Source organism: Aquarana catesbeiana, linkage group LG04 (assembly GCF_042186555.1).
Source record: "Aquarana catesbeiana isolate 2022-GZ linkage group LG04, ASM4218655v1, whole genome shotgun sequence".
Lineage (NCBI taxonomy): Eukaryota > Metazoa > Chordata > Amphibia > Anura > Ranidae > Aquarana > Aquarana catesbeiana.
The window spans coordinates 615,888,013-615,960,101 of record NC_133327.1 but is presented as its reverse complement, the minus strand read 5'-3'; the positions used below and the strand labels follow the sequence as shown (position 1 = coordinate 615,960,101).

The window sequence follows — 72,089 nt, the reverse complement described above, 5'->3', positions numbered from 1 at the left end:
TCAGAAGCTCAGCTCCACTTTCCCAGAAGCAGGACAGCAGCTCAGCACCTTCTGCTTCCCACCCCAGCAGTGACTAAGTGCATCAGCTCCTTCTCCCAGCAGTGACCTCCAAGCCCCTCCCCCTCCCAGCATTAACTCAATAGTTCAGCTCCTGCTCCCAATAGTGACTCAACAGCTCATCTCTCCCACCCAGTGGTGATTAAATAGATCCACTCCACCAGGACAGCTCCCCCTCTCGGCAGTGACTTAACAGCTCAGCTCCCCTTCCAGCAGTGTCTGAACAGCTTAGCTCCCCCCTCCCAGCAGTATCTGAACAGCTTAGCTCCTCCTTCCCAGCATTGACTGAACAGATCAGCTCCCCCCTCCCAGCAGTGACTGAACAGATCAGCTCCCCCTCCCAGCAGTGACTGAACAGCTTAGCTCCCCCCTCCCAGCAGTGACTGAACAGATCAGCTCCCCCCTCCCAGCAGTGACTGAACAGATCAGCTCCCCTCCCAGCAGTGACCGAACAGCTTAGCTCCCCCTCCCAGCAGTGACTGAACAGCTTAGCTCCCCCTCCCAGCAGTGACTGAACAGATCAGCTCCTCCCTCCCAGCATTGACTGAACAGATCAGCTCCCCCCTCCCAGCAGTGTCTGAACAGCTTAGCTCCCCCTCCCAACATTGACTGAACAGATCAGCTCCCCCTCCCAACATTGACTGAACAGATTAGCTCCTCTTCTCAGCAGTGACAGAACAGCTCAGCTCCCCCCTCCCAGCAGTGACTGAACAGATCAGCTCCCCCTCCCAGCAGTGACTGAACAGATCAGCTCCCCCTCCCAGCAGTGACTGAACAGATCTCACCTCTTAGCACAAATCCGGTTCCCCCTCCCCCTCCAAAACACCCCTCCTAGCACAAACCCTCTCATCTCACAAATGTTTGTCTCCCCCCCCATTCCTGAAACTTACAGACCTTAGATGCTACAGCAGCAGGAACTTGCTACAGGAGTAATGACAGCAGCAGAGAGGAGAGAGTCGGGAGGATGTGCGGGCTGCGCCCCTCCCCCTCAGCTCCTCCCACTCATGGGTATACAGGAGAAGACACAGGAAATCTGTCAGATCAGGACTGTGCAGGCTTTGATTACCACACCCTACCTACACTTTGTGCTGCTGGGAGAGGAGCAGTCTAGGGAGCAGATAGGGTAGGGCCGTATTTAATATTGATTGGACCCTGGGCACAAATTTTCTTGGGGCCCCCCATGCAGTTTTGCTCTCCACCTGCTCTGAGACATACAATAAATAGCAGTTAGACTCAAAATCAGTTTACTGAATCAGATCAGACAGTGATTGCAATTGGTGGCCAAAGGTTACAGTATATCATTACCGCTCACTGACTGGTTGCTAGAGGTTACAGCACACATTTCGGCTCACTGATTAGTTGCTAGAGGTTACAGCACATGATTTCTGCCTGTTGATTGGTTGGTAGAGATTACTATACATCAATACTACTCACTGATTGGATACTGCACATTATTACTGCTTACTGATTGGTTGCTAGAGGTTACAGCACATCTCCTCACTGGCTGCACACCGTGGACTGGACCTTGCTCACCTGTCACCCCAAACTGTAATTCCTTCTCTGCCTACCTCTGCACACCACACACTACCCTCCCCCCACTAATTTGGTTACCTTTGCAGAACAGGCTGATGGTAGTCTTAATGACCACAGTTGTAGGCAGGACTTTCAAGCATGCCCCTTTATCTCCCCAGTGAGTAGCATTCAGTATAGGTGATGGTGGATTTGACCTCGGGGGGCATGATATACATATGAATACCACCTCTGTTTACATAGAATGCTGCCGGTCTGCCAATATTTACATATGAATGCTGCTGCTATTTACATATCAATTCCGGTATTTACATGTAAACACAGGGTCTGGAGGTGAGATATTAGGACACAACATGAGGCTAAAACCTCAAGGTCTGAGAGAATTTAAACTGGGAAAGTTGGCAAGTATGAGGCAGCTGCTTTGGGCCCCACAACAATGACAGGGCCCAGGGCAGCTGCCTCTTTTGCCCTGCCTTAAAGACGGCCCTGAGATAGGGGGTGGGCAATCAAATGCTGCACAGTCCCAATCGGTCAGCATTCCTGTATACCAACAAGAGGGAGAAGCTGGGGGGGGGGGCGCAGCCTGAACTTCCCACTGGTTCTCTACTCCTCTCTACTGCTGTCACTACTCCTGTAGCAAGTTCCCGCAGTGGAAGGAATTCACCATGCAGTGCCCCTCAGATGAGATCACAGCGCCAGGGGCAGCCACCCCTCCTGCCCCCCCTCCCCTTTCCCCTTGTCCAGGCCCTGCTGCAGAGTGTCTTTAATGTATTTGTCCTCCATCTGGCTAAAAAAAAACTTGTACTAAGAAAAGTACATAGACTGCAATTGATAAATCCCTCCTTCTGAAAAAGCTAGTTGTCTGTCTGTCAATACAGATGGTTACTGGTGTAGCAATGTGGACTACAATTGCAAAACACAGTGGTCCTCTGGTGTTTCTATGCATTGCATGACTCTCTAGTGCCCAGTGTTATCAACTGACGTCATGTTTGTGAGCCAAACTAAAGGGATTGTGGGGTGAGTGGTTCCTCAGACTGATAATTGCTTTGCATGACTATGCTCTTGGACTACATATCCCAGAGATCTTTGCTACCATCAGAGAGATCACTGGGAGGAGCTATAAAAGAAGCCAAAGTCCCAACCTACGCTCTTTTCCTCCCGGCCTGACGTGAGATGGACCTCTCTCATTGCATGGGAAGAAAGAGGTCGCGGCCTACCACATGATGCACAACATTCCAGCCCGGATGAGAGGGGCCTAGCACTGCTTGCTGTCCATCAGACATCCATTGAGCATCACTTGGGTCGCCTGCCAACCTGAGTTCTGAGCTCTGCATCCGGAGATCGATACGGTGGATCCGCTGCACGAGTGTCACTACAGGAGCTGCTGTCCGGAAGGCATTAAATCGGCCTGGTCGTTGGTGAGAGGGCAATCGCCCACCTTTACAAATCCTTTTCTTACGGTTTCACTGGGACACTTTGCATAGACACCTTTACCCTGGGAATATTTTACAGAACCTATCTTGAACACTGTGCATAGACACCTTTAGCTTCTACCATTCCAAGAAATCTTATTGCTTGCTACTACCCCTTATTGGATAAAGTTAATGAGCTCCTACTGCCGGTGAAGACCATCAGATCTGCAATGGGGACATTGCTGTCATTATTGCTACAAGGGCCCTTATACCATTGCCATTAAGTCTGAACTCCCATTAGGGTTAAAGATTTATAGGCTGGCCGTGGGTTCCCTTTTAGAAATCTGTCAGTATAACCACTTAATCTTGATTTATCCTTTCAGGTGCAAGCAGCATCCCACTGTACATGTGTGTATATAATTGACTGTTTACCTACAAATATCTTGGCTTGTGTTATTTGGAGGAATTCCTTTGCTGAGTTGGCGCTGTTGCCCAAAACTCAACAGATCTATTACCTCCTCTTTGTGACAATATTTTCTTTGAACTGTTCTAGTAAACATTATCAGAGCATAAACGCATAGTGTTGTTTGACAACAACAATTTTAAGGTGGTGCAAATATATCTGAACCCAGAGTGTCAGGTGGGTTGGAATGTTCATCAGGTCATGGCAATGCAGATGAGCAGGTAAATCCAAGCAGTCCCTTAGGGGGCCATGCTACACTAAAAAAAAGCTTAGTAAATAAGGAGAAGCTGTGTTCACTTTAAACCTTTAATTACATGCAAGTATAAAAATCATGTGTTTTTACTTGCACTTTACACTTAATCGGGTATTCAGTGTGAACACAGCTTCACCTCAGCTCAACTAAGCTGAACTCTACTTTGCAGAGGCAACAGTCTCCACTCCTTCAGTCAATCAAACCACAGTGGGGGTGGGGGGTTTGGACAGCCCTCATGTGTGTGGGGTGGTTGGGATTGGGGAGGGGGGGGGTGCAGGAATTGCGATGCTACTGTCTTTTGATGAATACAGGATAAATTATATTTTTTAGTGGTAGCTGTTTGGTGTTTGTTATCCTGTTCTTTTCTTCTTTTGTGTTTAAATATTAATGAGCCAGTGACCCAGAAGAGGTATGTAGACTAGTTGTTCCTAAATACCTATTCCGCATCAGTCAGTATGAGGAATTTGCATCAGTATAGCAATCAGACATTTCATATTTGCAGAACAAGGTAAACAATAGATGACTGCGTCCTGACCTCTCCTATGTCCTCTCCTATCCTTATGGTAAGGAAGGTTTAAAGAAGTAACATGGAGCTTTAGCCTCCCAGTTAACAGACATCCCAATCTGCAAAGACTAATTTCAGGGAGGTTTCAAACTCATTTCAGGTGGAGGTGGCGCTTCGAGCCAGCGCCGACCCCCCCCCCCCCCCCAATAAAATGCAGCCTTACCAGTGCCAATTAAATGCAGCTATACCAGTGCCCATGAAATGCAGCCTTACTAATGCCCAATAAAATGCAGCCTGATCAGTGCCAATTAAATGCAGCTATACCAGTGCCCATGAAATGCAGCCTTACTAATGCCCAATAAAATGCAGCCTGATCACACAGCTGCTGGAGCTGGGCTGCTGGTGCTGGAGTCTGGCTGCTGGTCCTGGGGTCTGGCTGCTGGTGCTGGAGTCTGGCTGCTGGTGCTGGAATCTGGCTGCTGGTGCTGGAGTCTGGCTGCTGGTCCTGGAGTCTGGCTGCTGGTGCTGGAGTCTGGCTGCTGGTCCTGGGGTCTGGCTGCTGGTGCTGGAGTCTGGCTGCTGGTGCTGGAGTCTGGCTGCTGGTCCTGGGGTCTGGCTGCTGGTGCTGGAGTCTGGCTGCTGGTGCTGGAGTCTGGCTGCTGGTGCTGGGGTCTGGCTGCTGGTGCTGGGGTTTGGCTGCTGGTCCTGGGGTCTGGCTGCTGCTCCTGGGGTCTGGCTGCTGGTGCTGGAGTCTGGCTGCTGGTGCTGGGGTCTGGCTGCTGGTGCTGGAGTCTGGCTGCTGGTGCTGGGGTCTGGCTGCTGGTGCTGGAGTCTGTCTGCTGGTGCTGGGGTCTGGCTGCTGGTCCTGGGGTCTGGCTACTGGTGCTGGGGTCTGGCTGCTGGTGCTGGAGTCTGGCTGCTGGTGCTGGGGTCTGGCTGCTGGTCCTGGGGTCTGGCTGCTGGTCCTGGGGTCTGGCTGCTGGTGCTGGAGTCTGGCTGCTGGTGCTGGAGTCTGGCTGCTGGTGCTGGAGTCTGGCTGCTGGTGCTGGGGTCTGGCTGCTGGTGCTGGGGTTTGGCTGCTGGTCCTGGGGTCTGGCTGCTGCTCCTGGGGTCTGGCTGCTGGTGCTGGAGTCTGGCTGCTGGTGCTGGGGTCTGGCTGCTGGTGCTGGGGTCTGGCTGCTGGTGCTGGGGTCTGGCTGTTGGTGCTGGAGTCTGGCTGCTGGTGCTGGAGTCTGGCTGCTGGTCCTGGGGTCTGGCTGCTGCTCCTGGGGTCTGGCTGCTGCTGGTGCTGGAGTCTGGCTACTGGTGCTGGGGTCTGGCTACTGGTGCTGGGGTCTGGCTGCTGGTGCTGGAGTCTGGCTGCTGGTGCTGGAGTCTGGCTGCTGGTCCTGGGGTCTGGCTGCTGCTCCTGGGGTCTGGCTGCTGCTGGTGCTGGAGTCTGGCTACTGGTGCTGGGGTCTGGCTACTGGTGCTGGGGTCTGGCTGCTGGTGCTGGAGTCTGGCTGCTGGTGCTGGAGTCTGGCTGCTGGTCCTGAGGTCTGGCCGCAATGGGGCTGGTGCGGAGGCAGAGAGAAGACTGTGATCTACAGGCTGTAGCAACTAAAAGAAAAAAAAAACTTTCCCCTGTCAAGCGGACTCTTTCTCCATTTTCACCTGCCGCTGCGCAGTGATCTCCTGTGTGACAAGTACATGACAGTCTCGCTCTATTCTATATCAAGCCGCCGGGCAGACCGGGACTGTCATGTACTTTTCACACAGGAGATCACTGCGCAGCGGCAGCTGAAAGTGGAGAAAGAGTCCACTTGACAGGGGAAAGTTTTTTTTTTTACTTTTAATTGCTACAGCCTGTAGATCACAGTCTTCTCTCTGCCTCCGCCCACCCCCCTTCTTCCCTGCTGAATCAGCCGGACCGACCCCCAAAAAGAGTACCCATGCAGCAGCCAAAGCAGGGTGGGGACAGCAGTATGAGCTGTCCCCCCTCTGCCTCAGCTCGCAGCGCCTTGCATCCGCCTGTCACTCAGCCACAGACAGAGCGGCCGTACTCCATTCGATCGCTCAGGATGCTTCTGTCCTGAGTCACAGGCCCAGCCGGGAGATCACCCTGCGCTTACGGGTGTCCAGCAGCCCGCAGCCAAATGCAGGAGACTCCCGCGGCTCGCGGGAGACTTGGGATGTCTGAGTTAAGCTGGCCATAAACGCAAAGATTTAAGCTTGTATGAAAAAAAATTTAACAAATTCCTCCATACACTCTAAACAGCACGAATGAACAAATCTCCCCTGCAGGCTATTATATTCTGACAGCTGGCACCTGCAGCTGTCTCCCCTGCTTGCTATTGTATTCTGACAGCCAGTCCACTCTGGAGTCAGTATAGAGTTCTTGGGTTAAGCCAATATGGTGCCATCACCTGGTGCACGCACAGTAGCGGCTGGAAGGTAATAACTTTGTGTTGTGACCAACACCATCCACAACAGCCTAAAGCTGACCATATACTATATAACCTGCTTGTACAATCCCTATACAGCCACCTTTTGATTTACCATAACTATGTAAAAGGAGTACAAGCCTAAACAATCCATTCTATTCTTATCAAACCAGCAGGCTCTTGCACTACATCATTGATGGTAGATCTGTACAATCAGCACATCCAGACTGGTCCCTTCAGCATGTGGATCTGTGTGGCAGTGGGACATGACCTTCTAATTTCTTGCCCCATCATCTCACACCACCCTCCTACCTCCTGGGTTCTGCTGGGGCTTACATAGGTACCATAATCTCTGGCTTGGCAGCTCACACCAACAACCAAACCCCCCTCAGCTAGGGTTGCCACCTGATCCCTTTAAACCCAAACACATATTAGTTATATAGGTTCTGTTCTGATCAAGGTGGTAATTACACTCACTTGGTGGCTTATCTGCATTAAATTGGCCTCAGAACCTGTGTAATTCATATGTGTTCGGGTTTAAAGGATGAGGTGGCAACCCTACCTTCAGCTAAACCTAACCTAATCTTACATCTGTTGCTGGCTTGGAGGACTGCATCTAGAGTTACAGCTGACAGCTTTTTGCAGAGGCACTACACACCACCATGCCTACAACCACTGTCCTCACCAACACTGCACCAGCAAGCTTACCTGATCCCCCCCTTCCCTCATCACTATATCTGCACTCCCCTTTTCACCACCATGCCTGAAACATCCCCACTAGCAATGAGCTCGGTCATGTTTGGATCCCAGTCAGAACCCCCCTCCACGAGCCTGCCAGGAAGCCGTCACTGTACTGGGCCAATCATAAGTAACCAAAGCATTCCCTGACCTCCAGCAGCATGTATGCACTCCTCTTGAATGCGTGCAGCTGTGGGGTGGTTAATGGCCTGGTTGAAGATGATTGGCCCTGTATAGGTTCCAGCTTCATGGCTGGCTCACTAACGTGGATTTGGACTAAACTTAAACATGCCTGAGTTCATCCCAACTCTTCACCACAATGCCTTCATAATAACCCCCAATGCTTTCTCTACTGCAGCTGACCCCCATCCTTCTCCTTCCTTATCACACCTAAACACCAACCCCCCTTTTTCTTTTTTCTTCTTTTCTTTCTTTTTTAACGCGGCTGTGCTGTCAGTGTAAAAGGGCTCTAAAGCATGCTTGTTATACTCACTGTGGAACCTAAGGGGTTAATCCTCTGCATTGTGTAAAAAGGCATTTTGATCCTGTATGCACAGATCCTCCTCTTCTTGTATTGCCCCCAAAACATGTCCAGACAAGACAGAGTTACTGGAGTCAGGCTGCACATGCTCAGTTTGATGTGTATTGCTGGAGAAGTTTTTTTTTCTTGGGAGAGTGCATGTGATCAGCACAGAACCAATCAACCCTGTCCAGACAGAGTGTCAGGGGTCCTGCATCCTGATAGGACAGTCAATCGAGAATGAAAACTCCTCCTATAAGCTTTAACCAGGCACTGATAGAAGTCACAAGACTGCTATATACTACTGATGAGAAAAGGTATTTAGCAGTTAATATTTACTAAAATTATTGCATTTCCATGTTCTGTGTACTGTGGGAGACCAGATATAGTGAACAAACATTCATGTTTGCATTAATTTTATTATTACTGTTTCTCTTTGAATGTAAGCCTGGATTTAGTTGTAATTTTATTTATTTGAACCTCTATCTCCCCAACAAGTGGATGCCCATTTCTTGCCCTTTCTCTGAATGCATTTACATATGCACACTTAGTGTTTTTTCCCTTATCCAAGATGGCGCTGTCTGACGGCATTATGGGACTCAGACCGAGGCTTGGCTAGGTGTGTTTTGTTATTTAAGCGGTGCGTCAGGACGCCGCTCGTAACCCGTGATGACGTCCTTTGTAGTGACAAAACGCATAGGGAGGAGCGCCGTGCTGACGCAACCCTGTGCTGTGTTAGTCCCGGAAGTAACGGGCAGCTGTTGAGAGGCGGTCGGCTCGATTGTTCTCTGTTTGCTGATTTTAGCTAACTATACTGTAAGTGTCCATTTGTCTTTTTGATTAATAAATTACCTAAGGTTTTACACTATGCAAGCCTTCTTTTAACTTTAGGGGGATTCAACTATCTGGCTTCATTGAGATGATGATTACTGCTGCTGGGATTGAGGAGTTTGGTGCCTGCCATTGAGACCCTAGGCTGGGTTATAAGCCACTCACGCTCCTGGGTCCCCTGTCATAAGGGACCATATAGTTCGGGTAAGCGGCAGTGTGTCTGTAGGTGGAGGCATCTTTCTTGTTCAATATTTTTATTGAAGTTTACATAAGAAAAGACATATGATATCAAGAAAAAGAAAGAGAAAATTGCAAACATGGGAGATTCACAATAATTGAATCAGATATGCATAGATGTAATCACTTTTGAGCATAAAAATAAGAATAGGATATACAGCAAATATTGTACAAAAAAAAGATATTAGTTTAACTTGAGAAAAAAATAAAAATAAAAATAAAATATCCCAGAATTATATCTCTATTATTTCAAAGATAATAAATAAATAAATAAAAATAAAGCATAGCTCCTCACCACCCATCCACCCCTAAGGCCCCTTTCACACGGATGGATAGAATGGTGCTTTTAGCTGCGGATTTTCTAATTTTCTACCGCTGCTAAAAGCACACAATGCTTTCCTATGGCCCCATTCACACACTGCGTTTAGCTGCGAATTAGATACATGCGGTTCTGTGCAGATAGAAAAAATAGAATTGACTGCGTCCAGGAGCGATTTAGCACAGCTATCTGCACATAACCGCAGGTAATCGCAGTGCACTGTGTCAGCTGCTGATAACAGCGCCGAGCTGCTCATCGGGAAAGGAAAAATTATTTTTCCTTTCCCAATGAGCGACAAGCACGGGGATCCGACTCGGATCCCTGCCAATGCCCGGCACTGTTTGGTATGAATCTTGAGGGGGAAGTTCACGCCAAATTTTAAATAAAAAACCGGCGTGGGTCCCCCCCCCCAGGGGCATACCAGGCCCTTAGGTAAGAGAAACCCCTGCACCGAAAAAACGGCGTGGGTTCCCCCCGAAATCCATACCAGACCCTTATCTGAGCACGCAGCCCGGTAGGTCAGGAAAGGGGGTGGGGACGGGCGAGCGCCCCCCCTCCTGAGCCGTACCAGGCCGCATGCCCTCAACATGGGGGAAGGAGCCGCCCTGCGGCCCCCCCACCCCAAAGCACCTTGTCCCCATGTTGATGAGGACAAGGGCCTCTTCCCGACAACCCTGGCCGTTGGTTGTCAGGGTCTGCGGGCGGGGGGCTTATCGGAATCCGGGAGCCCCCTTTAATGAGGGGGCCCCCAGATCCCGGCCCCCCACCCTATCTGAATGAGTATGGGCTACATGGTACCCCTACCCATTCGCCTGGGGGAAGAAGTGTCAATAAAAAACACACTGAAAATCAATTATTCCGCGCTTAGGATAAAGGAAAAAGGAACTGCAGCCCCCCCAAAAAAGAAAATCACCAAAGTGAAATCCAAAAAACAATATACTCTGATGGGGAAATTGGCGCTGTTTACGAAATATATGTGTACAAATGTGTGTTAAATAGGGAGTGTATGTGCGTGAAAATACACCAAAAGTAAAATAAGGTCCTATAAGGTGCTTAGCACTGGAAAATGTGTATATCAAATGGACTGTAATACACAAACAATCAAAATTAAATTAAACATCAATTGACATATATTAAAAATTGAGATCTCAACCACTATGAAAGTCCCAAAAAATGGTAATCAATATAAACAGTGTTACAAAGTGTATCAGATGGCATCTGTTGATGCTCTCAACCAATATAAAAAATGACAATAAAATTAAAAATAAAATCCCAAATGATGATAATAGGTGTATAAATAAAAAGCAAAAAATTGTGAATAATGAAAAAAGCTGATACAGTTTCCTATAAATGTGACAAAGTCTGCAACGAAGTGATAATGTGTTAATCCAAATAATCCAATAAAGATCTTGGTAAAATACTGTGACAAGTGTTCCCCATCTTCTGTTGTACTCCCACTCGTGCCCCCACTCACCAGAGCGCCTAACCCCTGCAGGGGTAATAGGCATGTAGATGTGGATCCAGTAGTGATGTTACTTGGCGATCGGTGTTCCTTTCAGCGGTGTCCTTCTCTCCTTTCCCAATCTGCCACTGATGTCCTCTCAATAGTACCCACCGAAATATATCCATATATAGTGAGAAAAGAGGAGCCTCATAGCGTAAATCCAAAAAGCAATATTTATTTTAAAACAGTTAAAAAGTGGAGCTAACACTGCTCCGCCGGGCTGGCTCAGAGCCAATTACCGCAGCAACAACGTGGTAGCGGCGTGCGTTCCACAGCCTGCCTACCAAAAAACGGAAGTCTCTAGCAAAGCCAAACAAGAACAATCGGCATTGCCACCAAATGTGAAAGTGGGTACCTGGTGATGTGCAACCTCGAAAACAATATTCTGGATAAGAGGGGACAAATTTAGTTATTCTAGCTGGTACCAAATACCAACGTGCCAGGACTTTAAAATTGGTTTCCAATGCGAAACAATTTGGAGAGGAGTTTTTAGTGGCTAACCAGATACTGCGCCATTCGTCTGTACTAAATGTTCTGTTCATGTCTAGTGACCATTTAATAGCGTAAGAAGGTAGAGTGTCAGTAGATAACGAGTTAAGTTGTTTATATAAAAGTGAAATCAGTCCTCTGGTATGAGGGTCACTTTTACAAATTCTTTCGAATTGCGACAATTGATTAAGTATTGATCCCGTCTTGATGAAGGGTATATAAAAATTTTTAATTTGTAAATAACGGAACAACTCAGTGTTAGGGAGCTTATAGATATCACAGAGAGTAGGGAAAGTATGAATAGAATTAGTGGAGACTAAATCATGAAAACAAACCAAATTTTTAGAAGACCAGGCTATAAATGACATTGGAAATTTCCATGCAGGATAAAAAGCAGGGTTCCTAATGAAGGAAAGAAGGGGGTTGTGTGTTTTGAAGTTCAAGAGAGCTTCTGAATTTATCCCATATGTTTAGGGAATGCTTAGTTATGGGGTTAGATAAATGAGTTCTATCTTTTGGGAGATAACCATAACATATTGGCCACAGATATAGGGTCAATTTCAGTAGCTTCGATAGCAACCCATAATGGAGATTCCATGTTCGCATGATATTTAGGCAGCAATAATTGTGCTGCATAATAGTAAGAAGAAAAGTTAGGTAATCCTAACCCACCGCTAAGCTTGTCGAGAAAGAGTGTTGATTTAGGGATACGTGGTTTGGTAGTACCCCATATAAAAGACATGACTCTGCCTTGCAAAAGTCTTAGGAAATAAGATGGTATTTGGATAGGAAGTACCCTAAATAAATACAAAAATGTTGGTAATATCGACATTTTTATAGCATTAATCCTCCCGAGCCAAGATAAAGGGAGAGAGGACCATTGTTTCATTAAACCAGTGACTTGTTTCAATAGTGGTAGATACTGTAGTTTGTTGTAAACAAATTTGATAATGAGGCTGTGAGTTGGACTCCTAAGTATGGGATAAATTGTGTTACCCAGTTAAATGGTAATGATGTTTGGGCTTGTTGCAGTTCAGCTTGTAATAAGGAAACATTAAGCGCATTAGATTTATTAGGATTAACATGAAGTCCTGAAACATGGGCGAATTTATCTAAAATGTCAAGAAGATTGGGAGCGGAGATATGAGGATGAGTTAAAAAAATGAGTATATCGTCTGCGAAAAGACATATTTTATGTTGATGTCCACCTAATTCCACTCCTTTGATATTGGGGTTATTCCTAATTAAATGAGACAAGGGTTCTATAAGTAGGGCAAAAAGTAGAGGGGATAAAGGACAACCTTGTCTTGTACCTCTTCTAATATCGATCGTGGCAGATTTGTAACCCATATACAGTATACTTAATGTATGCTCTAGGATTACCATATAAAGAGGAGATCCACGACAAAAAATTGTTTCCAAAGCCCCATTTTTGGAGAATAAAATGCATATATGGCCAGGTAACCGAATCAAATGCCTTCCTAATGTCCAGAGATAGAAGGCAAGTCGGAATATGTCTTATTTTAGCTGCATGTGTCAATAAGAGCGCTCTTCTAATATTGTCTCCTGCCTGACCTGTGGGCATAAAGCCCGTTTGGTCATGGTAAGTTTGCCAATGACGGAATTTAGTCTATTTGCTAATATTTTGGCTAATAGTTTAATGTCCAGGTTTAATAAAGATATAGGACGGTAATTAGACCAAGATGTGGTATCTGATTTAGGTTTAGGAAGCATAGAGATAATAGAGATTAATGATTCATTACTAAATGAATGAATTTACCCCCTTCCTGACCATAGCACTTTTTGCGATTCGGTACTGCGTCGCTTTAACTGACAATTGCGTGGTTGTGCGATGTGGCTCCCAAACAAAATTGACGTCCTTTTTTTCCCACAAATAGAGCTTTCTTTTGGTGGTATTTGATCACCTCTGCGATTTTTATTTTTTGCGCTATAAACAAAATAAGAGCGACAATTTTGAAAAAAATGCATTATTTTTTACATTTTGCTATAATAAATATCCCCCAAAAATATATAAAAAACATTTTTTTTCCTCAATTTAGGCCAATACGTATTCTTCTACATATTTTTGGTTAAAAAAATCGCAATAAGCATTTATTGATTGGTTTGCGCAAAAGTTATAGCGTTTACTAAATAGGGGATAGTTTTATGGCATTTTTATTAATATTTTTTTTTTTTACTAGTAACGGCGACGATCAGCAATTCTTATTGTGACTGCAACGTTATGGCGGACATGTGGGACATTTTTGACACATTTTTGACACATTTTTGGGACCATTGTCATTTATACATCGATCAGTGCGATTAACAATGCACTGATTACTGTGTAAATGACACTGGCAGTGAAGGGGTTAACCACTAGGGGGCAGGGAGGGGTTAATCAGTACTAGGGGAGTGTTTTCTTACTGTAGGGGGGTTGGGCTGTGTGTGTCACTAGACTGATCATTGCTCCCGATGACAGGGAGCAGAGATCGAGTGACACTTGTCACTAGGCAGAACGGGGAGATGCTGTTTACATCAGCATCTCCCTGTTCGTCCTCTCCGTGAGGCGATCACGGGTATCCCCGCGGCGATCGAGTCCGCGGGACCCGCGACACGACTTACGGAGCTCCCGGCCGGTGCGCACGCAATGGCACGGCGGGGAATTCAAATGGACGTACAGGTACACCCATTTGCCCAGCCATGCCATTCTGCCGACGTACATTGTCGTGCAACGGTCGGGAACCGGTTAAAACATGATGCCGAAAACCCATCGGGGCCTGGTCTTTTATGAGGCTTTAGTGCTTTAATAGCGATTTGGACTTCTAATGGAGTAATGGGATTCTCAAGAAAATGAAGTTGTTCGTGTTCTAGAGTGGGTAGTTTAATATCAGCGAACAGGGTATCTGCTTTATTCTTATCGAAATTCTGAGCAGGGGAATAGAGTTTAGCTAAATTTGAGCGAAAAATCTCTAATATTTTCATAGGGTTGCTAGTATATGCATCTCGTGATGTTTTAAGTCTAATAGATGTGTGTAGGTGGTGAATTGCCTTTAGGCTACGGGCCATAGGTGTGTCTGGCTTGTTGGCTTTAAGATATTGAATATGTTGTCGTTTACGTAGAAGTTTGTCTGCGGAGTCGGTCAAGAAAAGGTCAAGATCAAGACAAGCCCCATCCAATTTAGTGTTGGCATTCGGGGCAGATTGAAAGGTCACATGGCATTTATTAAAGTTAGCCTCCAGCTTTGCAAACATGAGTTTACGTTCTCTCTTAAGAGCTGTCGCTTGTTGAATCAACTTGCCTCGAATAACAGCTTTATGGGCTTCCCATAATGTAAGGGCAGAAATGTCTTGTGTATCATTAAATTAGAGGTATTCCTTAAGAGCTGTTTAAATTTCTAGGCAATGTGAGGGATGAGTCAACGTAGTATCATTAATACACCAAGTCGCATCATGTGACCTAGGAATCGTGGAGGTCAGAGTAGTAAAAACTGTACAATGGTCAGTCCATGTGTAAGGAATGATATTAGAGGAAATAATCTCAGGTAACATGCTTGATGGAGTAAGAATGTGGTCTATACGTGAAAAAGACTTGTGTGGATAAGAATAATGTGTAAAATTTTTACTAGTCGGGTTGATTTTCCGCCATGTATCTACCAGACCAGGTGTAGTAAGCAGATGTTGAAAAGTTTGTTTATGGATATTTAAAATAGGGGTTGGTGGGGATTTGTCCAGAAAAGGAAAAACGGTAGTATTAGAACCTCCACATAACATAACGGTTCCAATCTTATGGGCTTCCACCACCTGAAAAAAGGTGTGATAGAAAGGCTTCCGGGTGCCTATTTGGAGCATAGTAAGATACCAATGTAATTGCGGTATCAGCAATAAGGCCTGTGAGTAGAATGTATCTACCCTCAGGGTCACATACTTTGAGGTAAGGGAAAATGGCGTAGAGCGATGGAAACCAATGAGGGTCCCACGTTGTTTAGCTGTGGCTGAAGCTGTGTAGAATTGAGGGTAAGAGGCGGAAAGAAATTTAGGACAAGCTTTATCAATTAAGTGGGTCTCCTGAAGTAAAATAATATGTGCTTTTTTAGTTGCAAAAGAACGCATTGCTTTGGTGCGCTTTTGCGGGATGTTGAAGCCTTGTACATTCAAGGATAAAATGTTTATGGGGTCCATAATAAATCCAGGGAAAACAATATGGTAAAAGGAGCATAGTCCAAGGCCAGAGCCAGAACCACCACCAGGAGAGAGAAAAAGGAAGAGGAGAAAAAAGAGAAGAAAAAGGAGAGAGTATAAAAGAATCGAAAAACCCTATAAGATATACAAAATATCCATAAATGACAGTATACAAATAGGGTGTAGGAACGTCTCAGGGGGGTATCAAAGAATCCCTGAAATGTTCCAGAGTCACTCTCAGGAACCTGCATAACAGTAGCAGGGGCCCGAGGGTGATAAGGGGGCAACAAGAAGTTCCTGTGGGATAGACGTCACCGGAGAACATACAAAAAACATTATAACCAAGCGTTAGATACAGTAGCTATAACTATGAATGTAGTAATAGAATAATAATTACTTCAGAATCGTTCCATATAGAAAACCATCTGGCCGAGTATATGTTAAAGATAAATAAAAAACTGATGAACTTGACAATGTCAAAAAAAAAAAACATGTGTAGAAAAACAATGAAAACCAAAGGCTAATTAAACTGGAACCAATGATGAATAAACCATAAAATATTATTATTGTAAGTAGTGTGGTAATCTACCTAAGAGTACCAGAAGATATTGCGGTAAGAAAAAAATAATAATAAATAAAATAAAATAATACATATATATATATATATATATATATATATATATATATACACACACATACACACACATATACATATATAAATACTCCTAAGGAGTAATGAAAAATAAGTGTGTCTCAAAAAAAAAAAAAAAAAAATTAAAAAAAATGTATAAAATTATAAATAATAAAATAATATATATTAAAAAAAAAAAGTAATTTTTTGAATATGTAGTGCAGAGTATGTAGTGACTTCAAAGAGAGGGAGAGAAAAAAACACTTAACCTAGCATCAGCCCATAGAGTCTTCATTGGGTGGTGATAGATTTTCAAAGCGTCCCCGATTATGATGATTCAGCAGTGTAGAAGTTGAGGGTCTTGAGCTTGAGGTATTTTGGTGTGGGGGAGAACTAGAAGTCGAGCGTCTGCGAGAAAGATCTTTAGTTGCACCTGTATCTAAAAGTCCCATGTCGATCAGAGGCGATCGTAATTCTTCTGAGGAGCGACAGACATATTTGGTTGCAAGGTGTGTAAATCGGAGTGAAAATGGGAACCCCCAATGGTATACAATTTGGTGTTGTTGAAGAACTTGCAATAGTGGCTTAAGTGCACGTCGCTTGGCTACTGTAAGTGGGGAGAGGTCTGTATAAAGCTGATATTGATTACCTTGAAAGACAAGTGCTTTTTTCCCTCTGGCTGTTGTGAGTAGCTGCTCTTTGTTCTATAATAATGAAATCTAACTATTATGTTCCTCGGGGGACCGTTAGATTTGCGTGGGGCCAAGGTTCTGTGTACTCTGTCCATTTCTAGTCTTTCGACCGGGATGTCAGGCTGTAATTCCTGAAAGAGTGCAAGCATTGTGGTTTGCAAATCAAGAATATTCTCAGGAATTCCTCTAATTCTTAGGTTAGAACGACGGTCTCTATTTTCTTGATCTTCTAAACGAGATTGCAAGATAAGCTTTTGCTCTTTGAGGTATTCAATCTCATCAATATATTGCTGTGTGTGATTTTCTATTTCATCAACCCACACCTCTAGTTCATCTGTTCTCTGTCCCAGTTCCCTTATCTCTCTGGTAAGCTTATCTGTTATATGGTCTGATGTTTGTTTCAATGCTTTCTTTAGCATTTTTTCAAATTGTTTAAACATGCCAGATTGAGGTATAGATAGTGAATTTCCAGCTTCAGAATCTGATTCACCGTCAGAGTTCTGTGTATTCAGGCTGTGTGGCAGGGGATTAGAAGCGCGCTGTGAGGCAGGCTGTGAAGTACCTGGCGACGCCATTTTAGATGTCGGCCTGTACGGCGTCTCTTTAGGATTACCGGCTTTATATTTCAATTTAGGGCCTCTCAGGACCATGATACCGTACCGGAGAGTTCCAGGAGGTAAGCGGCAGTAGCTGGAGTCGTTGGCGACGACGAATAGGCTATTTATTCTCCGGTGCGTCTATCCCAGGAGCAGAGCTCTAAGAAAGCGCGACTGCTCTCTCAGGCATCCGCGCATGCGCCTCCGGTTTGCACACATCTCCGAGGCATCTTTCTTACTATCTGCACGGTTTCTGTGATGTTTTGGATTTGTGTCACCGTGATCAAGTTTTTCACATATTGTGTAAGGACCTCATCAGATATCACATGTTATATGGACTCACTTTTTTATTTTTTTTTTGTAAATCAGGATTCACTTGTTTATTATTACATTTTTGTCACTTATGTTCATTATCAATCAATTTCTTGCCATCAAACTTTGTCATCACTGTATCTCACCTTGAGATTGGGTTTCATTAATCCATCCATATATACACTTGGAGTGGTTTTTGTATATCCAATTTTTTATTTTTGATTTATATATTTTTTTACTTTCATTATTTTTTTCTTTATTTGTGTTCACAGTCACACGGTATTGCATTGGGTTTCATCTGCCTTTGTATTAATATTTTGCATTTACCGTTTGCTATTGGTAAGCGCATTGGCTTATTTCCAACGGTTTGTGTTTTTTAAGATCAATCCTTAGCGCAGCTTCACCTTGTTTCATTTCTGTTTGGCGTTATATAACGCCTTGAGTTGCAGCTTGGTCCTTTTTAGATAATAGCGCAGTCTTCTTTTTTAACATAGTGAATGCAGGGTCCTGGGTTTAGTAACACTTTAAAACCTTTTTTTTGTTTGTTTTTTTAAATAAAAACATGTCATACTTACCTGCTCTGTGTAGTGGTTTTGCACAGAGCAGCCCAGATCTTCCTCTTCTCGGTTCCCACGCCAGCACTCCTGGCTCCTCCTTCCTGCCGGTTGCCCCCACAGCAAGTGACTTGCACTGGGGGCACCCAAGCAGACGCACTCCTGACCTGCGGTTCTCTGTGTCCATTCATACACGGAGCTCAACCCCGCCTCCTCCCCCTCCTGATTGGCTCATTGACTGTGATTGACAGCAGTGGGAGCCAGTGGCTCCCGTTGCTGCCAAGAGCCAATCAGGAGTGCGAGTCCCTGGAGAGGCAAGGCTCTTGTGGACATCCCTGGATTGAGAGGGGGCTCAGGTAAGTATTAGGGAGGATGGGGGGGCTGTTGCACAAGGATGGGGGGGGGGGGACTGCTGCACACAAAAGTTATGTTTCCATTAATGCAGTGAATGTACAAAGGTAAAAAAACCTTGTGCCTTTACAACGACTTTAAACCCACAAGAGTTTTTTTTTTTTTTTTTACCACTACCATTCCTTTATATTGGCTTTTGAAATTTACAAATGTAACAATTTAGAAAGTGGATGAAATGTTTAGCACTGGGAAACACTTTTAAAAGATAAAAAGTGCATTTTATATACAACTATCTATATAGATCATACTAAAATGAGGGACAAATGAGGAGGAAAAAGGGAGAGAGGGATTTTGTTCCAATTTAGGGACAGTCCCTCAAAACCGGGGACAGTTGGGAGCTATGGTGACTAGTAATGTTTCTATGTCTTGTTTTCCCATAGGAGGAGTGAGCTGGGTGTATCCCTCTAATTAAAGAGGGATGTGTTCAGTATTGTGTTACATTAGCTTTCTGTAAACAGCAAAGCTTTGTTTTGTTGTGCACATTTCTTAAGGCAGCAGATACATTCCCACACGCTAGCTGATCAGCCACTTGAACAACAATGTACATTACTATATTGATACTTCTGCTGAGCATTGTAATCTTTGCAAGGCGAAGACGGAATCGTGTTTTCTTGGACCCTGAAGAACGAGCAGTTCTCATCACTGGCTGTGATTCAGGCTTCGGGAATCAACTTGCTCGCAGGTTACATGATATGGGCTTCACCGTCTTTGCTACCTGTCTGTTCCCGGAAGGAGAAGGGGCTCAGTCTCTATTAAATTATTCCTCCTCTGGGAAGATGAGGGTGATCCGGCTGGATGTTACCAGTGACAAGGAGGTTGCCGAGGTGAAGCAGTACGTACAAGATAACCTTCCTGCTCAAGGTATAATAGTATTTGTTTATTTTCATTTCAGTGCTGTGATCACCATTGCTGTCTTCAAGAGCCACGGTCCTGAAACGGAAGTATTCTCTTATTTTTAGGATTTATGATAGTATGAGACGTGAATACCTTCTGTTTTAGGAAAACATTACTGTGATACACATTAATTAACGGGAGGGCTTTTTGACTGCTTTAGTCTTTTCTCACCATATAATGTCCTGTTGGGTCCAATGTCCTACTCCATAGAAGCCATGATTTCTATACACTAAATCGTGTGAGACAGCTGTATGCAGTTTGGAAAAAAAATAGCAATATAATGTTAGGCTATATTTTCACTGTACACCAGTGGTTCTGGATGTGCATCTGGTCAGTGAGGTGTAAAACAATATTTTTCAAGGCTCCACTGTCATGAAATAAAGAGCAATACTCTTACAAGGAGCTCTCAAGAGAAAAAGGGGGAAAAATTGGGACTTTACGATACCAAGACTATATAGAGAAAACATGTTTACTAAAAGCACAACGTTTTATTGAAATAACATTGAAATAACCCCTGAAATAAATAGGGACAATATAATGCAGCAAAAAATAAATGCATACAAAGTTAAAAAGCTCAAGCTCTATATGGTACAAATTTATGGCCGGAGCATCAATAAGGATGATAATCACTGATGCACAGTGAAACAGAGCCCCAGCATGTTTCGACTATTTAAGTATTCCTCAGGGAGATGACATCTGTTGATAATTGCAAAGGATCTCTGCAATACATATATATGTCAGTATAACAACCAAGATCAAAATATGGTATCATAGTGTTATAATCAACCAAATAGATAATATGGATTATATGACAAACTTAAACTCAAAATACAGTAGACAGAAAACCATAAATTCTACATATACTGGATGTCTGCAGGGGAGGGGCGGCAGCAGCACCTGGTATTCCACATATCCAGAAAAGCACAAGGGATGACAGAAAGGATACCCAGGGGCCTGCAGAGTCCTGATGACAATCATGTATATATATATGTGGAAAAAAGTGCCAAATAAACATGTAAAGCTAAATGTAACAATTGATAAATGAGTGATGGAGGAATGAAAAATATAAAATAATACCTTGGGCAAGTATCTTGTTTCCCAGACCATTAAGTCTGATGGGGACCCCAAGGTAACTGGCCCTCTTCCTTTTGAAACATAAGGCTCGGTTCACACTAGGGGCGGCACGACTTGCAGGTCACACACGACATCCATGGCGACTTGCAAAACGACTTCAGTATAGAAGTCTATGCAAGTCGCCTCAAGTCGCCCCAAAAGAAGTACAGGAACCTTTTTCTAAGTCGGAGCGACTTGCGTCGCTCCTATTAGAACGGTTCCATTGTACAGAACGGGAGGCGACTTGTCAGGCGACTAGGTCGCCTGACAAGTCGTCCTAGTGTGAACCGGCACTAAGAGTCAAAAGGCACAAGAATCTGGTGATAATACTGTACATACAGTATCTCACAAAAGTGAGAATACCCCTCACATTTTTGTAAATATTTTATTATATCTTTTCATGTGACAACACTGAAGAAATGACACTTTGCTACAATGTAAAGTAGTGAGTGTACAGCTTGTATAACAGTGTAAATTTACTGTCCCCTCAAAATAACTCAACACCCTCCACAGCCATTAATGTCTAAACCACTGGCAACAAAAGTGAGTACACCCCTAAGTGAAAATGGCCAAACTGGGCCCAATTAGCCATTTTCCCTCCCCGCTGTCATGTGACTCGTTAGTGTTACAAGGTCTCAGGTGTGAATGGGGAGCAGATGTGTTACATTTGGTGTTATCACTCTCACTCTCTCATACTGGTCACTGGAAGTTCAACATGGTACCTCATGGCAAAGAACTCTCTGAGTATCTGAGAAAAAGAATTGTTGCTCTACATAAAGATGGCCTAAGCTATAAGAAGATTGCCAAGACCCTAAAACTGAGGTCTGGAGACATGCTTGGCCAGTCCATCGCCTTTACCCTCAGCTTATTTAGCAAGGCAGTGGTCATCTTGGAGGTGTGTTTGGGGTCGTTATGTTTGAATACTGCCCTGCTGCCCAGTCTCTGAAGGGAGGGGATCATGCTCTGCTTCAGTATGTCACAGTACATGTTGGGATTTATAGTTCCCTCAATTTCATGATTCCCTCAATGAACTGTAGCTCCCCAGTACCGGCAGCACTCATGCAGCCCCAGACCATGACACTCCCACCACCATGCTTAACTGTAGGCAAGACACACTTGTCTTTGTACTCCTCATCTGGTTACCACCACACACGCTTGACACCATCTGAACACAATAAGTTTATCTTGGTCTCATCAGATCACAGGACATGGTTCCAGTAATCCATGTCCCAGTCTGCTTGTCTTCAGCAAACTGTTTGCGGGCTTTCTTGTGTATCACCTTTAGAAGAGGTTTCCTTCTGGGACGACAGCCATGCAGACCAATTTGATGCAGTGTAAAGCGTATGGTCTGAGCACTGACAGGCTGCCCCCCCCCCCCCCCCCCCTTGAACCTCTGCAGCAATGCTGGCAGCACTCATACAGTATGTCTATTTTCCAAAGACAACTTCTGGATATGATGCTGAGCATGTGTACTCAGCTTCTTTGGTCGACCATGGCGAGGCCTGTTCTGAGTGGAAGCTGTCCTGATAAACTGCTGTACTGTATGGTCTTGGCCACCGTGCTGCAGCTCAGTTTTGGGGTCCCAGCAACCTTCTTAAAGCCTAGGCCATCTTTATCTAGAGCAAAAATTCTTTTTTTCAGATCTTCAGAGAGTTCTTTGCCATGAGGTGCCATGTTGAACTTCCAGTGACCAGTATGAGAGAGTAAGAGCAATAACACCAAATTTAACACACCTGCTCCCCATTCACACCTGAGACCTTGTAACACTAACAAATCACATTGTGGCAGTGAGCTAAATTGGCTGAATTTAGAACAAAATAGATACTTGAAAAAAATGGCTGCTTCTGCTTACAATGTTCATGTAAAAAGTTAGTGGCTGATAAATTAGGCAGATAGCTCGCTAACAAGTTATTCAGAAGTTTACACAATTCTTTAGGAATGTCTATATAATTGTTGAAATACATACACGCTGTAATGGTTCATAGGACACACCCAGCTCCTTGGCATGAGCGAGAGCTGTGTGCCTTTTTGCTGGCAAAAATAAAAGGTTTGTTTTTCTTAGTCTGTTGTCCATAGTTACTACTGGTTTCCCAGAATTTATAGAGCTTTTTTGCTGCAACATCATTGGTGCAACCAAGCCAGGTGTGACTGCTGCGACAAAGTGGCATTCCACCATGACCCGTAGGGATTAGACGGGAGCCGGCGTTTTGGATTGCTGCGCTGCCTCGGGCGCCACTGGACCACATTTGCCTGGGAGACTGTGCTGCGTTTCGGCCGCCTGCTCCGGGACAACCCTCAGTGTTTTGAACCCGGACTCAGGAACCAAACAATTGGAGCTTAAACTCCAGGAACCGGTGAGATCATTCCTTTTTGATTTGGGATATCCGTCAGACAGCCTCTCGAGATTTCAGGGAAGGAGAGCCTGATCATCTCTCGAGGAAAACCCATTGGATGATAGAACATCCCGTGCAGACCTCAGTCAGTCAGCAATAATTGGGTGGTAGAGTTTGGTGTGAATTGTGTCTGTATGTATCCCCCTTACAGTGTTTGATCGCTAATTTTAGGAGGGGTTTCTGCAAAGGTTGCAAGCTGAAACTTAGTCCTAAAAGGCTAGAAATATTGTGTGAAAAAGATTGGCCCCGCTATGGAACGCAGTGGCCCTCACAGGGAACATTTGACCTAGAGATTATAAAACGGCTGCAAGCCTCATTTCTCTGTTCCATTTTAGAAGTATAAGGCTCTGTTCACACCTAGGCGTTTTGTTTTCAGGCAGAAAGTCGCGCAATTTTGACGTGGTTTTGTCGTGATTTTGTACAGGTCAAAAGGTCACCAATGTAAAAAGCAGAAAACACCTGTAATCTGCCAAAAAAGGAGCTTCTGTACCTTTTTGAGCTTCAGCGTTTTGCTTCAGATGACAAAACGCTCAGATGTGAACAGGGGCTATTGAAATGAATGGGATTTGTCTTGTTGGGCGTTTTTAGAGCTGAGGCTTACAGCAGAAAAACGCCCAAAAACGCCTAGGTGTGAACAGAGCCTTAGTGTTTAATTGCTGCATGCTAAGAAACTTTTAAGTACGGTAGATATTTGTGTTGCATTCAGTGCTTTGCTTAACTGCTGTTTTGTTTTATGATGGGTAAAGTCCATGGTAAAGGACCTCTGCCAAACATACCGAAGCCCAGGTGCGGCTCCAGACAATTTTTTTGGGGGGTGCTATGTGGGTGCTGTAAGAAAAAGTGGTGGAGCTAATGCAGAGCACGCAGTGCATCACGGTCTCGTGGGTGTGGCCAGAAGTGGGTGTGGCCAAAGGTAGGCATGACTGAAAATTAGGTGTTTCTTCATAGCCCTTCCCCTTTATATAGACAAAATAGTGCCTTTGGACACACAGAATTGATTGTTGGAGTAAAACAAGCCCAAATGGGAATAACAATGATAACCCCCAGCAAGTGTCAAGGTCAGCAATAGACAAACAAGATATTTGGGGGGCACACTCTAAAAAAATGCATTAAAAATGGTGCAGCCATAAGACCATACAGTAGAAGAAAATATTACAGCGCACACATGCAAAAAAGACATTTACCTCAAGCAAGGCTAGTTTAAAACACCTAAGCATTTCTAGAAAAACATTTTCAAAAAATATGGGGATTTGGTCACACCATATTGCTATATGGTGCTAAGCCCACTTACTGCGACAAAGTACCCCATAATCAGTGGGTCCTACACTATCCATGGAGTGGGAGAACCTGCATCTCTGAACCATGGGAGCATTGCACTCTTCTAAATGGGAGAATCATAAGGTCTCCACCCATGACGCAAGTGGACACTAATTAAAGGTACTTATGTTATGTAGTGAGGTGCTCCGCACCCAAAAGGATTTGGTCAGAATCCATACAATATACAAACAAGATATTTGGGGGGCACACTCTAAAAAATGCATTAAAGATGGTGCAGCCATAAGACCATACAGTAGAAGAAAATATTACAGCGCACACATGCAAAAAAAATGTCTATTTTGCATGTGTGCGCTGTAATATATTCTTCTACTGTAAGGTCAGCAATAGCTCCCCAGCAAGTATAAGGGCCAGATAATCTCCAGTACACATCAGGGCCAGCCATAACAACCAGCAAAACATAATAACTAACCCCGGCACAGAACAAAAATAAACCCCCAGCATAGCACAAAAATGAACCACAAGCATGGCACAATATTGAACAACAAGCATGGCACAAAAATGAACCACAAGCATGGCACAATATTGAACCACAAGCATGGCACAAAAATGAACCACAAGCATGGCACAATAAACTTCCAATATTGCACAATAATTAGCCCCTTAGCATGGCAGAACAATTAAATCCCAGCATGGCACAATAATGTAGCACAGCAATAAACCCCCTAGGAATATGCATTAATAACTACCAGAACTACACAATTAACCCCCAACACTGTACAATAATTAACCTACAGGATAATAGCAGTCCTAGAGCAGGAGAGTGACCTCCTAAGTGTACCCAGAGCAGGAGAGTGACCACCTCAGAGTGCCCAGAGCAGGAGAGTGACCCCCTAAGTGTACCCAGATTAGGAGAGTGACCCCCTCAGAGTGCCCAGAGGAGGAGAGGGAGGGACCCCCTAAGTGTACCTAGAGCAGGAGAGTGACCCCCTAAGTGTACCCAGAGCAGGAGAGTGACCCCCTCAGAGTACCCAGAGCAGGAGAGTGACCCCCTAAGTGTACCCAGAGCAAGAGAATGACCCCCTAAGTGTACCCAGAGCAGGAGGGTGACCCCCTCAGAGTGCCCAGAGCAGGAGAGTGACCCCCTCAGAGTACCCAGAGCAGGAGAGTGACCCCCTCCATCCCTCCCTACAATGTATCCCCATCCCTGCCCAGCATCATCCATCCCTCTCCAGGATTCTGGCGAGGATGGGGAGTTCCCAGAGCAGGAGAGTGACCCCCCCCTAAGTGTACCCAGAGCAGGAGAGTGACCCCCTCAGAGTTCCCAGAGCAGGAGAGTGACCCCCTAAGTGTACCCAGAGCAGGAGAGTGACCCCCTAAGTGTACCCAGTGCAGGAGAGTGACCCCCTCAGAGTTCCCAGAGCAGGAGAGTGACCCCCTAAGTGTACCCAGAGCAGGAGAGTGACCCCCTAAGTGTACCCAGAGCAGGAGAGTGACCCCCTCAGAGTTCCCAGAGCAGGAGAGTGACTCCCTAAGTGTACCCAGAGCAGGAAAGTGAGCCCCTAAGTGTACCCAGAGCAGGAGAGGGACCCCCTAAGTGTACCCAGAGCAGGAGAGTGACCCCCTCAGAGTTCCCAGAGCAGGAGAGTGACCCCCTAAGTGTACCCAGAGCAGGAGAGTGACCCCCTAAGTGTACCCAGAGCAGGAGAGTGACCCCCTAAGTGTACCCAGTGCAGGAGAGTGACCCCCTCAGAGTTCCCAGAGCAGGAGAGTGACCCCCTAAGTGTACCCAGAGCAGGAGAGTGACCCCCTAAGTGTACCCAGAGCAGGAGAGTGACCCCCTCAGAGTTCCCAGAGCAGGAAAGTGACTCCCTAAGTGTACCCAGAGCAGGAGAGTGAGCCCCTAAGTGTACCCAGAGCAGGAGAGTGACCCCCTAAGTGTACCCAGAGCAGGAGAGTGACCCCCTCAGAGTTCCCAGAGCAGGAGAGTGACCCGCTAAGTGCACCCAGAGCAAGAGAGTGACCCCCTAAGTGTACCCAGAGTAGGAGAGTGACCCCCTCAGAGTGCCCAGAGGAGGAGAGGGAGGGACCCCCTAAGTGTACCTAGAGCAGGAGAGTGACCCCCTAAGTGTACCCAGAGCAGGAGAGCGACCCCCTAAGTGTACCCAGAGCAGGAGAGTGACCCCCTCAGAGTACCCAGAGCAGGAGAGTGACCCCCAAAGTGTACCCAGAGCAAGAGAGTGACCCCCTAAGTGTACCCAGAGCAGGAGAGTGACCCCATCAAAGTACCCAGAGCAGGAGAGTGACCCCCTAAGTGTACCCAGAGCAGGAAAGTGACCCCCTCAGAGTTCCCAGAGCAGGAGAGTGACTCCCTAAGTGTACCCAGAGCAGGAGTGTGACCCCCTCAGAGTGCCCAGAGCAGGAGAGTGACCCCCTCAGAGTACCCAGAGCATGAGAGTGACCCCCTCCATCCCACCCTACAATGTATCCTCATCCGCGCCCAGCATCATCCATCCCTCTCTAGGATTCTGGTGGGGATGGGGAGTTCCCAGAGCAGGAGAGTGACCCCCCCTAAGTGTACCCAGAGCAGGAGAGTGACCCCCTCAGAGTTCCCAGAGCAGGAGAGTGACCCCCTAAGTGTACCCAGAGCAGGAGAGTGACCCCCTAAGTGTACCCAGTGCAGGAGAGTGACCCCCTCAGAGTTCCCAGAGCAGGAGAGTGACCCCCTAAGTGTACCCAGAGCAGGAGAGTGACCCCCTAAGTGTACCCAGAGCAGGAGAGTGACCCCCTCAGAGTTCCCAGAGCAGGAGAGTGACTCCCTAAGTGTACCCAGAGCAGGAGAGTGACCCCCTAAGTGTACCCAGAGCAGGAGAGTGACCCCCTCAGAGTTCCCAGAGCAGGAGAGTGACCCCCTAAGTGTACCCAGAGCAGGAGAGTGACTCCCTAAGTGTACCCAGAGCAGGAGAGTGACCCCCTAAGTGTACCCAGTGCAGGAGAGTGACCCCCTCAGAGTTCCCAGAGCAGGAGAGTGACCCCCTAAGTGTACCCAGAGCAGGAGAGTGACCCCCTAAGTGTACCCAGAGCAGGAGAGTGACCCCCCTCAGAGTTCCCAGAGCAGGAGAGTGACTCCCTAAGTGTACCCAGAGCAGGAGAGTGAGCCCCTAAGTGTACCCAGAGCAGGAGAGTGACCCCCTAAGTGTACCCAGAGCAGGAGAGTGACCCCCTCAGAGTTCCCAGAGCAGGAGAGTGACCCGCAAAGTGCATCCAGAGCAAGAGAGTGACCCCCTAAGTGTACCCAGAGTAGGAAAGTGACCCCCTCAGAGTGCCCAGAGGAGGAGAGGGAGGGACCCCCTAAGTGTACCTAGAGCAGGAGAGTGACCCCCTAAGTGTACCCAGAGCAGGAGAGTGACCCCCTAAGTGTACCCAGAGCAGGAGAGTGACCCCCTAAGTGTACCCAGAGCAGGAGAGTGACCCCCTAAGTGTACCCAGAGCAGGAAAGTGACCCCCTCAGAGTTCCCAGAGCAGGAGAGTGACCCCCTCAGAGTTCCCAGAGCAGGAGAGTGACCCCCTAAGTGTACCCAGAGCAGGAGAGTGACCCCCTCAGAGTACCCAGAGCAGGAGAGTGACCCCCTCCATCCCTCCCTACAATGTATCCTCATCCCCGCCCAGCATCATCCATCCCTCTCTAGGATTCTGGTGGGGATGGGGAGTTCCCAGAGCAGGAGAGTGACCCCCCCTAAGTGTAGCCAGAGCAGGAGAGTGACCCCCTCAGAGTTCCCAGAGCAGGAGAGTGACCCCCTAAGTGTACCCAGAGCAGGAGAGTGACCCCCTAAGTGTACCCAGAGCAAGAGAGTGACCCCCTAAGTGTACCCAGAGCAAGACAGTGACCCCCTAAGTGTATCTAGAGCAGGAGAGTGACCCCCTAAGTGTACCCAGAGCAGGAGAGTGACCCCCTAAGTGTACCCAGAGCAGGAAAGTGACCCCCTCAGAGTTCCCAGAGCAGGAGAGTGTCCCCCTAAGTGTACCCAGAGCAGGAGAGTGAGCCCCTAAGTGTACCAAGAGCAGGAGAGTGACCCCCTCAGAGTTCCCAGAGCAAGAGAGTGACCCCCTAAGTGTACCCAGAGCAAGACAGTGACCCCCTAAGTGTACCCAGAGCTAGACAGTGACCCCCTAAGTGTACCCAGAGCAGGAGAGTGACCCCCTAAGTGTACCCAGAGCAGGAGAGTGACCCCCTAAGTGTACTCAGAGCAAGAGAGTGACCCCCTAAGTGTACCCAGAGCAGGAGAGTGACCCCCTAAGTGTACCCAGAGCAGGAGAGTGACCCCCTAAGTGTACCCAGAGCAGGAGAGTGACCCCCTAAGTGTACTTAGAGCAAGAGAGTGACCCCCTAAGTGTACCCAGAGCAGGAGAGTGACCCCCTAAGTGTACTCAGAGCAAGAGAGTGACCCCCTAAGTGTACCCAGAGCAGGAGAGTGACCCCCTAAGTGTACCCAGAGCAGGAGAGGGACCCCCTCAGAGTTCCCAGAGCAGGAGAGTGACTCCCTAAGTGTACCCAGAGCAGGAGAGTGACCCCCTAAGTGTACCAAGAGCAGGAGAGTGACCCCCTCAGAGTTCCCAGAGCAAGAGAGTGACCCCCGAAAGGTACCCAGAGCAAGAGAGTGACCCCCTAAGTGCACCCAGAGAAAGAGAGTGACCCCCTAAGTGTACCCAGAGTAGGAGAGTGACTCCCTAAGTGTACCCAGAGCAAGAGAGTGACCCCCTAAGTGTACCCAGAGCAAGAGAGTGACCCCCTAAGTGCACCCAGAGAAAGAGAGTGACCCCCTAAGTGTACCCAGAGCAGGAGAGTGACTCCCTAAGTGTACCCAGAGCAAGAGAGTGACCCCCTAAGTGCACCCAGAGAAAGAGAGTGACCCCCTAAGTGTACCCAGAGTAGGAGAGTGACCCCCTCAGAGTGCCCAGAGCAGGAGAGGGAGGGACCCCCTAAGTGTACCTAGAGCAAGAGAGTGACCCCCTAAGTGCACCCAGAGCAAGAGAGTGACCCCCTAAGTGCACCCAGAGAAAGAGAGTGACCCCCTAAGTGTACCCAGAGTAGGAGAGTGACCCCCCAGAGTGCCCAGAGCAGGAGAGGGAGGGACCCCCTAAGTGTACCTAGAGCAGGAGAGTGACCCCCTAAGTGTACCCAGAGCAGGAGAGCGACCCCCTAAGTGTACCCAGAGCAGGAGAGCGACCCCCTCAGAGTACCCAGAGCAGGAGAGCGACCCCCTCAGAGTACCCAGAGCAGGAGAGTGACCCCCTAAGTGTACCCAGAGCAAGAGAGTGACCTCCTAAGTGTACCCAGAGCAGGAGAGTGACCCCCTAAGTGTACCCAGAGCAGGAGAGTGACCCCCTCAGAGTTCCCAGAGCAGGAGAGTGACCCCCTCAGAGTACCCAGAGCAGGAGGGTGACCCCCTCAGAGTGCCCAGAGCAGGAGAGTGACCCCCTCAGAGTACCCAGAGCAGGAGAGTGACCCCTTAAGTGTACCCAGAGCAGGAGAGTGACCCCCTCCATCCCTTCCTACAATGTATCCCCATCCCCGCCCAGCATCATCCATCCCTCTCCAGGATTCTGGCGGGGATGGGGAGTTCCCAGAGCAGGAGAGTGACCCCCCCTAGTGTACCCAGAGCAGGTGAGTGACCCCCTCACAGTTCCCAGAGCAGGAGAGTGACCCCTTAAGTGTACCCAGAGCAGGAGAGTGACCCCCTAAGTGTACCCAGAGCAGGAGAGTGACCCCCTCAGAGTGCCCAGAGCAGAAGAGTGACCCCCTAGGTGTACCCAGAGCAGGAGAGAGACCCCCTAAGTGTACCCAGAGCAGGAGAGTGACCCCCTCAGAGTGCCCAGAGCAGGAGAGTGACCCCCTAAGTGTACCCAGGGCAGGAGAGTGACCCCGTCCATCCCTCCCTACAATGTATCCCCGTCCCCGCCCAGCATCATCCATCCCTCTCCAGGATTCTGGCGGGGATGGGAAGTTCCCAGAGCAGGAGAGTGACCCCCTCAGAGTTCCCAGAGCAGGAGAGTGACCCCCTAAGTATACCCAGAGAAGGAGAGTGACCCCCTCAGAGTTCCCAGAGCAGGACAGTGACCCCCTAAGTGTACCCAGAGAAGGAGAGTGACCCCATCACAGTACCCAGAGCAGGAGAGTGACCTCCTCCATCCCTCCCTACAATGTATCCCTGTCCCCGCCCAGCCTCATCCATCCCTCTCAAGGATTCTGGCGGGGATGGGCATACATTGTAGAGAGGGATGGATGATGTTGGGCAGGGATGGGGATACATTGTGGAAAGGGATGGATGATGCTGGGCGGGGATGTGGATACATTTATTTTTGAGGTGGGGGGTGAAATCTTGGGTGAGTTCCCACACTTTTTTTCCCCAGGACTTGACCCCTGGGTATGCCCCTAGATGAGTGGCTGCCACCACCATAGAGGAGATTAGGAGTCCCCCCAAGACCCCCCTTGTCTCAGCTCAGGTGCTCCATAAGGAACAGGCACTGCCTGGTGTGGGGAGGGGTTGGCACTGCCTTGTGTGGGGAGGGTTGGCACTGCCTGGTGTGGGAAGGGGCTGGCACTGCCTGGTGTGGGAAGGGGCTGGCACTGCCTGGTGTGGGGAGGGTTGGCACTGCCTGGTGTGGGAAGGGGTTGGCACTGCCTGGTGTGGGAAGGGGCTGGCACTGCCTGGTGTGGGGAGGGTTGGCACTGCCTGGTGTGGGGAGGGGCTGGCACTGCCTGGTGTGGGAAGGGGCTGGCACTGCCTGGTGTGGGGAGGGTTGGCACTGCCTGGTGTGGGGAGGATTGGCACTGCCTGGTGTGGGGAGGGGCTGGCACAGCCTGGTGTGGGGAGGGTTGGCACTGCCTGGTGTGGGGAGGGGCTGGCACAGCCTGGTGTGGGAAGGGGTTGGCACTGCCTGGTGTGGGAAGGGGTTGGCACTGCCTGGTGTGGGAAGGGGCTGGCACTGCCTGGTGTGGGGAGGGTTGGCACTGCCTGGTGTGGGGAGGGGCTGGCACTGCCTGGTGTGGGGAGGGGCTGGCACTGCCTGGTGTGGGGAGGGTTGGCACTGCCTGGTGTGGGGAGGATTGGCACTGCCTGGTGTGGGGAGGGGCTGGCACAGCCTGGTGTGGGGAGGGTTGGCACTGCCTGGTGTGGGGAGGGGCTGGCACAGCCTGGTGTGGGAAGGGGTTGGCACTGCCTGGTGTGGGAAGGGGCTGGCACTGCCTGATGTGGGGAGGGGCTGGAACTGCCTGGTGTGGGGACAGGTAAGTCTATAATAAGGCTTACCTGTAGGTAAAATTAATATCTCCTAAACCTGTACGGTTTAGGAGATATTTCCTTTGCATGCAGCCACTGACGTCAGCGACGCATGCGCTCTGAATGCCTGTCTGAAGGTCCGGCAGCATCTTGCCGGGAAGAAGACTCCCGCACGCATGCTCGGAAGTGACGTCATCGCGGCTCCGGCCACTCACAGCGCCAGAGCCGCGAACCCAGAAGAAACGCAGAGGGCAAGATGTCAGCTCCCTCGGCGTGGACGATACGGGGAGCTCGTTCTAAGGTAAGTATTTCATAATGAGCTAGTATGCGGTACATACTAGCTCATTATGCCTTTGCCCTGCAGGGTTTTTTCTTTCCTTTTTTTTTTTTTTTTTTGATGTGCGGGTATACAATCGCTTTATGTTTGAGGGTCTATGTGAGTTTCATATTGGGAGAGATAAGGTGTTTTAATTGAAATTAAGGTGAAAGTTCTGTAAAGTGGTACTGTATATGAGAAAGATAGAAGCTTTTGTAGAAAGTCTTTGTATGTTTGATGGCCGGTTCACACCGGTGCGATGTCAGAGATTGGATGTGCGATGCGATTTCAGCCATAAAGATCGTATGGCTGAATTTACATCAAACTCCCACACAGGGGCGGATCCAGGGGGGGGCAACGGGGCAATTGCCCCCTCCGAGAAATGCAGGTGAGTGTCACTGTGAGAGAGCCGCCGGGCGGTTCTGTGAGTAAAAGAGCCGCCGGGCGGCTCCGTGAGTAAAAGAGCCGCTGGGCGGCTCCGTGAGTAAAAGAGCCGCCGGGCGGCTCCGTGAGAGAGAGAGCCGCTGGGCGGCTCTGTGAGTAAAAGAGCCGCCGGGCGGCTCCATAGGTGACAGAGCACTGCTGACATGTGTGGCCAATCAGGGAGCAGGCGGGCGGGGGAGCAGAGAGATGACATCATCTCTCACCGCCCGCCCTGCATCCCTGCAGTTCCCCACCACCATGCAGGCAGCTGCGGCAGCAGAGAGATTACATCATCTCTCTGCTGCCTGTCTCTGGGACACAAGAGACCACCTTAGCAGGTGGCAAGTGACAATCTGCATCTGGTGACAGGCGACATGGCAAGTGACAATCTGCAACATGTGGCAGGCGACGTGGCAAGTGACATGCAAGTGACAATCCGCAACGTGGCAGGCGACGTGGCAAGTGACAATCTGCATCTGGTGACAGGCGACATGGCAAGTGACAATCTGCAACATGTGGCAGGTGACGTGGCAAGTGACATGCAAGTGACAATCCGCAACGTGGCAGGCGACGTGGCAAGTGACAATCTGCATCTGGTGACAGGCGACGTGGCAAGTGACAATCCGCAACATGTGGCAGGCGACGTGGCAAGTGACAATCTGCATCTGGTGACAGGCGACGTGGCAAGTGACAATCCCCAACATGTGGCAGGCGACGTGGCAAGTGACAATCTGCATCTGGTGACAGGCGACGTGGCAAGTGACAATCCGCAACATGTGGCAGGCGACGTGGCAAGAGACAATCTGCATCTGGTGACAGGCGACGTGGCAAGTGACAATCCGCAACATGTGGCAGGCGACGTGGCAAGTGACAATCTGCATCTGGTGACAGGTGACGTGGCAAGTGACAATCCGCAACATGTGTCAGGCGACGTGGCAAGTGACATGGCAAGTGACAATCCGCAACGTGGCAAGTGACAATCTGCATCTGGTGACAGGTGAGGTGGCAAGTGACAATCCGCAACATGTGGCAGGCGACGTGGCAAGTGACAATATGCATCTGGTGACAGGTGACGTGGCAAGTGACACACTCGGGGTTCCCACTGATTCTGCATTATGGTGAGTTAAACTATTTAATTTTTATAACAATGTAATAATAGTAATAATGCGCTTCAATCATCCTGACACCATAACAACCATGGTGCCGTGATGATTTAAGCGCCAACACCAGCCATTTCCCCGATAGATGTACCCCAAAAAAATATATTTTCTGGCAGTGCCCCTCCCGAGACTAGACTCTGGATCTGCCCCTGCTCCCACAGGATCCTTTTTTTTGTCCACAGCAGAATCTGATCGCATGGGTGTTCACACCCATGCGATCCGATTCCCGTCCGAGTTTGCAAATTGCACTGCGATATGCAAACTGATTTGGGGGTGTCATTAACTTTTACCTGACACTCCCAGCAGTTCGCCTAGGGCAGTGTGAACTGCCGCTGGGAAACATGCGATGTGGGAACCCCCAGTGGATTTGCAGCTTTCCCGCATCGCAGCAGTGTGAACCGTCCCTAACTGAGAAATCATTTGTAGCAGAGAGGGATTTGACCCCTCCTTTATGTGTCCTGTGTGTGTCTGTGTAAAAAGGATGAGATAGGCTTCCAGAGATATCCTGTGTGAGACGGTGTCTGTGAAATGAAGCATATTGTGTTCATTTTTGACCAGCTATGAAATGACTAGTATAACATGTGATGTTGAAAAGTAGGTGATGTGAAAAAACTTTGTAAGGTAAAAGGATGTTTTTAAATACTTTTGTAGGAATAAAATCCTAGTTAGTTTTTGCTATGTAACTCTAAAATTATTTGAAACAAAGAATGAAAATAGCTGATTGTGGCTGACACCCTTTAAATTCCTAAAATCTGCCATGATTATTATAATTATTTAAATGTTTAGTTCTCCATTCCAGCCTGTTTGGTGTGAAAAGGGAGGAGGCTCCACCCATTTATAAAAACTGTGTGGGTCTCCCCAATGGAAGACATTTAAACAAGATAACTGACTACACAAGTTCTGTATAACATGTTAAATGTATTACCAAACGAATGCCCCGTACACACGGTCGGACTTTGTTCAGACATTCCGACAACAAAATCCTGGGATTTTTTCCGACGGATGTTGGCTCAAACTTGTCTTGCATACACACGGTCACACAAAGTTGTCGGAAAATCCGATCGTTCTAAACGCGGTGACGTAAAACACGTACGTCGGGACTATAAATGGGGCAGTAGCCAATAGCTTTCATCTATTTATTCTGAGCATGCGTGGCACTTTGTCAGTCGGATTTGTGTACACACTATCGGAATTTCCGACAACGGATTTTGTTGTCGGAAAATTTTATATCCTGCTCTCAAACTTTGTGTGTCGGAAAATCCGATGGAAAATGTGTGATGGAGCCTACACACGGTCGGAATTTCCGACAACAAGGTCCTATCACACATTTTCCGTCAGAAAGTCCAACCGTGTGTACGGGGCATAAGAGTAACAGCATAAGATAAGACAATAATGAATGATCACTGGAGAGGTATAACATGTTAGGTCTGACTCACAGAAGCATGATCAGATTCCATACACAGCCCCCCCCTCTTTCCAGTATATGGGAGGACAGGTCCCGGGTGCTTATAGGCAGAGAATGGGGAATCAACCTCAGGCTGTTACACCCTCCCCCCCCCCCAGTCAGATGCTGAGACTGTGACAATGCCTAATGCCCCCAGTTGTGACACTCTCAGTATAATTAGATTAGAAGCTGAAATAACAAAAGCAAGCAATAGGCACACAGGGCAAGTGTCCACTTCCACCCCAAAGAATCCCAACGTCAGTAACCAGACTCTTGCCCCATCCTTCAACTTAGCTATGCAAATGTCCCTAAGGAAACATACTGTGGGGAATACCGGACTCCAGTCTACACCCCCTTTTTACCACAATGGACCTACTGAACTGGAAAAGAGAAGATATGGACAGTCTTATGCCGCGTACACACGGGAAATGTTAGATGTGAGCTTGTTGGCGGTAAGTCCGACCGTGTGTATGCTCCATCGCACAATTGTTGTCGGACTTTCCGCCAACAAATCTTGGCTAGCAGGTTCCCAAATTTTCCGCCAACAAATGTGTGTTGTCGGACAATCGTGTTTGCACAAGTCCGTCGGACAAAAGTCCACAGTACAAACACGCATGCTCGGAATCAAGGACGAGCCAGAAGCGCTTGGCCTTGTAAAACTAGCGTTCATAATGGAGATATCACATGACTATTGGACTTCTTTATCGGCTCACCGTACGTCACTACGTTCGTAATTGTTGGCCAACATTTGTGTGACCGTGTATGCAAGACAAGTTGGAGCTAACACCCTTCAAACAAAATTCCACGGTTTTGTTGTCGGAAAGTATGATCGTGTGTACGGGGCTTTAGAATGTATCGGACAGCTATTTTAGAGCGGATGAAGTCAGTCTGCAAGAGACATCAAAAGGAAACTACAGAAGCAGGCGTGGTTAAACAAAACGGGAAGAAGATCGGAGAATGGAGCAGAAAGTTGATTTACTGGCAGAAGTCCTGACAGGAAAGTTCAGAGAAGTAGAGAATGCTTAGACGGAAGCTCGAGTTGGAAGAAGAAGAAATAGTATGTGTTGAAACTGGAAAGCCGTTTATATGCATGTTGCAAGAAGAAGAAGAAAAGTGTATGTTGCAAGGACAGGAAGTATGTGCCAAAGATGACAAGTTGTCACTGTGTCAGGAGATGTAAGTTTGAGTCCCAAATCAAGTAGAGGCATTGATGGATTACAAGGGAAATCACTGGTTCACTAACAGCCGGATAGTCAAATACCAGGCTATGCTGTGTAAATATCCCTGAATCCATTTAGAGACTGTTAACACCCCAAACCCAGCCACTCTGCTTCCCACCCTTACCACCTCACCCAGACCCTTAGCATATGACCGCCTTCAAGTAATGGATGAAGTCTATGAAAGCCGGCGAGACTTGAAAGACAGTGCCTTGGGAAAGTCAGATGTTGAGTACTTCACTGATGGCAGGAGTTTTGTGAAAGATGGGGGATCTGTTATGTTGGCTACATAGTGGTTACACAGGAGGAGTGATAGAGGCAGAAGCCATACCATAGGGAACCTCTGCACAGAAAGCAAAACTAACCGCATTGACCAGAGCCTTTCAACTGGCTGCTGGACTAAAACTGAACGTTTATGTAGACTCTAAGTATGCTTTTCTGACTCTCCTTGCTCATGGAGCCCTGTATAAGGAAAGAGGACTTATTCCATCTGGAGGGAAGAGCATCAAATATGGGACAGAAATACTGGCGCTTTTGGAAGCAGTATGGGCCCCCTCTGCAGTTGCAGTGATCCACTGTAGGGGCCATCAAAAGGGAGGCTAGAGGAAAAAGGAACGCAGACCAAGCAGCCAGAGATGCAGCACTACAGTGGCCCCCACCACTGATAATGGCCCTCCCTGTTCCCAGTGCCACTCTTTGAATGGGATCCGGTCTATACAAAGGCAGAACAAGAATGGATAGAGACTAAAACTGGAAAGTACAGAGAAGACCGGTGATACCAACTGCAGGACGGGAGAATTGTCATCCCAATTGACCCCTCCCCCTCGGAGGACCACCAAGTTTGAGATGAAAACGTTGATGGAAATCACCAAGGACAGGGGCATGTATGTCCGAGGATGAGACCCAAGAGCGTTCCTCCAGACCGTACCCTTTCCAATGCACCAGGTACTATATGCGCCCACGGAACCTACGGGAGTCCACAATGGACTGTACTTCATACTCCTCATAGTTCTCAACCTGTACAGGGTGAGGACGAGGAAACGAGGTGGTAAAGCGGTTGCAGACCAAATGTTTTAATAAGGAGACATGAAATACATTTGAGATACGCATATTAGAAGGAAGGTCTAATGCGTAATCCACTGGGTTAATCCTGCGAAGAATACGGAAAGGCCCAATAAACCAAGGTGCGAACTTCAGAGAGGGAACACGAAGTCAGAGGTTGCTAGATGACAGCCACACCCTGTCCCCAACCTGGTAGAAAGGCGCAGGCAGGCGTCTGCGGTCAGCATGGATTCTGTACCTATCATTAGCATGTCACAAAGCCTCCTGAACTTGTGCCCAAGTGGAACGAAGACCACAGAGATGCTCCTCTAATGCAGGAATACTCTGCGGAACAAATAAGTCAGGCAACATGGAAGGTTGGAAACCATAGTTCGCCATAAACGGGGACAATCGGGAAGCAGAATTCAAGGCACTATTGTGAGCAAACTCCACTCACGGTAAGAAGTCTGACCAGTTAGCTCGCTAACAAGTTATTCAGAAGTTTACACAACTCTTCAGGAATGTTGAAATATATACACGCTGTAATGGTTCATAAGACACACCCAGCTCCTTGGCATGAGCGAGAGCTGTGTGTCTTTTTGCTGGCAAAAATAAAAGGTTTGTTTTTCTTAGTCTGTTGTCCATAGTTACTACTGGTTTCCCAAAATTGATAGAGCTTTTTTGCTGCAACAACATGACACTGGGGAGGGAAAATGGCTAATTGGGCCCAATGTGGACATTTTCACTTAGGGGTGTACTCACTTTTGTTGCCAGCGGTTTAGACATTAATAGCTGTGTGTTGAGTTATTTTGAGGGGACAGCAAATTTACACTGTTATACAAGCTGTACACTCACTACTTTACATTGTAGCAAAGTGTCATTTCTTCAGTGTTGTCACATGAAAAGATATAATAAAATAATTTTAAAAATGTGAGGGGTGTACTCACTTTTGTGAGATACTGTGTGCGTATATATATATATATATATATATATATATATATATATATATATATAAAACACTATAAATGAGTAAGTAACAAATTGTATGCAAAACATACACTGCGCTGCACCCGCGGGTTACCTGTGCTTTGCCATAGACATCTATTGCATTGGATCATTTTTGGTGCGTTTTCTGAAAGTGCCATATAGCAGTCTCAGTAAACAGTTCTTCAAATTAAGGTCACTGTAGAAGACAGGGATAAGCTCACTCTTTGCTACTGAAGGAAATAAAGTTCAACCTTCGCATACCAACCTCAGCTATTTAGTATACTAGTTTTAAAACTGTGGCATAATTTGGTTCTAGATGGATCCATTGGATTTTAAAATAAATGTCTGGATGTATTTCTAACAGCTTAAAATATAAATGGCAACTAATATTAAAAAGATAACTAAATCATTTTGTAGACTGTGGATCCAGGGCATCAAATTGCCATTGGTCATGAGATCAGGAATAAACACGTTTTGAAGAATCAACTGAAGGTTTAGATCTCTGAGAATATATATATATATATATATATATATATATATATATATATATATATATATATAAAAAAAAATATATATATATATATATATATATATATTAGCTTTATAGCCCTGTATCTTCTCTTTAACCTGGCTTGCTCCTGGCTATGTAGTACACACACAGCTCATTCCTGGGCATCCATTTCTCCAGGGACATGTGCACTGCAGAGTGCAGATAACGCCACAGTATCCATGATACCAGTGAAATCCTCAGTCTAGTACGCACAGCTCTCTTTGCAGTATCCATGTCACCAGCTAGAGTTGCATTTCAGCAAATATACCTCATTTCCCATAATCCATGCCATCAAAATGCCCCATCTCTGTCACATGCAGTGCCCCATGCCTCTCGATTACAGGCAGAGCCTCATCCTTCTCTGTTATAATCAAATTCATTCCATGTCTGCCTTTATTAAATTTGCTTAATTATTTGAAATTTTATATATATTTCCTTTTATTTTATGGAAATAAAATAATTTATTTTCTTTTAGGACTGTGGGGTATTGTTAATAATGCTGGCATAAGCATGTGGGGACGTTTTGACTGGCACACAATTGAAGAGTACCGGCGAATTCTAGATATTAACCTACTTGGAAGCATTAGGATCACACTCGCTTTTTCACCGCTGATACAGAAAAGTAAAGGTGAGATATGGTTGTTTTCCTTGCTGTTTTTAGGCCAGGCATTTGGGGCTTGTACCACACATCCAATGGCAAGCATTCAGAGGTATCTTTGGTTTATATTGCACATCTTCTGGCCAGTGCCCAGTGTGACGGCAGTCCCCCCACCCTCTCACAGATTATCCACATAGACATGTGAAACCGAGACAGAAGTACAGTTAAATCACACTTGTTTAATAATAAAAGTAAATGGAACAAACGTAGTCAAAACATAGCCAAAGTTTGGTAACCGGAACGGATAGTCAGACAAGCCAGAAAGTCAGGAAGCCAGGGAACAGCGTAGTGCAAAAGCAAGCAGGATCTGGAGCCAGAAGGAATGTCAGCCAAGCAAGTCTTTAACAGGAACGCAGGAGATAGTCTCTGTAATGTTGACCAAGGCGAAGGCAGAGATCATCTGGACTGGATGGCTTAAGTAGACAGGACTGACGAGCAGGATATCATTAACAGGTGAGTCACTGTGGAGAGATAAGAGCTGGTAATTAGCGGACAGCTGAGCGGCCAGCTCAGAGAAGGAAGGGCTGAGCCCAGCCCTGACACATACATCCCATAATACTTTGCTCACAAGGCAGACACAAACAATAGAACAATGGAATACAGTCACACCCCAAATGACCCAGCAAACAGTCCACAACAGTATGAGACAATATACTATATATATATATATATATATATATATATATATATATATATATATATATATACATACACACAACATTCCAGTGTGGTTGTACAGTGAGTCTGACTAGTACAGATCAGACTGGGCTTCTCGGTCACCCTGTGCCCCGAATGGACACAGGGTAACCTACACATAGGAGATGCCATGGGAGCTTCCAGTGCTCTCCAAGGTAAGCTGGGTTCCACAAGCCCCCCGTCCAAAGTGACTCCCGTCACACCCAGGTTTTGAGACTGCAATATTCTTTACCTATTTGGTAACAGAGAGACTCCTTCATAAAAAGTTTGCTAATAATAAAACAACTTTAAGCGGTAGTACACTCCACTTTGTGATTTTTACCTACAGGAATGCCTATAATGCCTGTAGGTAAAATGAATATCTCCTAAGGCTCCATGCACACTGGAGCTCATAAACAGCCGTTTTTGGAGTTTGGGCGTTTTTTTTTTTAAGCCCCATAAACTCCACTCTATGTTATCCTATGTGTCCATGCACACATGGACGTTTATCAGCAGTGGGGTTTATGGGCTGTTTTCTGAACGCCATAAAATTGCGTACAAGAGCAGTCCTGGAAATGCCAGACACCGGTAAAAGGTGTTAAACGAGGGTTATCGCTGTAAAAAGAGCGTTTAAGCCTCGTTAGGCATTTCTCTGCCTCTATTCAAAATCAATGGTTCCCTATGGGAGCCCATTGATTCGAATAGAAGTGCGACTTGTGTGCTGAGGATGAAGGGGAGCCCCCACCAGAATGGAAAAAAAATTGGCGTGGGGTTCCCCCCTCAGACGATACTGGACCCTTCAGTCTAGCATGGGTTTTAAGGGAACCCCCTACGCCGAACAAACAGCGTGGGGGTCCCCCCAAAATCCATACCAGACCCTTATCCGAGCACGCAGCCCAGCTGGTCAGGAAAGGGGGTGGGGACGAGCGGGCGCCCCCCCCTCCTAAACCGTACCAGGCCGCATGCCCTCACCTGGGGAAAAAATGTCAACAAAAAAAACACATTACACTGGTTTTTAAAGTAGTTTATTAGGCAGCTTCGGGGGTCTCTTCCGACTTCAGGGGTCTCTTCCGCCTTCTTCCCCTCTCCGGCCTCTTCTCCGCACTCTCCGGTTCTCCTCCCGCCGTCCGGTCGTCTTCTACCGGGTTCTTGTGCTCTTTTGCCCGCTCTTTTGCTAGCTCTTGCCCGGTCTTCTCCATCGTCTTCTTCCCTCTTCTCTTCTTCTGATGTTGACTCGAAGCTCTCTCCCGCTGTAATGCCGTGTGCACGGTGTGCGACTTATATAGGCATGCGGCGGGGTCACCGGGTGATGTCATCAGGTGACCCCACCCCTTATGACGTCACCGTCCGGGGCATGATGGGACGGTGACGTCATAAGGGGCGGGGTCACCGGATGACATCACCCGGTGACCCCGCAGAAGACCCCAGCAGAAGACGACCGGACAGCGGGAGGAGAACCGGAGAGTGCGGGGAAGAAGGCGGAAGAGACCCCCGGAGCTGCCTAATAAATTACTTTAAAAACCAGTGTAATGTGTCTTTTTAGTGACACTTTTTCCCCAGGTGAATGGGTAGGGGTACAATGTACCCCATACTCATTCACATAGGGTGGGGGGTTGGGATCTAGGGGTCCCGTTTTTAAAGGGGGCTCCCAGATTCCCATAAGCCCCCACCCGCAGACCCCGACAACCAACGGCCAGGGTTGTCAGGAAGGGGCCCTTGTCCTCATCAACATGGGGACAAGGTGCTTTGGGGTGGGGGGGCGCAAGGCCCCCCCTGCCCCAAAGCATCCACCCCTCATGTTGAGGGCATGCGGCCTGGTACGGTTTAGGAGGGGGGGCGCTCACTCGTCCCCACCCCCTTTCCTGACCAGCCGGGCTGCGTGCTCGGATAGGGGTCTGGTATGAATTTTGGGGGGACCCCACGCCATTTTTTTTGGCGTAGGGGGTTCCCCTTAAAATCCATACCAGACCGAAGGGTCCAGTATCGTCCGAGGAGGGAACCCCTTGCCAATTTTTGTTTTCATTCTGGTGGGGGCTCCCCTTCATCCTCAGCATACAAGTCGCACCGCAAGTTGGATCATCATGATCCGACCTGCGGTGCGACTTCTATTCAAATCAATGGGCTTCCATAGGGAACCATTGATTTTGAATAGAGGCAGAGAAAGGCGGCTAAAAGCCAGTGCGGAGTAACATGCATTGACAGCAATGCAAAACGCTGATAAAATCGCATTTTTAAAGCAGCGTTCTCCTGGCAGCAATCCGACGTTCAGATTGCTGAGCGTCCTGTGTGCATGGAGCCTAAACATGGACCGTTTAGGAGATATTCACCCTGGATGCAGCCAGTTATATACTAGCGCATGCGCACTGAAGATCCGATTTATCTTGCTGGACCTTCAGAGCTTCGTGTCGGAACCGAGGGACGTCACCGCAGCTTCGGCCAATCAGCCAGAGCATGCGAACCCGAACGAAAGACTGAGAAAAGATGTCAGCCCTCTCAGCGGTGATAACGCTCTGATGGAAGGCTTCGTTCCAAGGTAAGTATTTTATAATGTGCTAGTATGCGTTGCTTTACAGGTGTTTTTTTTTCCTTAAACAGCTGCGGTTTACTACCACTTAAAGTGATTGTAAAGTCTCAGGTTTTTTTCTCTAAAAATACCAAACATGTTAGACTTACCTGCTCTGTTGCAGTGGATTTGCACAGAGCAGCCCCGATCCTCCTCTTCTCGGGTCCATCTTCTGTGCTCCTGGCCCCTCCCTCTTGTCAAGTGCCCCCACAGCAAGCAGCTTGCTATGGGGGCACCCGAGCTGAGCCACAGCTCCCTGTGTCCATTCAGACACAGAGCTCCGCCCCTGCCCCCTCTCTCTTCTGATTTGCTGACTGACTTTGACAGCAGCGAGAGCCAATGGCGCTGCTGCTGTGTCTCAGCCAATCAGGAGGAGCGTTTTGGATGGCTAAGGCACTCGTGGACATCTCTGGAGAGAGATGGGCTCAGGTGAGTATTATTGGGTGCTGGAGGGCCACTGCTGCACACAGGTTTTTTATCTTAATGCATAGAATGCAATAAGATAAAAAACCTTCTGCCTTCATAACCTCTTTAAGGTGAGCAGCCTGTTTTTCCGCACTTAAAGTGATTTTAAAGTCTATTTTTTTTAAGTAAAAAAATAACAAGCATGTTATACTTACCTGCCCTCTGCAGTGGTTTTGCATGGAGCAGCACAGATCCTCCTCTTCTTGTGCCCCCCACTGGCTCTCCTGGCCCCTCCCTCATGCAGAGTGTCCCCATAGCAAACAGCTTTCAATAGGGGCACCCGAGCTGAGCCACTGCTCTGTGTGTCTATTCAGACATGGAATCGTGGCCCATCCCACCCCATTTCTCTCCTCATTGGCTGACTGACTTTGATTGACAGCAGCGGGAGCCAATGGCGCCGTGCTGGTGTCTCAGCTAATGAGCAGGGGAGTCCCAGGTAGCCGAGCCTTCCCACAACATCACTGGATCTAGATGTGGCTCAGGTTAATAATAGGGAGAGTTGAGTGGGGCTGCTGCACACAGAAGTTTCTTTTACCCTAAAGGGGTTGTAAACCCATTAAGGTGAAAAAACACCTGGCAGTGACTGTCCCCTCAGCCCCCCTGTTTTACTTACCTGAGCCCTAGAATTTCACCCGACGGGGACGCGCTGTCCCTCTGCCCGGGGTTCTCTGTTCTTGATTGGATAGATTGATAGCAGCGCAACCATTGGCTCCCGCTGCTGTCAATCAAATCCAATGAGGCGGGGGACGGGCCCGAGTCATACATTCGGCGGCTATGGACGCCAAATGATAGACTCGGGAGCGCGTCCGCAAGCCCCCATCTGATGTGGGGAGGAGCCGCGAGAGCCGCCGAGGGACCCCAGAAGACGGTGTTCGGGGCCACTTTGTGCAAAACAAGCTGCACAGTGAAGGTAAGTATGACATGTTTGTTATTTTTTGAAAAAAATAATCAAAGCTTTACAATCACTTTAATGCATAGAATGCATTAAGATAAAAACCTTCTGCCTTTAAAATCACTTTAAGTGAGCAGCCTGTTTTTCCAGTGAGTGTGCAATACAGCCATACTAGAGCATGGAAGCATTTTTACTTGGATATTCATTTGATGAACTTTATTGGATTATCCAATTATTTATCATAACTGAACTGATGAACTTGATATTCAGCGAATGTACACATAATGCGATCACTGTTTTTGAATTTTTATATTATTGAACTTTGCACATTATTTAATTTTTATCTCATGCATATTTTATGTTAATTAGAGCGCTGCAATTTATATGACTTTGTAAGGTTTAAGGGAGAGTATACTGCCTCTGTTCACTATTGGCTCTTTTCAGTGTGTAGCACCGACTTTCTGTTGTTTTTTACTAAAAATAAAACAGCACTTAAAATGTGTATAAAACCCCTGGGCTTAGTGTGAAGTAAACAAATCCAAGCAATATAAAATGAAATGTTCATCTCAGAGAAAGCAGCACTCTAAACAGGGTTTGAATTAGGGGTGCACTGAATAGGAATTTTGGTACCAAAACCGAAAATGAAGGATACACTAGGCCAAAAACGAAAACCGATACCGAAAATGACAGTTTTTTAAAATAATAAAACGTTGATATATAAAATTGTGTTATATTCGTTATTCGACTTTTTAATTATCATGAATTTAACGAATAAAAAATAAAATATAGTAATGTAAAATAAGTATTTTAATAAAAAGTAAACCACATAAATTGGACACAAAAAATAAATACAAAATGAAATAAAGAAACTTACAGTAACAGTACATATGCTACACAATAATTAATAATAATAAAAAAAATTAAAATAAAAAACCAAACAGGCATAATATAAAATGCCAAAGACTAAGAGACTCTATGTTTGAGTAGACATACGGTATTTGCACTGTTTACTGTGCAAAAACAGAAGAACCATAAAACAAGACAGAGGGCGCACAGGCTATTATACAGATCATGCTACTAAACCGTCAGGTCAGTTGTATGAAAGCTTGTTGTCAAAGTAAAACATCAGCTTCCAGTCCACGATACATCATCATTCACATAATATAATGGGAGTGGGACAACTGGAAAACCCAAAAACAGGTTAACGTGTTTCAAGGACTTGCCTCTTCCTTTGAGCCAGAGCTCCGAGGAGAGGCAAGTCCTCAAAACACGTTAGCCTGTTGGGGTTTCCAGTTGTCCTATAGGTGATGTGATATGATGTATTGTGGACTGGAAGCTTACTGACAAGGTTGATAGAGTACACCTGTTGGTTTGTTGTATATTACTTACCATATTAACAAAGAGAGGTCTTTCTTAAGATAATGCACTAGGCCGGTGCACCCTCTGTCTTGTTTTATTTCAGACAGTTTATCCATTGACTTCCCTAGTCATAAGAGGGCATCAAGGCGAGGCATGTCCAGTAAAGCCAGCAGGGAAAAATGTAGGCAGCAGTCTGGGGCCCACTTCTAAGCACCGGAGATTGTAGAGTTGATTTACTAAAATTGGAGAGATTGAAAAATTTAGCGCAGCTGAGTATATTAGCCAATGAGCTTCGAAGTTCTTGTTCAAAGCTTTGACAAAAAAAACTGGAAGCCAGTTGGTTAACCTAACCTTGCACCAGGTTTTGCACTCTCCAGTTTTAGTAAATCAATCAAACTCTGAGTGTTTTCCTATTCAGTTTCATATCTCTTTAATTGCAAAGTTACTGAGCAGAACAAACTGTTATAAAATTAAATAACAACTAACTGTCGTGAATAATCAGTCAAAATAAGTTGTGCCTTTTTAAGGACAGGTTTCCCGCACAATAATTATTATTGAGTAATTTTTAACGAAGATATTTTTAAGATACAAAATCAATCTCTATGACACAGTCTATGCTTGTGAAACTTATTCACGGAGACGTGTGGGCATACGAAACAGTTATTTATTGGTTAACAAACACAAATAATCACATGGAATTAAGATACCGATTGCGTTACATGAACGTCTTGAAAATCAATAAAAACACTTGCAAAAATGGGCGTACCGTCCCTTTGACCTAATACCACCATGATAACTTCTCGGTAGAATCAATAACCTTGTGAAATTGACAATTAAACAAAACATCTGTATTTCACACGTGCAACTGTTACTTTGCTGCAGGTAAGTAAGTGGTCAAAATTGTGAAATAAATTAGACGTTTGTTTTGTCAATAAACGTGGCAACTATGCACAAAGAAAAATATAATGAAAAATTTGAATCTTTAGAGAAAAATCTACAAGGCGGTTATTGATTCGGGAGAATGATTATCAATTGTATAATATTCAATACATCAATATTTGAGAGAACATATCAATATTTGAGAGAACATACAAGATAAAATCAACATGACATAATTACCCATTCCAGGATGGCTACTGTTCCTATCGGCTGGTTACCAGAGTTAAGATGGCTGCCGTAGTTTCAAAAATGGATATTCTTCTTGTGACCTCTGAGTTCTAAGTATTAGGTGTTGAGGAGTCTTCATGAATGTAAAGATATGTATTCATGCATGGTGCATGAGTGTCAGTCTGGGAGTGTGTGTGTCTCCCAGTGTCCCCCCTCAGGGTGGATCCCTGAGCTCTCCCCCTGAGCTCTCCTTCCTCTCCCCTCCTTTCCATCTTACTTGCCTCTAAATACCATTTCAGATAATAAGACCATAAAAATTATAATGGCTCTGCCCAAAAGGACGTGGCCACTTCCCATTGGGTTAGGAGACTTAATTATTAACCTCCTCTGGAAATTTAGTGAGTTCAAATAATACCACCTTCAACCACCAGGTGTCTCACATGTGTTTTGAGTCCATCCTTTTAAGTTAATACATTCTATTTTCATAATGTGTATAATGGTAAGGATAGTATATACTTTTAGATATTCTGGTAATCGGTCTAATGTAAAATACACTCAGTATAAGTTTGATTAGTCACCCTTACATAACTTGGTTATATATCTGTATCTCTATAAATGTATGTCTATACAGGCTGGTCTATCTAGGAAATACACACGTTGTTATATATTTCATCAATACTACATAAAAATGATTATCTATATGGAAACCTGTATAACTTCTGGTATCTCCACTGCATATTTGTTTATCTAAGCATAGGCTACAATCTTATATAATTATAATCATAATTATATGTTTTTCCTAATACTAATTAGTTTCTTAAAACACTTCTACTTATAAAATCACACTTTCATATATATTTTCTTCATATCAAAGTTGTTGGGTCCGCAGATGCCAAAATTATAATATGTCTCTGTGACCTACAATGTCATAGATAGTTTGAAATGACTTATAATAACCTTATAGATACTTTTAAAATATTTTTGACTGGCACAATATTCAACTCTCTCTAACGTGTTGAGATGGACCTTGAACATTCCCACTGGGTGTTTAGAAATGACTTGTTTGACTCTAAACCATCCTAAAAGTTCATACAATGAGTTTTGTTAGCCAAGGTGTTAGCTATTTAAACAGTCCATCATTTGAACACAATAGGGTTATGCCAGGTGAGGTTATCTCTATGTAGCAGAATAGTCTGTATAACCTTGTATCCTGTGGCAGCTTTTGTTTATTCACAATACCATGTAAATATCTCCTTGTTTTGTGACAAGAGCAGTTTTTGTTCCAACAGTTTCCTTTACAATACATGCTTGTAAAAGTCTTCAATATTTGAAGTAGTAGAGAAAGACTTGGTCAAACATGAGAACGTCAATTTTGTCCTAAAGGTCTCCAAAAGGGCAACAGTTCAATTATTTAACATCATAGTTCATCTACTTTTTGAGGCCTAAGCATCTCTCATGTTTCTGCCAGTAAATATAAAATATATTTCTTCATGAATTCACAACATAACCATAACAGAATTATGCCAGAAGGCCGTTATTCTGTTTCATTCTGTTCGTTATCTGTTTCGTTATTCAATTTTTCTGTAAACATAACATATTATATTTTATTTTATTATTTTATTTTCAACTTAAAGTTGTGTTCCGGCCGAAATTATACTTTTTAAATAAAAATACCCCTATAATACACAAGCTTAATGTATTCTAGTAAAGTTAGTCTGTAAACTAAGGTCTGTTTTGTTGTTTTATAGCAGTAGTTTGTTATTTTATAAACTTACAGCAGGCCGTGGCCATCTTAAGTGTGGGCATCTGAAGCCAGACTGTATTTCTTCCTGGATCTCATCCTTGCAGATCTCGCACATGCTCAGTGCAGCACAAGCAGTGTAATAGGTTTCAGGTCAGGTTTCCATAGCAACGGCAGTGTCAGAGGATGTTGCTGCCCCTTCCCAGAAGGCATTGCAAACAGGAAATGATGCGATGGGCCACGGCCAGGTAGGAGGAAGTGAAAAATGAATACAGCAGATATACAGTAGGTGCTGAGAAAAAAAATTTAAAAATATCCAATTCGTTTACAGTGCACAGTTTAGTGAGGGATGCTGAAGATTTGTAAAAGTGGGTGGAACTCCACTTTAAATGAGAATTGAGAACAAATTTCCCTAAGTTCTCTCCCTATGGTGTCAGTGCACTGCATGTGCAATAAAACTGTATGTATGTAGATGCGGTTACATACATAGTCATACAGTACTGTGTTTCGGGTATGTGCTGAGACTTCCCAGAACACAGACTAGTCTACAGTCTGGTCTCCAGCAGCGGCGCTCAGCCAATCTCAGCAAGCAATTTCAGAAGAATACATCGCTTTCTGTGATTGACTAAGCGCCGCTGCTGGAGACCAGACTGTAGAGTAGTCTGTGTTCCTGGAAGTCTCCACCCATACCTGGAACACAGTGCAGTGTACTGTATGTATGTAGCCAGCCACAGATACATACAGTTCCGAACATGCAGCGGGCTGACAGCTTAGGGAGAGACATAGTTTGGCCCAACAACAAACTATGTAGTTCAAAAGCTGGAGTTCTCTTTTAAATTGAAGAAGTACAAAAAAAACTGTAGAAGAACTACAATGAACAACCAATGGCACAACTAGACAATTGGAACATAGGGGTTGATTTACTAAAGGCAAATCCAAAAAAGACAAAAATTGTTCCTCCCACCAACCCATGGTGGTCGTCAATGGGTGCTAGTTTCTCAACGTCCATGGCGAATCTCTACATGGGTTGGTGGGAGGAACAATTTTTGTTCTCTCCCAGCAACCTCTTTGCCAGGCAGATTGTATGGTATGGTCGCTGTATCGATGACCTTGTGATGGTGTGGGATGGTGACACTATAGGATTGCATGAATTTTGGAAATGCCTTAATGACAATCAGTTAAATTTGCATTTTTCAATTAAGCATGATGCTTTCAGTATAAACTTTTTAGACATCACCCTGAAGGGCGATCCAACTACGGGTGATGTTTCAACATGCACCTATAAGAAACCATGCTCTGGTAACACTACACTTTTTGCAGCCAGTTGTCATCCATCGCACACCATCAATGCCATCCCTTATGGGGAGTTTATTCGAACCAAGCCAAACTGTTCAACAGACTCAGTCTTTGAGCTGGAATGCAAGGTGATTCATCAGCGCTTGTTGGACCGAGGTTATAACGAATCTGTTATACACCAAGGACCGGAAAGGGTTTTAAGAATGGACAGAGAGGAATTACTGTCAGATAAGCCTAAAACCAAGAGAGAGCATAAAAATAAAAAATAAAGAATAAACCTTACAACTCTAGAAATAGAAGAACGGGCAAACCTATTACATTTGTAACTACATTTTCCCAAGAATATCATCAAATAGTCAGAATAATAAAAAATAATTTGCCAATACTGTATACAGATAAAGATTTAAATGGGATATTGCAAGCAGGTTGCCATTTTTCTAGACGACGTGCGCCCATATTAGGGACTGCACTATCAGTCCCTCTTTTCTCATCTAAACAATGCCAACCCACCTGGCTCTCCTATCCAGGAAGTTACCCTTGTAATACAAAAATGTATGTAATTTACCTGTTCACCTGTATTTCATGCAGCCTCCAATATGTAGGTTGTACCACAAGTCCTTTGAGAGCCCGTATAGGGAACATTACTGTGACATAACTCAAATGCTAGAAATATTTTGAATGCAACACATCACTTTAGGGAATGTCATCAGGGCGATCTTTCCTCATTTCCCTTCAGAGGAATAGAACGGTTGTCTCACTCGCCCAGAGGAGGTGACAGGGAGAGAAGGCTACTGGGGAAAGAAGCATGGTGGATTTTTAGAATAAAAACTAGATCGCCTCAGGGGTTAAAACCTGAGGTGTGATTTGGACTTGCACTTACATTAAGAATGCCTCTCCCCAGAGCCTCCTCTCTCTCTTTTCCCTTCTCTCTTCTGTTTTTTTTTTCTATTTTCACATACCTGGATTATTATTTTCATCTTCTTTATTTAATGTTTTTTTAATTTTATAGTGTGCTTTCTTATGCATATGTCTATACGTGTATGAATGTATGCACGTGTGTGTACATGCGTGTGTGTACATATATTTGCATACAGGGGCGGACTGATAACTCATGGGGCCCCCGGGCAATAGGAGATTATGGGGCCCCCAGGCAATCAGAGATTATGGGGCCACACAGTATACACACACACAGTATACAATCACACAGTATACACATACATGTACACACAGTATACACAGACAGATGTAAAAAAACCCACAGATTTATATATACTGTCCCTGGTTTTACTGAGGGTGGCAACCCTGATGGGGGCCCCTAGTGGCTCAATGGTCAGTCCGCCCCTGTTTGCATATTATCACTACAAGGTGTGTCAAAATTAGTGGCATACACATGGATCACCCTATATGTATTGCAGCTGATTCTCTTTTTTGGATAATTGCCTGCGGTCAATTAAGACAATCAATGGGTGGAGCCTGTGATCTTTAGGGCTACTATTTATTTCAAAGTTTTATGTCTGTAATGTGGTTATGACTAAGGCCTTATAGGCTGAAACGCGTCAACTGAATTAATCTGTGTTTGTTCACTGTGGCTATTCAATAAAATGAAGAAAATTTAAGAGCAACAACCGGAGTGTGGATCATTTTTTCCCACATACTTTCTTCTATGCTACACTTCGAAACTCCTTCACCAGATGCTTCCATTACCTCCATTTGTGCTGGTATCATTTCCCGTGCACGCTGCTTTTTCTCCACATTAAAATAATGCTCTTTAAATTGAGGATCTAGAACTGTTGCAATGCAGTACAGAGGGTTGGAATTGGTGTCTTGAAACCGGTTAACGGCCTCCAGTAGAGTGGTTTTAGCAGTTTTTACGCCATGGTCTGTTTCTACCTCTTTTCCTAGCAGACGCTTCAGTGTACAATCAAGGGAATAACTTCGGCAATGGAAGCATTCGCTGACCTTATTTCTTTTGTTAACTGTTCAAATGGAGATAGAAGAGACAAACTATTTTCAAATAACATCCACTGATGTGCGCTCAGTGTTGCCGGCAGCTCGTAATCTGCAATGTACGCAGCTAAAATATGCTTTTGTTCGAAAAGACTTTGCAGCATATAGTAGGTGCTGTTCCAACGAGTGGCTACATCTTGCTGTAGTTGTTTCGGTGGCATTCAAAACTGTATCTGCAAAGCTTGTAGACCTGGAATAAGCAAGCTGAGAATGCTTAAAGTGACCCACAATTTTTCTTCCTTTTGATACGATATCAGATATGGTGCGCTGACTCAGCAATACCTCATTCACAGTCAATTGTAGCGTGTGTGCCATACATGGTATGCTTTTAAGTTCACTGTCCTCCATTGCTTTTGCCATGTTCCGCGCATTATCTCGGACAATCAAATGCACTTTAGACTTCTCAATGTGCCAAGTGTCAAGCATGGTTTTTAAAGCATCAGATTTTTTACTTATTTATTCTTTATTATTTACATTACAGGAGACCCCAGATATTTCAGTTTTGATTTAGAGGACAGGGAGTTTGCAGTTTCCCTCTTCCCTGCAATGTATTGAACACAGGTATGCTCTATACACAGGGCACTGAGACAGGTGTTTCGTCAGATTAGGCGACCCGTCAGAATGTGTAACGGAAGTGACGTTCCATCACCGCCCTCTTGCTACACCCCACACTCCTCCATAGTAAGGATACACTGAGAAGGGGGAAAACAGACATCTTGTTACACCCACCGGAGTTTTGCATTTTACACTTATTTTTAACAGTAAAGTGAGTTTATATAGTGAAATACAGCACTTACAACTCCGTCTGACTGTTTAGATGTTGAATTTTAAAAGCAGCAAACTTCTGTCAGATTAGCAAACCTTTGAGATGAGCAGGCTTGCCGCTGCTTTTAAAATTCAACATCTAACCAGGGAGATGGAGTTCTAAGTAGTGTATTTCACTATATAAACTCACTTTACTGTTAAAAATAAGTGTAAAATGCAAAACTCTGGTGGGTGTAACAAGATGTCAGCTTTCCCCCTTCTCAGTGTATCCTTACTATGGAGGAGTGCGGGGTGTAGCAAGATGGCGGCGACGGAACGTCACTTCCGTTCCAAAATCTGACGGGTCGCCAAATCTGACGAAACAACGGCTTATCACACTGCCTCCGCTTCCTGGTTTCAGAAGTACACGTTGCCATGGAAACGGAGGCACGTTAAAAGCGTCCACGTTCTCGCTATCAGTTCAGCTGTGCTCTCTTCACCAAGCACAGCCACATACTCAAGGGAAGGAGGGGCTGAGAGAGGGGGGTTTTGCTTGAGTAGTATCCACCCCCTCCAATCTTTCAAAGAGAGAATCAGCCATTATTCGCTCCTTACTGACACTTCAAATGCATGTATCTCACATATTAAAGGACTGAGGGAAAAAGAAAAGCCATGGAAGAATGAAGGTGATGTGTACTGATTTGCCTTTCCCATACTTCCCTATAACACGTCATAATCTATTGTTTCCAATAGGCACACACCAACATGTTGTAAAATATTTTTTGTAACTAATATTTTTATAATGTAATTAAAATCTTCATATTAATGAACTAGTAGAGGGTTCAATATTGATAATTAAAGCACTAAGAACTAAACTGTCTCATCAACATTAAAATGTTAGTGGTAGTCATTGTGACAGCGCTGACCAATCAGAATCCATTTGGTCCATCCTGGAAGCATTGACGGTGAAAAGGGAGAAGTACAGGGATTTAAAATGCCTGGACCGCTGGCGTGGCTGCAGAGGTGCTGACAGCTTGGCAACCTCTTGTTTTAACCTTTTTTTTCTTCATTTCTCCAGTTGCTTCCTGGTTTCTGGCCTAGGCCAAAATGATGTCATACATCCCAGGAGTCTTTATGGGCATTTTTTTTTCTTTCATCTGAAGGAGGGTAGGAGTGGTTTTCTCAGCTAGGCACACCCTCCTGCCTCCATGCCTGAGCTAAGGGCAGAGGGACTCCAGGAAGTAAATGCTACATGAATCATCTGCCCTTTCTCAAAATGGCCACGGCTAGAAATGCTAGGAGTAGGGATGAGCCATGAACATGAATAATCAAAAGTGCTAATTTTAAAGGCTAATATGCAAGTTATTGTCATAAAAAGTGTTTGGGGACCTGGGTCCTGCCCCAGGGGACATGGATCAATGCAAAAAAAAGTTTTAAACGTCATTTTTTTTTTTTTTTTTTGGTTCGGGGTTCCCCTTTGGGGAATTCCCATGCAGTTTTTATCAATGAACTTCTATGTGTATTGTCGGCAATGCAATAGCCGCGTAGTTTTAAATGAGTCTTTTCCTTCAAAATGTCATTTTGCTGTCAGACTGTTCTAAACACGGGAAACATGCGCCCCTTTACAGGCATACTATAGACACCCCCCAGGTACGAAATTTAAAGGGATATTACACTTTTATTGTTTGACTTTAAGCATTATTAAAATCACTGCTCCTGAAAAAACGGCCGTTTTTAAAACTTTTTTTTGCTTTGATCCATGTCCCCTGGGGCAGGACCTGGGTCCCCAAACACTTTTTATGACAATAACTTGCATATTAGCCTTTAAAATTAGCACTTTTGATTTCTCCCATAGACTTTTAAAGGGTGTTCTGCGGCATTCGAATTTGCCGCGAACACCCCAAATTGTTCGCTGTTCGGCGAACTTGCGAACAGCCAATGTTCGAGTCGAACATGAGTTCGACTCGAACTCGAAGCTCATCCCTAGCTAGGAGGCATTTTTTCTCCGTAAAATAAAGTATGTGAAGAAGTGTGTTTTTTAATATTTGCTTTTGCATTTGTTAGTTGTTTCTTCAAAATGAAAACCCTGTAAGTGGACAATTTAAAAATAAGTAAAAACTACTGACAGGCAAGAAGAAAAATAAGACTACCAATGTAATCCTTTGTTTTACTTGTCTGTATTTACAGGACGTATGGTGTTTATGTCGAGTATAAGCAGTTATTTGAGTGCGATGAATGGCATATATGCCATGACAAAAGCTGCTATGGAGAAATTTGGTGATTCTCTGCGACTAGATATGATGCAGAATGGAGTGAAGGTAAGATATATATTTTTTAATTTAGACCTACCAACAAGCTTCAAGGTCTGTTCTGTGTGTATGTAACCGTATATACTGTGCATGTGTGCATGTATTTATATATATATATATATATATATATATATATATATATATATATATATATATATATTCCTGGCAAGGCCACACCCCTTCCTGTTTAATATCCACCCTGTCATCTGTAAAAAAAATTCCGATCGTGTGTACACAAATCCGACGGACAAAGTGCCACGCATGCTCAGAATAAATAAAGAGATGAAAGCTATTGGCCACTGCCCCGTTTATAGTCCCGACTTACGTGTTTTACGTCACCGCGTTTAGAACGATCGGATTTTCCGACAACTTTGTGTGACCGTGTGTATGCAAGACAAGTTTGAGCCAACATCCGTAGGAAAAAATCCTAGGATTTTGTTGTCGGAATGTCCGATCAATGTCCGACCGTGTGTACGGGGCATTAGATGTGATGGCTGCATTGGTTTCCTTTTTAGGCTTTAGTTTTTCTATTTATCTATCTGGTGTGTTTCAAAAGAACATGCTGTCCTGAAGATATAAAAGTTATAGGGATGAGACAAACCATTTACTACTGACAGGGGTGATTACAGTGATCAGGGATGCTTACAATGATTGTATTTATTTATGTAAAACCTTTATCCCAAAGGGAAAAAACTGTTGCTGTAACTACTTGTGGAAGTGCAGTGTGAGCTGGGGTTTAGCCTCAGTATGTTAGTATATCTAAATCTGCTAGGCCATCTAACACTAACCTCCCTTCAGAATGACAATGCTGCTGTCCAAAATTGCCCCCTGTGCTCCTTCATCCAGAATGGGGGCACTCTAATAAAGAAGGTGTGTTACTGGCCAGATCACCAGGTGAAAACAGAGGGGAAAAAAAGCCTACAAAAGAAAACTAATGCAGCCACACAGCATGGGAAAGACACATATAGGGAGAGGTAAAATTGCTGCACCCGACTGATATATTTGGGAAAGTTCCCCCAGACGGGTTTTCTAGCAGTGATGTAGATTAATAATAAGTGATTTGAGAAATAATTCTGTATTTAAAATTTTTATTGTGGCCACACAGGGAGGGCTTTCAGATGCAAACTGTACACTCTTGACATTTGTGATCACTCTGATTGGTCATCGCAGGGATCACAAGGTACAGAGCCGCTTGATTGGCTCTAAACACTGTGTATGTTATCCAAACTGTCCAATGATGACTTGGATGGCAGCTATTTCTGCACCACAAAGATGCATGAAACCGACTCTCCACTGTACCATAATTTTTTAGATACATTTTGGCATTGGTACATGTTCCTCATGGCATTGCCTGGCTTCTCATGCCTTTTTTGACAATAGTTTGCCTATTAATCTTAAGAAAATTCCTTCAATTTCGATAGGATTTGATACTAAGTTCAGATTATTTGAATTTTTGGATTTTAAAAAAAGGTTTGCTGAACCCTATGTGGATCAAACCTAGGCAGATTCAATCATTGCTAATTTTTTCCACTATGGAGAGATTTCCTCTCACTTCCGCTTAAGTATGCAGGACAGGAAGTAAAGGGAAATTTCCCCAATGTAATACAGATGGTAAAAAAAAAATGTATCAAATACTTAGTGTAATTTTTCTTTCCTGGTGTCAATCCATGGCAGCATAAATGTGATAGTAGCCCCGCTCCTTTTGCCCACATGACCATTGCGAATCTATAAAGTGTTAACGCTCACACAACAGCTCAATCCATGTACATTGATAGGAATGAACTGGGTGGGTTCACTATGCTGCCATGGATTGGCGCCAGGAATGGAAAATTACAGTAAGTATTTAATACATTTTCCATTTTCCTGGCACCAGCTACCAGGATGGGAAGCTTAAGAAAAATCCTATCTTATAGGAGAGTACATCACCACCTTCCCGTCAAAGACAGCTGTAGTGAGGACTACTGAGTCCAACAGTAGTGCTGAAACAACGCAATATAAGAGGACCTGATTGACTGTCCTCCCTATCGTGTTGGTTGACATCTCCGCATAAGATGCCCACAATGTTCTCGGTGACCAGATACTGCTGTTCATAGGTACAGCAAGTGCTTCCAGGGGGCTGGAGCCCAGTCATATAGTGAGCCCTTAGCATTAACCTTGGAATCTGCAAGACGATTGTGCACTGAAGCCTTCTACTATTGTTGGTTTCTAAGAACTAAGTATAGCTGTTATGGCTAGCTAAAAGATTCTTCGCAAGTGTGTTATCTTTGATTTAGATGTATTGAAGGAGTGTTTCACCTAAAGTTGGTCAAAGCAATCCCACAATGGGATAGGCAAACAAATGCCCACAGGTTCTTGATGTAACAAAACAGCAAAGCTGTCAACTGCTTGCAGCTCATAGTGCCTGCTCAAGCGTTCTTATACTAGAAGCTGGCTTCAGATGAGGCTGAATGTTCACCTGTTAAAAAAAAAATTGAGTGCCATCTATGATACCTTCCCCATCCGCATCCAAATCCACAGGACTGACCTCCAGGATGCACCCCCTCCCTCAAGGGCGCACACTCTGGAAAGATCACAGATCAGAGGAAGCTGATTGTCTGTAATGGAGTTTTCACAGAGGCGCTTATATCATATATGTCTTGTGAGAGTATAATTGGTGGAGGTATCACTTGATTCCTTCACACTTGGTGGAACATCATTTTCTTTTCAAGGTTACCATTGTTGATATGCGTGTGGAATATCTTATTCTGGTGAATGCATAGCAAGACTGGAGTTCAAGCACACGCTGACATTTCTGCGCGTGGTGGATATTTTTTAAATACAACTTATCTCACTATTGAATCATTGTTTGTATTCATTTATTTCTTTGACGTTTATGTTTATATGTTTTGAAGTAAGTGCTGCACTTGTGTTTAAAGTGGTTATAAACTCTGTTACACCACTTGTTCCTATAGGTAAGCCTATAATAAGGTTTACCTGTAGGTACTGTGAATATCTCCTTACAGTACCGGACCTTCAGAGCCCATGCCAGAAACAGTGTGTCTCGCGCACATGCGTGGGAGTGACGTCATTGCGGCTCCAGCTACTCACAGCGCTGGAGCCCATGGACCTGGAAGTAACACCGGGGGGGGAGGTCAGCCGCTGGGGAAAGATGTCAGCCACTGGAAGGGCTTTGTTCTAAGGTATTTCATAATGTGCTAGTATGCAATGCCGTTGTCTTACAGGTTTTTTTTTTTTTTTATTCTTCAGCGGTTTACAACCGCTTTAACACCCTGAAAGCCTGCTACAAAAAGCCAGCACAGACGGGAAAAAGCACCACGAACAGCACCTCACTGTTCTTCTAGCAAGTGCACTAATCCAGCTACAATCACCTAAAGCCTCTGGTAGCACACAGGGAAAGTGAGTATAGAAACCTAGGTCACAGCTCTTGCCGGACTGAAAAACAGTAGTCTGCAGCCAAAAGCTCAGGAAGCACTCATAGATTTAGTAGAGTGCATTTTGTCAGGGCAGGATGGAACCTGAACCCTAGACTATGGGTTTGGATGATGGTCTGTGAGTTGACTTGACACGATGGAGCTAGAAATCAGAGCATCTGTACAGGGTCCATCTTGAAAAAAGAGGAATTTAAAGGCTGAGAGATAAACTTAACATCCCAGCAACATCCAACCATGAGATGGAAGCTTACTTGGATGAACTGGAGGTAGACCAAAGAATTGAATAAGGATGTCCTGTTTCAGGAAACAGATACACATTACCCCAAGCAAGATGGAGAACTGGGTCCCAACAACCATGTCTTTACCCATAAAGGGTTTCCTGCCAAATAAGGCCACCAGTCCAGTTATCTGACCAAGGTTAAGCTGTGAGTGATCTACTTCAGATCCCACAAAGTCACATAGGCAGCAACATTAAGAACTAAAATCTGACCTAAGCCCAACTGCAGGAGAGGACTTTTCCAATGAAGAAACTCCTTGGCAGAAAGTCCTGAAGTTTACACCAAGATAAGTATGCATCACATGTCTAGCAATAGATTTAGCAAGAAGAAGTAGACCTCCCAGCTTAGCATCAAGTGATTCCTCAACTCCATGCTGCCCTGTCTCTCAGAACGTGAGCTTCAATCATTGAAATTTCAAAGGCAGTTTGAAGCTGGAAGGGCTAAAAACATTTCTTGGGAACATATGATCTTGATCCAGTACATCCCTTGGAGCCACTATCTGTCATTCCTTTAGGTTGACATAACACATCTGCCAAGATCAGTCTGAAACAATGAGGAACACTAGAATGCCTTCCAAACCAAACATGCAAGACAAATAAGGGAAGGACATACTGATCCCATTGAGTCACTGGAGCATCCACTATATCCATCAGAGGACCACTTTCCCTGAGCCTAAACTAATCTTTAGTTTGAACCTAAGGGCCAGGTAGTCAACCTCTGAAGTTGTGACACGCCTCCATGAAAAACTTGCGTCTAAACCCACCCCCTTAGAGCTTCAAGATGCATACAGTATCTCATAAAAGTGAGTACACCCCTCACATTTTTGTAAATATTTTTTTAAATCTTTTCATGTGACAACATTGAAGAAATTACATTTTACTACAATGTAAAGTAGTGAGTCTACAGCTTGTATAACAGTGTAAATTTGCTGTCCCCTCAAAATAACTCAACACACAGCCATTAATGTCTAAACCGCTGGCTACAAAAGTGAGTACACCCCTAAGTGAAAATGTACGGGCCACCACTGACTGGAGTCCTCTTCCACTCCTCCATGACAACATTACGGAGCTGGTGGATGTTAGAGACCTTGCGCTCATCCACCTTCCGTTTGAGGATACCCCGCAGATGCTCAATAGGGTTAGGTCTGGAAACATGCTTGGCCAGTCCATCACCTTTACCCTCAGCTTCTTTAGCAAGGCAGTGGTCATCTTGGAGGTGTGTTTGGGGTCGTTATCATGTTGGAATACTGCCCTGCGGCCCAGTCCCCGAAAGGAGGGGGTCATGCTCTGCTTCAGTATGTCACAGTACATGTTGGGATTTATAGTTCCCTCAATGAACTGTAGCTCCCCAGTGCCAGCAGTAGTTATGCAGCCCCAGACCATGACACTCCCACCACAATGCTTGACTGTAGGCAAGACACACTTGTCTTTGTACTCCTCATCTGGTTGCTGCCACACATGCTTGACACAATCTGAACCACAGGGCCGGTACAAGGCAGGGGCGGAAGGGGCATATGCCCTGGGCGGTACAATTTGCTGGAGGAGGGGGGGCGCACTCGCAGGTGTCACTCTATACACACTAGCCAGAGCTGCTGCCTGTACCTGTAAAACTGTCTGTAAGTGTGCCGAGTGCACTCCTGCACTTGGCAGTGCCGGCACAACAAGTCCTTCACCTCCCTTCTCGCTGTGCTTCACTTTGCACCCCCTATGGAGGAGCCGCGTTAGTCCTGGCCCGTCACTGCGACCTAGAGGAGCCGATGAGCCTGGCTCTAGCTGGAACCTGGAAACAGTGTGTGACAGTGCTTGTTCTTTTGTATTAAAATAAGTAAGCAGAATAGCAGATATAACTGGTAGACTACATCCACCACAAGAATATAATCATATGCACAAGTGATTTTGGGGTAGTTGGATTCAAGGTCTTGACCCCACACCAGTTTATTCACTTAGGGCATATGTAAAGAACACCCTCTTGTGTTTCTTGCCACAGTTAATCTCAGATTGCCAAATACATCGGGCAAGTCAGTTGCTGGGGTGTGAGCTCCTGGAAGAGGAAATCAGTATCATACTGTACTGTATAAGTGTTAGTAATGCATGTTGAAGCAAGAAAACTCTATTAAAAATTGCTTAAAGTTTATATGTAATATCATCTGTAGTTAGTTTAAGCACCACAAGTCAGGTCAAATTCATCTTGGTTTTCTTCCAAGAAATAACATAATGCCTTAGCCTGCAAGAGAGTAACAGTAACAAGTGACATACGCAGGAAGTCTGAATACACCTTAGTTCACCAGGAAGTGCCTTTGGTAAAATTAAAAAATTGCACTCATTACCTGAATATTGTCAGCTATGTAAACTACACACCGAGACACAAAACGGTTCTAGCGCACAAATTTAAATCATATAACACAAACAATGAAAAATTATTATATTACAAATATAAGTCCAAAGGGAAAGTCCATAAAAACATGAAAAGTTCATATGATGGTAGTGTCATCCGTCTCTCCTTCCTGCGGGATCTGGGACAGGTCCCATCAGCAGAACATGTAAACAGCAAAAAATAAAGAAAGAGGGAGAGAGAGCGCCATTACCTATGTGTAGTAATTTTTAAAACTGAATACAAATGAAAATTATATATTGCACTCACATGTAAAATGAACATATGAGCACATTTGTCAAGTGTCCAGTAGGTGGCGGTATACCAGGTGGTCAGTGGTGTTACAGCAGGCTACTGTAGGTGGGAGTGATGTCAGCAGGGCCAGGACACGGGGTGGGCGAAAGGGACAGTTGCCCTGGGTGCAATGGTTTGCTGTAGAGATGGGGGCACCTTGCTTCTGTTGCAAGGCTGACAGGAGTAGTGACAGCGGCAGTGATTTAACAAGCGACTGCTGGGTGTAGGATCCCCTAAACTTGCACATCACCGGGGGGGGGGCGCAGTTTGGGGACTTTGCCCTGGGTGCTGGATGACCTGGTCCTGGCACTGCTGAACCAAATACGTTTATCTTGGTCTCCTCATCAGACCACAGGACATGGTTACAGTAATCCATGTCCTTAGTCTGCTTGTCTTCAGCAAAATGCGGGCTTTCTTGTGCATCATCTTTAGAAGAGGCTTCCTTCTGGGACGACAGCCATGCAGACCAATTTGATGCAGTGTGTGGCATATGGTCTGAGCACTGACAGGCTGACCCCTTCAACCTCTGCAGCAATGCTGGCAGCACTCATACGTCTATTTCCCAAAGACAACCTCTGGATATGACGCTGAGCATGTGCACTCAACTTCTTTGGTCGACCATGGCGAGGCCTGTTCTGAGTGGAACCTGTCCTGTTAAACCGCTGTATGGTCTTGGCTACCGTGCTGCAGCTCAGTTTCAGGGTCTTATGTAGAGCAACTATTCTTTTTTTCAGATCCTCAGAGAGTTCTTTGCCATATCTTTATAAATGACATAGGGTCTGAGATTAAAAGTAACATTTTTGTCTTTGCAGATGACACTAAGCTATTCAGTGCGATAACATCCTTAAAGGATGTCTCCAATTTACAAGCTGACCTCAATGCACTGTCTAATTGGGCAACTAAGTGGCAAATGAGGTTTAATGTTGATAAATGTAAAGTTATGCCGCGGTTTCCAAAGTGAGCAAAGTCCTTTCTTGTATTAAGAGAGGTAATGACTCCAGAGAGAGAGATATCATTTTGCCCCTGTACAAATCATTAGTAAGACCTCATCTGGAATATGCAGTTCAGTTTTGGGCACCAGTTCACAAAAAAGGATATCGGGGAACTGGAGAAAGTGCAGAGAAGGGCAACCAAACTGATAAGAGGCATGGAGGAGCTCAGTTATAAGGAAAGATTAGAGGAACTGAATATATTCCCTCTTGAGAAGAGATTAAGGGGGGATATGATCAACATGCACAAATACATAAGTGGTCCATATGGTGAACTTGGTGTTGAGTTATTTACTCTAAGGTCCTCACAGAGGACAAGGGGACACTCTACATCTAGAGGAAAAAAGATTTAATCTCCAAATACGGAGAGGTTTCTTCACAATAAGAGCTGTGAAAATGTGGAATAGACTCCCTCCAGAGATGTTCTGGCCAGCTCAGTAGATTGCTTTAAAAAAGGCCTGGATTCTTTCCTAAATGTACATAATATAACTGGGTACTAACCTACAGTGGGGCAAAAAAGTATTTAGTCAGCCACCAATTGTGCAAGTTCTCCGACTTAAAAAGATGAGAGAGGCCTGTAATTGTCTACCTCAACTATGAGAGACAAAATGTGGAAACAAATCCAGACAATCACATTGTCTGATTTTTGAAAGAATGTATTTGCAAATTATGGTGGAAAATAAGTATTTTGTCAATATCAAAAGTTCATCTCGATACTTTGTTATATATCCTTTGTTGGCAATGACAGAGGTCAAACGTTTTCTGTAAGTCTTCACAAGGTTGTCACACACTGTTGCTGGTATGTTGGTATGTTGGCCCATTCCTCCATGCAGATCTCCTCTAGAGCAGTGATGTTTTGGGGCTGTCCCTGGGCAACATGGACTTTCAACTCCCTTCAAAGGTTTTCTATGGGGTTGAGATCTGGAGACTGGCTAGGCCACTCCAGGACCTTGAAATGCTTCTTACGAAGCCACTCTTTTGTTGCCCGGGCGGTGTGTTTGGGATCATTGTCATGTTGATAGACCCAGCCAGGTTTCATCTTCAATGCCCTTGCTGATGGGAGGAGGTTTGCACTCAAAATCTCACGATACATGGCCCCATTCATTCTTTCATGTACACAGATCAGTCGTCCTGTTCCCTTTGCAGAGAAACAGCCCCAAAACATGATGTTGCCACCCCCATGCTTCACAGTAGGTATAGTGTTCTTTGGTTGCAAATCAGCATTCTCTCTCCTCCAAACACGACGAGTTGTGTTTCTACCAAACAGTTCTACTCTGGTTTCATCTGACCATATGACATTCTTCCAATCCTCTTCTGGATCATCCAAATGCTCTCTAGCAAACCTCAGACGGGCCCGGACATGTACTGGCTTAAGCAGGGGGACACGTCTGGCACTGCAGGATCTGAGTCCCTGGTGGCGTAGTGTGTTACTGATGGTAGCCTTTGTTACGTTGGTCCCAGCTCTCTGCAGGTCATTCACTAGGTCCCCCCATGTGGTTCTGGGATTTTTGCTCACCGTTCTTGTGATCATTTTGACCCCACGGGGTGAGATCTTGCGTGGAGCCCCAGATCGAGGGAGATTATCAGTGGTCTTGTATGTCTTCCATTTTCTAATTATTGCTCCCACAGTTGATTTCTTCACACCAAGCTGCTTGCCTATTGCAGATTCAGTCTTCCCAGCCTGGTGCAGGTCTACAATTTTGTTTCTGGTGTCCTTCGATAGCTCTTTGGTCTTCACCATAGTGGAGTTTGGAGTGTGACTGTTTGAGGTTGTGGACAGGTGTCTTTTACACCGATAACAAGTTCAAACAGGTGCCATTAATACAGGTAATGAGTTTGAGGACAGAGGAGCCTCTTAAAGGATAAGATACAGGTCTTTGAGAGCCAGAAATCTTGCTTGTTTGTAGGTGACCAAATACTTATTTTCCACCATAATTTGCAAATAAATTCTTTCAAAAATCAGACAATGTGATTGTCTGGATTTGTTTCCACATTTTGTCTCTTATAGTTGAGGTATACCTATGATGACAGAAATAATAAAATTGAAAAGGGCCTCTGCGCTACTAGTCAATAAATGTGCCGACGTGTGATTTCCCTATAGTGTATTGCTGCAAAACGTATAGTGTACACAACCACCACAAAATTAGGAATAAAGTGAATAAATGATTTCGCGCAAAACACAGGGAAAATATAAAAATATATATATATATATATATATATAAAAAATGTGTCATATGTGTGACGTGTAATACATACTAGGTCACCACATGATGCTGATAGATAAATGCATCCGATGAATAAAATAAACAAAATGTCCAATAGTGAAAACAAGTGTCATACATAGATCATAACATGATGGTGGATAAGTAAAAATCAAAAGTTTGTTGGTGAAAATGAATAGAGCAGGAAATATAACATCAACGGTGCTAATAATTAATAGTGAAAGTTCTTTTAATGCTTAATATTAAAAATGTGAAAAAGTATCCGTGCAGAAATCTTCATGCATCCGTGCTCACAGTGCCCTTACCTTAAGGGGCTTAAATAAAAGCCCTGTAGAAAGTGCTGAGTGCCGATGGAGATGACTGTTCTGGATGCTGTTGGCTAGTAGTGGCTAGCTTGCAGTAGATGAATGTCCTTGGTAAATCCTCATGGAGCTTGGTTCAGGGTTCCGGACATGATGCCAAGAAGAAAGAGAAGGGAAAACTAGGGGGCCTCCAATAGTGTAGTAAAAAATTTATTGGAATAAAAAATACGTTGGAATAAAAAGCACACACTTTGCATACAGTGCAATGGCACAGCGTGAGGCGGCTCACCGCCGTCACCTAGTGCGATATTTCCGGTCCACTGTGTCAACAACCGGGTCAAAGGGTGTCGACTGCTGGGTGCAATGGCTTGCTGGGATTCTATTTTCAACCTGACTAACTATGTAACTATGACGTGCCATGTTGAACTTCCAGTGACCAGTATGAGAGAGTGAGAGCGATGACACCAAATTTAACACACTCGCTCCCCATTCACACCTGAGACCTTGTAACACTAACAAGTCACATGACACCTGGGAGGGAAAATGGCTAAATGGGCCCAGTTTGGACATTTTCACTTAGGGGTGTACTCACTTTTGTTGCCAGCAGTTTAGACATTAATGAGTTATTTTGAGGGGACAGCAAATTTACACTGTACAAACTGTACACTCACTACTTTACATTGTAGCAAAGTGTCATTTTTTTCAGTGTTGTCACATAAAAAGATATAATAAAATATTTACAAGAATGTGAGAGGTGTTCCCACTTTTGTGAGATACTGTAACAGGTAATACCCAGTATGGGCTTTTGGACAATGAACTGTTTGACACCACAATTGTAGCAAAAACACCTTGGCCCAGAAACCTTCAGAGGATATGTGGAGGCCACAAGTGGAGAAAAGACTCTTCCTAACAATAAAAGGGCTGAAAAGACCTTGCAATCTGTACTCTAGGCTTCTTCCTCTGGTAATGACAGGTGTTAAACCTCAGCAGCATCATGATGCTGCTGTCCTTGGCTGTCTCAAGGAGATGCTGTCCCTGGAAGGCCATGAAGGCTACTTCCCCCGACTGAGGAAATTCTGTAGAAGGTTTCTTACCTAGATCCTCCTCTGGTTTCTTATCTCACTCTTCTGGTTCTCCTCTATTCATGGTAAGTTTACCTGCCTTAAAGAAAATGTCCAGCAGGGGCCTCAGACTGAATATAAAGTACCAGCTTATCCTTTCTCTCTTTCCTTGCCTGTAGAAGCTGACGGGAGGCTTTATGCAGTTGGTAGCAACAGCATTGGAATGCAGCTTGAGTTATTCAAAATTACTTAGCTATGGTAATTTCACCCAGGGCTAACAGCAATCCTTTGCAGCGATAAATAGCGGGCAGGAGAGCCTCTGTCTACACCTTTAAGGCAGTCTTGACAAACTCTTTGTTTTGTGAAAGCAGCTTCACCCAGGGGTCACAGAAATTCTTTGTAGCTATGAATATTAGACAGAAGAGCTTCTGTCTACCTCTTCAAGGCAGTCTTGACACACTGTTTATTTTGTAAAGGCAACTTCACACAGAGCTCACAGCAATATTTTGGCAGCTAGGCATAATGGGCAGGTGAGTTTCGGTTTGCCTCTTTAAGGCAGTCCTAACACATTCTTCAGGCCATTGTGATGAAGTTTGCAGTATGGAAGAGGATTTTCTGTTAGTGTGACAGGCCAGGCTCCTTGGGTCGTGGGAGAGACCCGTTAGCACCTGAATGCACCCTTTTAGTAGTAAAATACCTACCTGATCTGAAGACCCTTACCTATAGGAACTATGTGGATCTTTGTTATGCAATGAGATCATAGTGTAGGGCAGCTGCAACACTGACATTTAGTCAAGTATAATATTAATGCAGCACTGAGACATGAACAAGGGCATATCTATATACTAGTTCACAGGAAATGGCACTTGGTGCAGAGTTTGCAGCTATGGGAGTACTGGTATGTAAGCCTAGCATATCTGTAAACTGCTGGGTGTTTAAACCCATGTTCCTCAACTCTTCTTCCTGCTCCAACTCTTGGCAACCTTTTCACTTAGCCCATTTCCAAGATGGCTTCCAGGCAGTCTTGCCCAACTCCAAAATGGGCACTGGGGAAGTGCTTGTCCAAACCAAAGATGGCCCTATCCACTTCATATGTTCAGCATTATCCACAGACATCTCAAGTCTCCTGGAAGGTGCGGGAGATTCCCGCATTTCTGCAGCGGCTCCCGCACACCCGCAAGCGCCTCCCGGGAATGATCGGTACGGCGGGGATCAGCTGTGATCACAATCTCCTTTGTATAGATTTTTAGCTGACTGCTGCTTCTTCTTCTCTCCCTCCCACGGCTGAGGGCTAAAAAGCTATACAGGGAGATCGGTGGTCCCAGCTGTCCCTCCAGCCGTACCGATCATCCCCAGCTGCTCTGTGTACTCCTCCCCCAACCCCATCCATGTCCTTCTCCACCCCCCCCTCTTCCCCCCCGCAGCCGACTCCCCTCCTCTCCTCTCTCACCAGCTGTGGGTGGAACTAGTAATAGGACACAGTGAGCAAGATCACTCCTGTGTCCTGTGATTACTGAGCAGAGTAAACTGTGTTTACTCTCTGCTCAGTTTATGAATGGACAGGAGCCTCTGTCTCCTGTACACACCACTCCTAAAGCGCCCCTGCCCATTGAAATCAATGGGCAGCACCGCTGGCAAAGCGACGCGGGCGGTTTTAACCCTTTTTCAGCCGCTAGCGGGGGTTAAAAGCACCCCGCTAGCGGCCTAATAGCGCCGCTAAAACGATGGTACAGCGCCGCAAAAAATAGCGCCGCTTTACCGGCGACGCCCCCAATGCCCCAGTGTTAAAGTACACTAAAGATATCTGTTTATTGTCATTGCAAGATCTGCATTACTGGTTACCATGAGTTTTAAAATTAGTTCAGGTGTTGTTCACCATGAAAGGATTGCTTACATTTCTATTAGCATAAGAAACACTATGTTTGTGTAGACTTTAATAGTGTACAGTATATGTTATAAATTATCTGCAAGCAACTAGAAAGAATTTGCTAAACCTAATACACTATTAATTAAATCCCTAAGACCCCTTTTACACTGGGGCGGCGGGTCCGTTAGCAGTAAAGCGCCGCTAGTTTTCGTAGCGCTTTACCATCGTTTTAGCTGCACTTTTCGGCCCCTTGCTTTTAACCCCCGCTAGCGGCCGAAGAAAAGGTTAAAACCGCCCATTGTGGGGCGCTTCGGAAACGCTTTACAGACGCTTCAGAAGCGCTGCCCATTCATTCATTCTTTGGGGCAGCGTCCCTACACTGCCCCAAAGATGCCCCTTGCAGGACTATTTTTTACGTCCCGCGGGCGCACCGCCCCAGTGTGAAAGCACTCAGGCTTTCACACTGGGGAGGCATTAGAGGCAGTGTTCAGGCGCTTTAGACCTCTTTCAAGCTGGGGCGCTTTTCAGGCGATTTAGCGTTAAAAATAGCACCTGTAAAGCGCCTGAAAACCGCCTCTCATGCCTCCCCAATGTGAAAGCCTGAGTGTTTTCACACTGGGGCGGTGCGCGTGCAGGACGGGAAAAAAAGTCTTGCAAGCAGCATCTTTGGGGCGGTTTGGGAGTGGTGTATACACCGCTCCCAAAACGTCCTGCCCATTGAAATGAATGGGCAGCGCTACTGCAGTGCCTGCAAAGCGCTTCGGCAGCTCTGCACCATGGGCACTTTTAACCCTTTCTTTGGCTGCTAGCGGGGGTTAAAAGCGTCCCGCTAACGGCCGAAAAGCATCGCTAGTTTTAGCAGCACTTGACCGCTGTTATAATAAACGTTTTACCGCTATACCGCTGACGCCGGCACCGCCCCAGTGTGAAAGTATACCTACAGGCACTATTTTTAGAGCAAAAACGCCTGAAAACTGTCTCAGTGTGAAAGGGGTCCAAGTCATACAGCAAAAAATAATCAACAAATCTATCTATCTAATCAATACTATTTTAAAGAACATAACCAACATATTACAAGAAGCTTAAAAAATAGAACTTCAAGGAAACGGCTACATTGGCTTACACAAATACACATTTATGTACAGTGCGACCTATATGAGGATATGTAATTTTGTTCAGTCTTGTTATCTGTCACAGTAAAGCCTGGTCTGTGACCTTCTTGGAGATTTCACTGGAGCTAAGCAATGAAGCCTGGTCTAGGACCCAGTCCTGCTTGTTACATGATCAGGTTTGGCTCACACCTATGCATGTGGCTGCGGGAATCACATCTGTTCCTGCACCCGAAATCACCCACAGCCAAAGTGCGCTGCTGTTTGGAGACGCACAGGGCTGCCATTCATTTTGAATGGCACCCTCACGCATCTCAGCACACAGCTCATTTGCAGGTGCGGGAATTGCAGGGAAATTGCATGGTCAAAAAGATCATGCTATTTCCCTGAGGCCGTGTTTCTGAAAACTTTTTCTAAAACTTCTTTTTGTAGAAAGGCAGGCACAGCAGCCCATTCATTTGAATGAGCTGCCGTGCTCATGCAAACACAGCCCAAGCCCACACAGAACGCTGATGTGTGAACCTAGGGTAATAAAGGATCAGAATCCCACTCATGGGGTAATCCATGTGCTCCCTACTAACTGGTCTTCAAATTATGTTCCTAGTTTCCCAGTCTGGTTCTTTTGTAAGGACATGAGTCTGATATCAGGACATTTTTTGATACTTGGGCTAGCTGTATGTGGTTGTACATTTAATGATTCTTTTAATGAATATACTGCATAATTGAATTAAAGAATAGCCTGAAAATGACGGATAACTATCATGCTGACCTTCTGGCTTTAGTACTTTCAGTTACTGACCTGGAACAAGTATAAAGATAAGGACTTCTAATGTCTGACTTTCTGATCTGCATGCTTGAACCAGGTAAAGTATAAAACCAAAGGCAGCCAGGAAACTAGAATTTTTAGAAGGAGGTGAGAAAGTGCAGCCCTCATATCTTGATATCACATATCTCTCGTATTTCTTGAGACAGTAATGCTGCGTACACACGGTTGGAATTTCCGACAACAAATGTTCGATGTGAGCTTGTTGTCGGAAATTCTGACTGTGTGTAGGCTCCATCGGACATTTGCTGTCGGAATTTCTGACATCAAAAATTTGAGAGCTGGATCTTAAATTTTCCGACAACAAAATCCGTTGTCGGGAATTCAGATCATGTATACACAATTCCGACGCACAAAATTCCACACATGCTCGGAATCAAGCAGAAGAGCCGCACCGGGTTCTTGACGTTCGGAATTTCCGACAACATTTGTGTGACCGTGTGTATGCAAGACAAGTTTGAGAAATAAATCCACGGTTTTGTTGTCAGAATGTCTGATCATGTGTACGCGGCATTATACTTTACAGATAACAATCCATATACGCTCTTAGAGGAGTGTATACAGTATTCTACTGGCCTCATACATTCTTACATTATAAGTACAGTTTTTTCTTATTCTTTCTTCCATGCACACTTTGAATAATAAAATGCAAACTCCATGCAGATAGAGCTAATGGTTTAAAGTGAACATAAGCTCCAGTGCTGCAAATCTAATCATTTCTGTTCTCTAATTTTAGGTGTGTCTGATAGAGCCCGGTAATTATGCGCAAGCTACAAATATCCAGCCCCGAAAATCTGCTGATGACATCTGGAATTCACTTTCTGCAGATGCAAAGGAAAGCTATAGCAAGGAATATGTGGAGAAAGTCAACAATTTTGTTAATTTATCTCTGTCCAAAGGTAGCAGCAAGGGCCATGAGGTGGTGGATGCTATTGTAGATGCTCTCACCTCGGCTACACCAAAGCCTCGATATTTAGTGGCCTCTATTGCAGAGAAAATATCGGTTTATCTTTACCTTTGGCTTCCAACCTCTCTGTTTGATAAAATCTTATCTCGAGCTTCTGCTTGATGAAATAAAAAAGGCAACGTGTTATGGCCAATATACTTTTTCAAGAGTTCTGTCATAATGTAGGTGTCATTATTTATAAACTACCTCAACTGTTCTAAGCAAGATTTGTAAATAAATGCTACAGCAAAAATATACTTATTCTTAAAAATATGTATATTATATAAGTGTATTCTCCTTCTGGGTGATCAAAACTGTTATTTAGTCATGAAAATGTTACATCACACACCCTTGACTACTGTTGTTCACTGATGGTAGTTAAACTGGGGCTTCAGCCATCCAATGCACTAGGCATCATACCCAACCTCAAACCCCCTCTGCAAAATGTTTTTTTTTGGCTATAGTCAAGTGCCTACATGTAGGATTGTTAGCGTTAGAGAGCATGAGCTGCCCAGGCTAGGGAAAAGGTTAAACTTAGTCTGATGGTTTTCTGGCCTTTTTGGGTTCTGGCCTCCATCCTATCAGCCTATAAATCAGAGTGCAGGCCACGTGGGAAAAAGAAAGGGGGTCCAGACCAGCTGAAGATGTAACCTGGAATATCTACAACCAACATCACCCCACAGGAGCCTACCTACCAAGGATTTGGCCAACGTGAACTTCTACCCATAAAGATATGCCTGGGCAGCTGAAGAATAGACGGTTAGGGACTTGAACATTTGTGAACTGTTCTGTCACAATGTCTAAGTAAAGTTCTGTTAACTGTTGCTGAGCCTGGTCTGAAGTTATCCAAAGGGGTGCATGGTGGTACATGGTATATCAGAAGAACAGGGCCTGTAAAGCACACATTGGGTACGAGAGGAATCCATCACAGGAGAAGGGTTAACTTGACAGAAGTGTGAAAGTGGAAGAGTAGCTGTTACGAGTAACCAAAGACTGGTGGGTATGTATACCATCTGGCCAACAAAGTGTGGTACCTGGCATAGATGAAAGGTCCTCCGGTAGCGAGGGGTCGGTGTTCTGGTTCCCTACCTCGCGGTCAGTTCCCCCAAGGTATCAGGACCAAACCCACGGTATGGAGAACCCATCCATCTAGTCGCATGGTATGGGAGAGTGAAGAAGTTAATTAAGTGCATGTATGAGGTTGGCACTACTGCATGGCAGGACCCCATTCTGTCACTGGGAGTGAGGTGGCAGAGTTACTCTGAACTAGTAGAGAGGGCATGGGCTCAGCAGTGTCCCTTCTAAATGCAACATACATCAAGCAAGGATGTGTAGTGATATGGGACAGTGCATTTTACAGGGAAACTCTGTACATCACACTACCGCATACTGTTTACGGCTCATTTCTAAGCCGGGGTTCTACCATAACATTGACTTTCATGTGAATGCGGCTCCGCCTGGTCCCAGGCATTGAAGAGCGTGTACTCGAGAGGAGAGGTACCCTGTGCGTGCAGGGCAAGGAGGTCCCACCCACATGCTTGTTTACCTTTTTTACCATTAACATCATATATCCCAGGATGCTTTAGGTTTCATTCATGCATCTGGAGGTGGACAGACCCAGTGACATGTTGGATAATTCGCATGCCATAGTAACAAATGTCGTTAAAATTTGTTGTGTTTCATTTATTCTTTTTCTAAGGAATTCCAAAATTTCAGAACGATTCCAAATCGAATCGGTCTAGAATTTATTGACCTGTTTGAATTCTGTGTGAAGACTAGCTGGTTGTTAAAGAGCTTAACAGCCGATGACTCATCAGCTGTCAGTGGGTCTC

The 72,089-nt window shown here is 45.2% G+C and overlaps 1 protein-coding gene across 1 annotated transcript; it reads left to right on the top strand.

The window, feature by feature from the left end:
* The first annotated feature begins 19,067 nt into the window (after positions 1-19,067).
* LOC141140784 (D-beta-hydroxybutyrate dehydrogenase, mitochondrial-like) lies at positions 19,068-70,424 on the top strand. The gene is made up of 4 exons (XM_073628281.1): positions 19,068-19,517; positions 39,225-39,377; positions 54,444-54,574; positions 70,048-70,424. The coding sequence occupies exons 1-4, from the start codon at positions 19,196-19,198 to the stop codon at positions 70,378-70,380; spliced, it is 939 nt and encodes a 312-aa protein (XP_073484382.1). The 5' UTR covers positions 19,068-19,195; the 3' UTR covers positions 70,381-70,424.
* Positions 70,425-72,089: the final 1,665 nt, after the last annotated feature.

Coding starts and splice junctions, on each gene's coding strand:
- LOC141140784 (XM_073628281.1), top strand. CDS start 19,196: ATGTACATTACTATATTGATACTTCTGCTGAGCATTGTAATCTTTGCA. Junction 19,518..39,224: donor AGATAACCTTCCTGCTCAAG/GTATAATAGTAT, acceptor ATTTTCTTTTAG/GACTGTGGGGTATTGTTAAT. Junction 39,378..54,443: donor GCTGATACAGAAAAGTAAAG/GTGAGATATGGT, acceptor CTGTATTTACAG/GACGTATGGTGTTTATGTCG.